The sequence below is a fragment of the Rattus norvegicus genome, chromosome 8 (assembly GCF_036323735.1).
Source record: "Rattus norvegicus strain BN/NHsdMcwi chromosome 8, GRCr8, whole genome shotgun sequence".
In the NCBI taxonomy this organism is placed as follows: domain Eukaryota; kingdom Metazoa; phylum Chordata; class Mammalia; order Rodentia; family Muridae; genus Rattus; species Rattus norvegicus.
In genome coordinates this window covers 42,914,345-42,986,433 of record NC_086026.1, presented here as the reverse complement: position 1 = coordinate 42,986,433, position 72,089 = coordinate 42,914,345, and the positions used below count along the sequence as shown (strand labels likewise).

The window sequence follows — 72,089 nt, the reverse complement described above, 5'->3', positions numbered from 1 at the left end:
TGCCACCATCCCCCCAACAATCACATTCACTGGGGGTTAAATCTTAGCAGGACCAAGGGCTTCCCCTTCCACTGGTGATCTTACTAGGCTATTCATTGCTACCTATGAGGTCAGAGTCCAATGTCAGTCCATGTATAGTATTTGGGTAGTGGCTTAGTCCCTGGAAGCTCTGGTTGCTTGGCATTGTTGTTCATATGGGGTCTCGAGCCCCTTCAAGCTCTTCCAGTTCTTTCTCTGATTCCTTTAACAGGGGTCCTGTTCTCAGTTCAGTGGTTTGCTGCTGGCATTCGCCTCTGTATTTGCTGCATTCTGGCTGTGTCTCTCAGGAGAGATGTACATCCGCCTCCTGACCGCCTGCACTTCTTTGCTTCATCCATCTTGTCTAATTGGGTGGCTGTATATGTAAGGGCCACATGTGGGGCAGGGTCTGAATAGGTGTTCCTTCTGTCTTTGTTTTAATCTTTGCCTCTCTATTCCCTGCCAAGGGTATTCTTGTTCCCATTTTAAAGGAGTGAAGCATTCACATTTTGATCATCCATCTTGAGTTTCATGTGTTCTAGGCATCTAGGGGATTTCAAGCATTTGGGCTAATATCCATTTATCAATGAGTGCATACCATGTGTGTTTTTCTGTGATTGGGTTACCTCACTCAGGATGATATTTTCCAATTCCAACCATTTGCCTATGAATTTCATAAAGTCATTATTTTTGATAGCTGAGTAATATTCCATTGTGTATATGTACCACCTTTTTTTGTATCTATTCCTCTGTTGAAGGGCATCTGGGCTCTTTCTAGCTTTTTGCTATTATAAATAAGGCTGCTATGAACATAGTGCAGCACGTGTCTGTTTTATCTGTTGGGGCATCTTTTGGGTATATGCCCAAGAGAGGTATAGCTGGGTCCTCAGGTAGTTCAATGTCCAATTTTCTGAGGAACCTCCAGACTGATTTCCAGAATGGTTGTACCAGTCTGCAATCCCACCAACAATGGAGGAGTGTTCCTCTTTCTCCACATCCTTGCCAACATTTGCTGTCACCTGAGTTTTTGATCTTAGCCATTCTCACTGGTGTGAGGTGAAATCTCAGGGTTGTTTTGATTTGCATTTCCCTTATGACTAAAGATGTTGAACATTTCTTTAGGTGTTTCTCAGCCATTCAGCATTCCTAAGCTGTGAATTCTTTGTTTAGCTCTGCCCCATTTTTAATAGGGTTATTTGTCTCCCTGCGGTCTAACTTCTTGAGTTCTTTGTATATTTTGGATATAAGGCTTCTATCTGTTGTAGGATTGGTAAAGATCTTTTCCCAATCTGTTGGTTGCTGTTTTGTCATAACCACAGTGTCCTTTGCCTTATAGAAGCTTTGTAGTTTTATGAGATTTCATTTGTTGATTCTTGATCTTGTGGTTTTTTTTAAAGATTTCCCTTTTATTTGTTTGTTTGTTCGTTTGTTTGTTTGTTAATGAGGTCTCACTATGTCATCCTTGCTGACTTCAAATTCACAAAAATTTGCCAGTTTCTACTTCCCAAGTGATGGGCTTTAAAGACCTGTACCAGATCATTTGGTCAGAAACTAAGTTTCAGGTCTACCAAGCTTATCTTTACCTCAAAAATGCTATAAGAGTAATTATAAGAAATTTATAATTCTTGTTTCTATGTTTCTCATGTGATTCTTTCCTTCCTCTTCCTCTCTCTCCTTTCCCATCTCTTTTAAAGTTCTGTACTAATGCTGTAAGTGGGACAACCTATGCTAATCTTTCAAGTTGATACTCTTAGAAATTATGTGTATTTAATTCCCCCCAAGCTCATAGCCTCACCATGCTGCCTCTGATATGATGTAATGCTCCCTGACTTCAAGGTCCAATCATGGCCACTCCCTTGTGAATATGTGTCATCTCAGAACAAAGCTTATTTGTTGAAGAATAAGCCTTCTTCTTTCAAAATATCTGTTCCATTTTCTTAATGTCCATGTCTTCTTATTTCCTTCAGTATTTATCTACTAAGGGTTCTGGTAAATACTTTTATCAGTGAACATGCTCTCATTGTTTCCAGTACAGTAGCAGACACCATATAGACTTAAGAATATATCTTTCCCCCCTCCCTCAGTCTGCTAGATGACTAGTGTGTGCAAGGGTCTGTCACTTCAGGCAACTCCACTGTGGTAGAACAGAGAGGTCTATTCCTTACACTTTGAACTCTAAAATTAAAAAAAGTATTTCATTTAGAAATGTGTAAAACTAAGTAACAAAGTAATGAGAACAAAATGTAATCATAAAATATTTACAAGTAATGCAAAATATGGCACTAACATGGATGTATTATTGTACAGTGATCACAGTGGTAACTTTGATATTATTGTAAAGATATTCAGACAATCTAAGATGTTTGCAGCTTCAGCAACCATCAGGTGAGACATCTATACCAGTTCTCTGACTGATGGCCCTTCTGAGTAAACAATATTTGAGAGCTTTTTCCTGCAGCTTTGTACTCCATTTCCTGGGCTACAGTTCTGTCTGAATCTCTGAAGGCCTGTTGCTAACAGGAAAAAAACAGGTTATTTCCCCAAACCTCAAATACCTGCCAGATCTGTCCTCTGCAATCGCAGCAGCCATAACATTACCCTGAACCCTCTGTCCTCCATGTTTTAGTCGATATCTCTACCCCCAATCCTAGATGACTACAGCCATCAGCAACAATAATTTAAAAACCCCTACCCCAATTCCCTGCCCACTAGTCCGTGTGGAAAAACTCAACAGTGGGAAGCTCTGCCCTTCCCTCTCTGTACACAAGTTTCCAATCCAGAGCTCCATCTGCATCCATGTTGGGCTCTCCACACTCAGAACAACCATCAGCTTGAAGTCATCAGATCCTAATAGTTCTGCTTTCATCTCTGGAAACCTCCTACCATCAAAGGCAAACAGCTGTATCTGAAATTCTTGTAGTGTGCTGATATCAGGAACTCTAAACTCTATCTGCAAAGCCAGTAGCCTACTACCACCAGGGACTAACAGACCTGGCAGCATTAGAACAACCAGAAGGTGAAAGCTCAACATAAGAAAATAATCAACAAAGTCAGGGCAAGATGGGAGCACCAGAATCCAACTATCCTAATGCTGCAAGCCCTGAATATCCCAACACATCTGAATCAAAAGTAAATGATCCTAAATCTAATTATATGAAGATGATAGAGGCCTTTAAGGAAGAAATAAATAAATCCCTTAATGAAATATATAAAAATATAATCCCTTAAAGGCCATTAAAGAGGAAATGAATAAATATAATGAAATACAGGAAAATTGTCAAACTGGTAGAAAAAATGAATAAATCTGCTCAAGATCTGAAGATGGATATAGAAGCAATAAGGAAAATACAAACTAGGCAACCCTGAAGATGGATCACCTAGGAAAGAGAACAGGAACTACAAATACAAGCATCATCAACAAAAATATAAGAGATGGAGGAAACTATCTCACACATAGAAGGTACAACACAAGAAATTGATATATCAATCAAAGAAAATGCTAAATCAAAACATTCAGGAATTTTGGGACACAATGAAAAGACCAAAAAATAGGAATAACATGAATGGAAGGAAATATTTTCAATGAAAAGATCCAAAAATATCTTCAATAAAATAATAAAAAGTATTTCTTAACCCAAAGAAAGAAATGCGTATAAGCATACAAGATTATAAAACACCAAACGGAATGAACCAGAAAAAGAATATCCTCCTGCCACATAATAATCTAAACAGTAAATGTACAAAACCAACAAAGAATATCAAAAGCAACAGGGATAAATGCCAAGTAACATATAAAGGGTGAGCCTCAAGAATTGTACCAGACTTTTCAACAGAAGGGCTCGTTAAAATGTCTAAGTTATTAAAATCACAGGTGCCAGCCCAAGCTACTGTACTTAGCAAAACTTTCACTCACCACAGTAGAAAACAAGATATTCCATGACAAAACAATTTTAAACAATATATTTTCATGAATCCAGATGTATAGTGGATTCAAGAAGAAAAAGTCCAAGACAATGGGTGTATCCACATCCAAGAAAACACACAAAACAAATAACTATGCACCAACAAGATCACAGCTATTACAAGTTAATGCGAGTCATAGCCATGCAATCAGCACATGACAGTGATGCACAGTACTCCTTCCCATTCCTTGGCAAATAAAATTTTCCTTGTTGTCTTACACAATGTTCCCTGAACTGAGGGTGGTGGACAAAAAAGTCTAATTAACATAGAATGCTCAGCAGTCATCTGTCACTTGTTTGTCAATGTATTATTTGCAGAAAGAGGCTTACTGTCCAATATCAAATGCAGAACTGATTTCTGTAATCACTATTGATCATATGGCAATAATAACAAATATTCAATTCTCAAGACTACCATAGTACATTCCCCCAATCTTAGGCCTATAATCTCCTGAAACATAAGATTTTGACCAGGTTAGAATAATAGGCAAATATTCCCTTCTGGGTAGAAAACTTCCATTTTAATCAGAAACCAGTTCATCTCCCAAAGAACTTTGTTCTACTCTTTTAACAATATGTACACTTTCTCCAGAAGGTTTTGTGTTTTAACATGCATGTTAGACAGCTGGGTTATTTTCTGATGACTTCCCTCCCAGAATGGACTAAAGAGCACTTTCCAGTAAACTGGAAGTATTTAAATAAGTAAAACCTCATCTATCTACCCTTTAGATGATATACCAACTAGGCGAAGAAACTGTCCTAAATAAACTACAGACAAAATGGTGTCCAGAAAGGACAAGTAGATACAGGATAGCCTATTGCTAAGCTCTGCCAATATAGGGTAAGCAGGTCCTTCATAATTCCTGCTCCACATAAGATCTGTCAGATATTCTGGACCAAAAGGCTGATGGTGGATGATCCAATGTTATGAAGAATATTGGGAACTGTCCAGGTGATCAGTTGTCATTGTCATTTCTATAATTATGGAAGGTATGTCTATACACTTTCTGCATACTCAATATTTATTCCTTCTCAAGTCTTTTATGGGCTTAAGATGAGATAGTCATTGTCTTACTATGGGCTTAAATTGCTTAGGATTCATGAAAATGTTCTAGGTCTAAGAAGATAATTTTTAGTTAGAAATATAAATTAGGGGGTTGGGGGTTTAGCTCAATGGTAGAGCGCTTGCTTAGCAAGTGCAAGGCCCTGGGTTCGGTCCTCAGCTCTGGAAAAAAACGTGGAGAAATACAAAAAGGTGAAAAATTATTTAGATACAAATATCTAAACTCACCAATATAGGATCTATAATAGAATACTCTAAGTTGCCAAATATAAATAAATTGCACATTTCAAATATGTATCATACTTTATCGATTCCATACCTGTTGTCACTGTATTAACTTATATCTGAAAGAAAAAGAAACTTTTATTGGACAAAAAGGGGAAATTATTGAGATTTGGTCTTTTTCTATCTACTCAAATACTAAACATTGGCCCCCACTTCCTCACTGTCCGCAGGGATGAGAGGATCCACACATAGACCCATGTGAATTTATCTGATCTTGCCCATCACATTATCCCTGATCTGTCAATAAAGATGCCTACAGCCTATAGCTAGGTAGAATTGAGATCAGCAGGGTCTGGGATTCCTGACCTTGGTGTTGAGGAGAAACAAGAGGAAAAGAGGAGAGTAAGGTGGAGAAAGAAGAATATGCTACGGGGGGATTGGGGATTTAGCTCAGCAGTAGAACGCTTGCCTAGCGAGCGCAAGGCCCTGGGTTCGGTCCCCAGCTCCGAAAAAAAAAAAAAAAGAAGAAGAAGAAAAAAAAGACTTAAAAAAAAAGAATATGCTATGGGGTAAAAATCTTGAAATCATGATCATGTGGTATGGCCAGTTGAAGTTAAGGCAGCCCAGACAAAACATGGCCAGTCATATTGTGGGGTATTGACAGGTTAATAGAAATAATATCATAGAGGGCAGATATCTGTTTTTTTGTAGTGATGATTAATGTTTATCATAAATATAAAAGTTGTACGTCTTTTTTGTTGGAATTGAATGACCAAATGTGGGATAGACACTCCCCCACATAGACTAATACATTAAACTTGAAAATAAAAATTTAATGAAATTAATCTTGATTCCTTAAAATTGTTTAGTATTTATTAGTAGTGAAGGGGTATCTTTTCTGCATGTATTTTTGTGTATCACATGTATGCCTGGTATTCCTAGAGTCCAGAAGAGGGCATCAATCCCATTGGAACTGGAGTTACAATGGTTGAGTGTATTTTATCAATTGTGATATTTGATAAACCATTTCTTTAACTAAGACACAGTCTTTCAGAGTGTTTTAAAGCAGTATCTGAAGATACTAAAATCTTGAGGAATTAATATTTAGAATTAGAATACAAGCAACATCAGAAAAGCCCACTACAGTATGCTATTTTTAAGAGAGTGGTTCCACAGAGGTTTGGCTGAGGATACAGGTCAAAATTTATACAGTAGTATTAGATGTTTAGTGTTTTGGCTGGAATTAAATAAGGAACAGGATGCTTAAGACCAACATTTATATATTTCTGTTTCCTGAATGTAGACACAACATTACTACCTTTTTCAGAATCCTGTACCCACTTTTTTTATCACGAGGAGGAATTATATCTCTCTCAATATTTGGTAAGTATATGGTTATAGAAATGATAGAAACAACTAAAAAAGCTCCATATAAGTACATACTTTTACAGTAGGAAGTAAAAGGCCTATTACATTATTGTAAGTTAGGAACATATCCTGAAAAGAAATATTTATAAAATAGTTTTCATAATCGTAAAATTTATACTAATACAAACATCTGTAAAATAGCAGATGGAAAAATTATAACTTTACATTAGAATACAGCTCAGAAATAAAAGAAAATATACAGGATCTACTAGGCCCTGGCACAAGGAAATAATGTAAAAACAAAATATATTCCACAGACACAAAGAAGCTAAAGAAAGGAAAGTCCAAAAGAGAAGGCTTGAATATCATGTAGAAGTGTGTGTGTGTGTGTGTGTGTGTGTGTGTGTGTGTGTGTGTGTGTGTAAAAGAGTCATGAGACAAAATCAAAAAGGAATTGAGTGAAAGAGAGAATGGTGAAGGGAATCGGGGTTTCAGAATCAGGTCTGGGAAGAGACAGAACTAAGAGACCCAGATGGCCAGGGCCAAGAGAATAATGGAAATCTGAAACTTTCAGGACTGTTTGGGTTGGGGGATTCTCTAGCAAGTGCCAGAGACCTGGGATGGAAGGAGCTTCTGACAGTCTACAACGGAGAGGGTGACTTTAGCTGAGAAGCATAGGAATGCGGATATGGAACCTGAAGATGCTACCTCCTATAACCATGAAGGACCCCCAGTGGAGGAATAAAAGAAACAAACCATCCCAAAACTTTTGATCCAAGATCTGTCCTGTCTAAAAGAAATGTAGGAACAAAGATGGAGCAGAGCTTAAGGAAATGACCAATCAATAAATGGTCCAACATAAGACCCATCCTGTGGACAAGCACCAATCCCTGACGCTACTAATGATACCATTTAATGCTTAAAAACAGGAGTTTAGCACAACTGCCCTCTGAGAGGCTTTGCCCAGAAGCCGCCTGAAACAGATGCATAGGCAATCAATGGACAGAGCAGGAAAGACTCTTATGGAAGAGCTGGGTGAAGGATTGATGGCCCTGAAGGGGAAAGGAACTTCACAGGAAGACCAAAAGTATCAACTAAATTTGACACTTGGGGGTTCTCAGACACTGACCTACCAACCAAAGATCATACATGGGCTGGACCTAAGCCCATTGTGTATATGTACGTTATGTGCAGCTCAGTCTCTATGTGGGTCCGCTAAGAACTAGAACTGTGTTGTCTGTCATCTGTGGGAGATGTGCCTAACCCTGCAGAGACTTGATATGTCAGGATTTGTGGGGGAAAGGGATTGCCAGAGCTGCCCGATCCCCACAAAGGTGAAAGGAAGGGGGATTAGGAGGACTCTGCAAGGGTGGTAATCGGTGGGGACAGCCATCTGGAAGAAAAATGAATAAATAAATAAATTAATGGAGAAAGAAGGAATTAAAGTACCATGATCTCCTCCAAATATGAACAAGAATGCCCCCTGTAGGACTGAACATGTAGCATATTCAGTAACCCTTATGTGTCAACTGAAGGCCCCACATTTGATAACACTAACCCCAGGTAATGAAATAAATTTTGTAAGGCACTAAATCATAACCAGGCAGCAGGATGAATATATAGAATAGGAGCGTCACCTAAAATATATGGTGAGACAAGCAGAGTATGAAGCTCAAGGTATGATCAGTAAGTAAATGCTTGTTGGCAAGCCTCAGGACCATGATTTGGTAAACAGCACCACAAAAAAATGCCAAAATTATTTTTTAAATAATTTTTAAAATTTCTATTTCACATTTAATGGTGTTTTGCCTGCGTGTATGTTCCTGTGGTGCATGCATTCCTGATGCCCATGTAGAACAGGAAAGGGTGTCAAATCCAGTGGAAGTGGAATTACAGATGGTTTTCACTTACTGTGTAGGTATTGGGAATCTAACTAGAATCTATAAGGTCACTCCATGCTATTAACTCCTCAGTAGTGCTTCCATCCCTGGTTTAAATGATTGTGAATATTGGCAATAAATTAAGATTTAGTTTTAAATACATGAAAATACATAATATGGAGTATTCATAATTCCAAAGAACTGAAATATATGACTGAAGACATGCTCTGTCTGCAAGGTCAGGTGCTGTTATTAGAAATTATTTCTCTGGTCAAAAATATCTGCATTCTATAAATAATTTTTAAAAACAATAGTTTTTATATAGTAGCTGCTGGGGAAAACATATGATAATGGGGACTGCCAGCAGTAGGTAGGGATGGAGACATCTCAGAAGCCCACAGGAGCTCCTTGTAAAGTAGGGTGTTGTCTGGGACCCTAAGAAGCAGAAGACACATCCGTCCAGGGGACTATCCAACTGAAATAAGAGGCTGTCTGCAGTAGGCCAGGATGGAGACAACTCAGTAGCTCACAGCACATTTTCGTAAAAACTGGTTGTTCCCATTTCTCCTAACCTTAGCCCTGGACAATGGCTGTATACATTTCATTTGTGCGTGACTGCCTTTCACTTGGCCTTGGTGCTCAAAATTTTTCTATTATATCAGACTTTCCTATTTTTTTCTCCTTCTGCTCTGATGAAGTCCTTGAAACTAGATGTTGCTTGATGTTACGATTTTTAAAAAATGGGAATTGAGGCATAGGGACACAACATAGCACAGCCATAATGGCCGTGGTGCATGCTGTGTGTTCTCACCTTGGAAACAATGTCTAGCCAGATCAATCTGACAACAAAAGGAGGTCAAAGGGATACGAATTGAACAGGAAGAAGTCAAAATATTACTATTTGTAGATGATATAATAGTATATTTAGTGACACCAAGAGGTTCACCAGAGAACTACTAAGCCTTAAAAACAGCTTCAGCAAAGTGGCTGGGTAAAAAAATTAACTCAAAAAAAAATCAGTACTCTTCCTCTACATAAAAGATAAATAGGCTCAGAAAGAAATTATGGAAAAGACACCCTTCATAATGGTCCCAAATAATATAAAATACCTTGGTGGGATCTTAACCAAGTAAGTGAAAATCTGTATGATAAGAACTTCAAGTCTGTGAAGGAAGAAATTGAAGAAGATCTCAGAGGATGGAGAGATCTCCCATGCTCATGGATTGGCAGGATTAAGATAGTGAAAAAGTCCATTTTACCAAAAGTGATCTACAGATTCGGTGCAATCGCCATCAAAATTCCGATACAATTTTCCATAGAATTAGACATAACAATTTGCAAATTCGTCTGGAATTATAAAAAACCCAGGATGCCTAAAACTATCCTCGACAAAAAAAGTACTTCCGGGGGAATAACCAATCCTGACCTCATGCAGTATTACAGAGTAATAGTGATAAAACTGTATGGTATTGGTACAGAGACAGGCACTTTGACCAGTGGAATAGAATTGGAGATCCAGAAATGAACTAGCATACTTATGATCACTTGATTTTTGACAAAGGAGCAAAAACCATCCAATTGAAAAAAGATAGCATTTTCAACAAATGGTGCTGTTTCAACTGGAGGTCAGCATGTAGAAGAATGCAAATTGATCCATTCTTATCGCCTTGTACAAAGCTTAAGTGCAAGTGGGTCAAGGACCTCCACATCAAACCAAAGACACTCAAACAAATAGAAGAAAAAGTGGGAAAGAATCTCGAACACATGGGCATTGGAGAAAATTTCCTGAACAGAACACCAATGGCTTATGCTCTGAGATCAGCAAACAACAAATGGGATCTTGTAAAGCTACAAATCTTCTGTAAAACAAAAGAGACTGTTGTTAGCACAAAATGACAATGAACAGATTGGGAAAAGATTTTTTCCCAATTCTACAACTAATAGAGGGCTAATATCCAAAATATACAAAAAAAAAAAAACTCATGAACATAGACTGCCCAGAGACAAATAATCCTATTAAAAATGAGGTACAGAGCTAAACAAAAAATACACAGCTGAGGAATATCGAATGGCTGAGAAGCTCCTAAAGAAATGTTCAACATCTTTAGTCATCAGGGAATGGCAAATAAAAACAACCCTGAGATTCCATCTCACAACATTCAGAATAGCTAAGATCAAAAACCTGTGAGGATGTGGAGAAAGAGGAACACTCCTCCATTGTTAGTGGGATTGCCAACTGGTAGAACCATTCTGGAAATCAGTCTGGAGTTTCCTTAGAAAATTGAACATTGCATTACCTGAGGACCCAGCTGTCCCTCTCTTTGGCATATAACCAAAAGATGTTCGAAAATACAACAAAGGCACAAGTTTCACTATGTTCATAGCAGCCTTATTTATAATAGCCAGGACCTGGAAAGATCCCAGAAGCCCTTCAACAGAGGAAGGGATTCAGATAATGTGGTACATATATGCAATGGTATACTATACAGCTATCAAAAACAATGACTTCATAAAATTCATATGCAAATGGAAAGAACTAGAAAATAGGATCCTGAGTGATGTAACTCAATCACAGAAAAACAAACATGATATGCACTCATTGATAAGTCGATATTAACCCAAATGCTTGAATTACCCAAGATGAAACTCATCTTGACTCAAAAAGGATGACAAAAATGTGGATTCTTCTCTGTTTCTTTAAAGGCAGAACAAAAATAACCATAGAAGGGGATAGGAAGGCAAAGTATAGAGCAGAGACTGAAGGAATGGCCATTCAGAGCCTGCCTCACATATGGTTCATACAATATGTCCACCAAAACTAAACCAGATGGATGATGCTAAGAAGTGTAGGCTGACAGGTACCGGATATAGATCTCTCCTGAGGGACACAGCCAGAATATGTCAAATAGAGAGGTGAATGCCTGCAGCAAACCACTGAACTGACAACCGGACTCAGGTTTGAGGAATTACATGAAGGCCTGAAAGAACTGAAGGGAGTTGTCTCCATCAAAACAACAAAGCCAACCAACCAGTGTTTCCAGGGATTAAACCAGTACCCAAAGACTATACATGACTGACCCTGGGCTCCAACTGCATAGGTAACAGTGAATAGATTTGTTGGGGCACCAGTGGAAGGGGAATCCCTTGGTCCTGCCAAGGATGGACCCCAGTGTACAGGATTGTAGTGGGGGGTGTTAATTGGGTGTAGATGGGGAGGGTAATACCCATCTATAAGGGGAGTTAGAGGGGTTAAGTGGCTGATGGACTGGTAACCAGGAAAGGGAAAAACCTTTGAAATGTAAATAAGAATTACCCAATTTAATAAAAATGGAAGATAAAAATTAAAATAAAAATAAATAGGAAATAAAGAAAACAAGAGGAAAAAGTCCAGAAGAATTTATTTGTAAATTTATTTATTTATTTTAGAGTTTATTTAGAATTTATCAATTTATTATCACAGAAGTTGTTTCAGAAGTTTCACCTTACATGAAACAGAACATGAAAAGAAATGAAAATTGGGGTTCATATAAATTTAAAGAACAAATTTTAGAATGAAGATGAATATAGCAAACATGATTTCCCTCATTGTCAGTTGTTCCAGATAATAATTTCTAGTGAAAGCAAAACAATAAGGCTTAATCATACTATGTGTATCACATGCAAAATCAAATGCATAGCAACTGCAGAAGGAAGACAAGGACCTATAGGTTGTCATCATAGGCACACTACTCATAATGTGGTGTCACTGTAGTCCTTCCATATTCCTCTATCTATAGTGCCACTGTAGTCTTGTCATAGAACTTCAAATGTAACATTATGTTGCCCTTTCAAGTTACATTGTCAACAGTGTCAATATAGCTCTTCTACTCATCACTGTAGTCCTTTCATGTACACCTGATAAGTTGAATATGCATGCCATTAGAAGGGGACATGACTGAGAATAGTACAAAATCAGGTATACCTAATTTGCCCAATAGTAAAAATAAAATGTCATCTTGAAAATATTTACAGTTAAATAAAGTAAGACATTAAATGTTTCTGTATTATTCTAAAGAGTAAATAGCAAAATGCTACAAGGGTTATAAATTTTACCTTTGAAATTTATTTAGTTTTTTCTTTGATGGTTTCAAAAAAGTTTTCGGGTTGAACTCAGGCTATCAGAACTAGTAGCAAGTACCTTTATCTAATGAACTATCTTACTGGTCATTTTAAAAACTGAGGGCTGATAAGATGACTCAATTGATACATTTGAATTGGAGTCTGACATCCATAATGCCAAGGATTTAGAATCAGAATGGTGGAATGGTAACACTGATTTCTCCTAGTTGAACTCTGACCTCTAGACATGGGCTCTTAAATATGCATATCAACACACATACAAATACATAAGTGTAAAACAAACTGAATTGAATACTATCCAACAAAGCATATTGAACAGTGAAATCAATTTCATTGGGCATACAATATATTTCAGACTACTCAATGCAAAATAGAGGTATATGTATCATACAGAATAGGGACAGTATCCAAGGTACATTATGTAGAAAGCATGGTATGGGCTGAAGGTTTGAGTTAGTAAAATTGTTGATGACATATTCTAGTGCAATAACTGAATGAACATCTCTGTGGGATGATGTCACAGGTGAGGCAGGTATGAGATAGAACGAGGCCTGTCGTTGGACTAGAAGGAGGGATGGGCAGGAGAAAAGTTTGAGAGAAGGGTAGGAGACTGGGCCAGAAAGGAGGAAGAGACAGGAGGAACAGGAGAAGCCACTGCTGAAGAGAACCTGGAGACTGATATTAAGATTCCACGCTGTAATTTACAGATTGTTATAAATGTTCTAATGTTCTTAAGGGATGGATGTGTACAGGGCTTTGTATGTTTAGGTGGGCAATTATATTTTATCAATTGGATCAAAAGTTATTGTGTTGTGTGTTCTTTCATGTGCATATTATAGTGTAAGAGCATGTGCAGTGGCTAGTTTGGCATGTGCAAGGAGTTGGGATGTGTGCTTCTGTCCTGGAAACCTGCCTTGGGAATTAGATAGCTAGAGACATTGCTGTCAGACTAAGAGAGACGCCTTCGGCAGTTTGATATGGGATGGAGCAGAGCAAGTGAGATTCTTTGCTGACTGAGACTAAGATATCTACTAGATATCTTGGAGCACTGCAGTGCTGGACCTACAGCGGGTAAAAAGAGTGCTTTATTTTTTATAATATTACAACAATACATCTCAGAAAAATATTTTCAGTAAATATATTAAACAAATACTTATGCTTTAAAATGTACATATTCACATTGTGACCTAGTCATAATTCTAAAGCTTGTAAATGTCCACCTTAAATGTAAAGAAAACTTTAAAAAGCATCAGAATGGGATCACTAACAATATTTCTTCCAAACAGCGCTGTGAACATTTCCTTAGGAGGATGAAATATATAAAAAGAAATATCCTAAACAGCCCAGTTTCAAAAAGTATGGAATTAACTAAAACAAAACTAAATAGTGGAGGTTTCTAGAAGGACAAAAAATCACATATGTGCAAACACAGTGGAAGTGGACACGGTGATGTATGAGCTCCTTCACCTGTGATGTTTCATCCTAGTCACTTGATGGCACTGAGGATGTGTGAGAGATTTTGTAAGCACACTTCTTATTTTCTGACAAAATTAGCATGTAATGTCATTGTATTACCCATGGTTTAAGACATTAATGTATTTTAGCACTTGATATTGTTAACAGACATTAACTTGGGGTGGAAGTATAAAACTAGGAATGTTTCTTTGAGTGATGTACTTTGAGTTGATTCCTTTCAATTTTAATCAGTTTTGCTGTTTCCTATATGCCATGAATTTAATAACCATGTTCTACTGCATCCTTCCACCGTGATGGTAGAAAACTCTGAAATCACAAAATAAAATTCTTTTTCCTTTCATTGTTTTACTCTGGTAACAGCCATGGGAATCTGTCTAACATGTGCCCTATGTTGTATGAGTAAGAATGAAGTGAGATGCTAGAGCTCTTGTTTGCTGGCCAGCCTGACAGAGAAGGTAATGCTGAAGTAAAGCTTCATTATAGTTTAACATCAGGTCTGTCATATTCACAGGGAAAGCACCCCTAATTGCAATGTTTGTCAGTTAAGAAACATGTGTTACAAAAAGGTAACAATAAAGGGAGGAAGGGGAGAGTGCATGTGTAAGAGTAATGGCTAACCCTGGTTGTCAACTTAACTATATCTGGAATGAATTACAATCCAGAATGGAGGGCTCAACTGTGATCCAGATCTTGATGCTGGAAGACACAAGTTTCTAACCTTGACATATGCATGAAGATATTGAGGCATAGTGGCTATGAAAAGCTTAGGTCCATTCAAGATAGTGCATGCCTTTAATTCCAAGAGACTAAGGCATGGAGATCTTTGAGTTCAAGGTCAACCTAGGGCAAAACAAGGACCAGAACTAGGATGTGGTGGTACATACCATTAATCTGGACCACACCTGCTGAATATCTACTTAAGTACATTGATAGAAGGAAGATTAGATCTTTTTCATCTACTTGCATTTACTTGCCACACAACTGTTGGAATCTGCAGGAGACCAGATGAAACAACCAGCCTCGTAGGACTAAGAAACTACTAGATCCTTGGACTTCTCATTCGCAGCTGACCATTTTTGGGGAATTTGACTACAGACTGTAAGTCATCATTACAAATTCCCTTACCATACAGAGACTATCTATAAGTTCTTTGACTCTAAGAATCCCGATTAATACAAAGAGTCAATGTTGAAAGTATGGATGAAGAAATGTAAAGAAGCCAGAATCTTAGAAATGGAGAGTGACAATTCACCTGTCAATAACCAAAACCTGATGCTAAGCAGAGGCAGGTGTCAGAATCTACACAGTTGTAGATACTGGTGGTCTAACATCATTTGGCTATAAAGTGCACACAAGGGTTAAAGACTTACATAAGAACAACACAGCAAGCAAGTCTTAAGCCTTTAAATCTTGTTACATAAATATTGGTTATTATAACATACATATTCCTTTTCAAATTTTAATTATAAAACGGTGTAGTGAAATTTTAGTGTAAATAATCTATAAACCATAATTACATTCACCAACCTGGCCATGAAGCCTTCCAATTATTTTCTCAGAACTGTGTTGTTGACCTGACCTACAGTTATTTGCAATCAATACCAGAAACAGAAGAATTTTTTCCCAATTTTACATGGAATCACATTCTCCCATGCTCAAAAGTTTTGCCAAAGATCACAGATACCTTTATGTCATGGACATGCAAGAATACCTTAAAATCTCCAAGGACTTACATACCCATTGAGACTATCCATTATAGATGCTTCTGATCATTTGTAGCTTTACAGGTACTTAACTCTGGTCTTACAAATCCTGGAAGAATTGATCAGTCCAAGCTGAATACAATTCAGTGTTGAAGGATAAAACCAAGTTATGGTGCTCATTCTGAGTCCAGCTTCAAACACCATACAGGAACTGGGCCTATGGCTCTGTTTAAGAAAAACAAAAACATGAGGAGAGGAGTTGGATGTATATTGAACTTACGCCTGCAGGGAAACCATGACCTTTGAATCTCAAACAGGATGGTTTAAGTGGGACAAAAATCTTTCCCCACCCTAAATCAAGGTAATGGACACATTTTATGGATGAAAATAGAAGATTTGAGGCAGCCTGCTTGAGCTGGACATACAGGATTGGACAGATCCTCCATATTTCCCATTATCATCATCCTATTAAGAAATCTTCTTTCCCACCTTTTATACTACATTTAGAGCATGAACAAATAAGCTAAATAAAAAGTGAAAATATAGTATAAAAGAAACAAAATAATGAGAAAGAAGATAAGCAATTCGACAGAGGACCAGGAACAGAAAAAAGAGAAATGTACTATGATCGTCATATCAGTGGCAAGGGGAGAAGGAGAATGTACAGGTATGGAAATGAAGGGTTCATTTAAACATAGGCAAATCCCATCTATTGCAGATCTCCCAAAAGCACAAAACATGATCTGTATATTTATTCACAAGCACTGGTTTCTACCATCTGCCATGATCTCATTTGCAGGAAGTTCGCCAGCAGGAGCACCAAGAAGTAATTTCTTATTACACTGAGATTCTAACTAAAACTGGAGAGTAGCAGGGAGAATACGGAGAACTCAGGACGTAGCCTCAACAAGACACACACACACACACACACACACACACACACACACACACACACACACATATATATATATATACATACATATATATATATATATACATACATATATATATATATATATATATATATATATATATGCAGGAAATGGGATCCCAGGCTATGGATTGAGCAGTTAGCCTGGAGAGAATCCAGATTCCTCATTGCTACTTTCTTACCCAGTAGGCTATATTCTTCTGGCTTCTTTCACATAGGCTTTACTGATAGATTTGTCTGTAGAGAAATAAGTGCCAAGGTCTAATCTAGAAGCAAAGCGAAAAAAGAGTTAGAACAAGATTCATAACCACTGGTGGAACCAAGCCAGAGACAATATCAGACATTGGTCAGGAATAGTCCTCAGAGATGACAAGAACATTATTACCCATAATAGCAGTCATGTAACTCTCAGAAGATTAGAAGCAAACAAGCAAATGATGGAGTACTGGAAGCTAATAGGGGAAGGAAAAGAAATGGTCCAGTTATTGAAAAAGGTGAGCATGTAAGACTAATGCCTGATTATTCCACAGAAACTTTACAAGAGTAAAGGTTCTAGAAGATGTATGCCAAGTTCTAATACATAAGAACCATTACAGCAAACAAAACTACCCATTAAAATTGAAGGAGAAACACATTTTTCCATGATAAAAACTGACTACTTCAGTTCTACAGAAGATAGGAGAAGAAATACATCATTCTGAAGAGAAGGATAAACACACCAAAGCACACACAGGGAAATTACAGTGCCATGATGGTTAATAAAAATGTATATCCCTGCACCCAAATCCCAAGCGGGAGAGCGTTAGACCTTCAGAAGTGCGGGCACTTCGGAGAAATCAGAGGAGACTATCTTCTTCCCACATTCCTGACCGAAGAGAGAATCACCTAGCGACAGCTGTGCCCCCTGGGCACAGGGACCTAGGAGCAGTCAGGGGCAGGGCGCTTCTGATTTCTGCTAGCACTGAGAACTGAAAGACAGATACCAGGAACACCTACACACCTGAAGACAGAGGTAAGACCAACTTTTCTGCTCCAATTGACCTGACTGATGGATTCAGGACCCACAAAGTCAAAAGTTGTCTGGGACAGGACACTTCCAGTTTCTGGCTGTGCCTGGAACTGAATTGATTTCATCCCACAGTTCCGTGCTCCCAAATACCATGGGGAAGATAGCTGAACAACGAGAAGTGCAGACCATCCTGAGGTGCAGGACAGACTTTCCCTTCTGCCTACTTTTGCCCACATTCACGGCCCAAGAGGAAATTGCATTGTGCCTCTAGACATAAGACTACAGGAGCAATGAGCAGCAGGTACCTGCTGTTCTGATCTGCTCCCGGAGGTGAACTGAATCAGTCAAACAGCTATAAGTACCGAAATCCCATTGGGGAGAGAGCTGGATCCTCAGAAGTGTAGACACTCCTGAGAAAACAGAGGAGACTACTCTCTGCTCATATTCACCATCAAAGAGTAAATCACCTAGTGCCATCTGTGCCACCTATGCGCAAAGACCTAGGAGCAGTCAGGGGCAGGAACATTCCGATTTCTGCATGCTCCAAGAGCTGAATAACAGTCACCAGGAGTGCCTACACACCTGAGAGCAGAGCACTCTGTTCCCAGTTCCAGGGGAAAGAAAGCAGAAAAGGAGGTTTACAGGAGTGCTGATCCAGAGGCCTACAGGAAGGTCAAGCCAGTGTCAGAAATGGCAAGACATGCTGACACCAGAGACAACCTGATGGTGAGAGACAAGCATAAGAACCTAAGCAAAAGAAACCAGACTACTTGCCATCATCAGAGCCCAGTTCCCAACAAAGCTAGTAATAGATATCCTAACACACAGGCAAAGCAATATTTGGATTTAAAAAATCACATTTTATGATGATGAGGGAAGACTTTAAGTAGGACATAAATAACTCCCTTAAAGAAGTACAGGAAAGCACAAGTAAACAAATAAAAGCCCTTTAAGAGCAAACACAAAAATCCCTTAGAGAACCCCTTAAAGAATTATAGGAAAACACACCCAAACAGGTTAAAGAATTGAACAAAACCATCCAGGATTTAAAAATGGAAATAGAAACAATAAACAAAGCACAAAGGGAGACAAGCCTGGAGATAGAAAACCTAAGGAAGAGATCTGTGGACATAGATGTAAGCATCACCAACAGAATACAAGAGAAAGAAGGGGGAATATCAGGGAGAGAAGATGCCATAGAAAACTTCGACAAAACCATCAAAGACAATGAAAATATAAAAAGCACATAAGCCAGAACATCCAGGAAATCCAGGATACAATGAGAATATCAATTCTAAGGAAAATAGGTATAGAAGAGAATGAAGACTCCCAACGTATATGGCCCGTAAAAATTTTCAACAAAATTATAGAAGAAAACATCCCTAATCTAAAGAAAGAGATACCCATATACATAAAAGAAGCCTGCAGAACTCCAAATAGATTGGATCAGAAAAGAAATTTCACCTATCACATAATAGTCAAAACAACAAATGCACAAAACAAAGAATATTAAAAACAGTAAAGGAAAAAAGGTCAAGTAACATATAAAGTCAGACCTATAAGAATTACACCAGACTTCTCATCAGAGAGTATGAAAGCCAGAAGATCCTGGGCAGATGTCACACAGACCCTAAGTGAACACAAATGCCAACTCACATTATTATATCCAGCAAAACTCTCAATTAAGATAGATGAAGAAACTAAGAAATTCCAAGTCAAAACCAAATTTACACAGTATCTTTCTACAAATCCAGGTGAATAAAGAATAATAGACCAAAAACTCCAACACAAAGAGGGAAATTACCTTGTAGAAAAAGCAAAAAAAAACTTATATTCTTGCAACAAAACCAAAAGAAGAGAGACACACAAACATGATTCCACCTCTAACAACAAAACTAACAGGAAAAAACAATAACTATTCCTCAATAGCTCTTAAAATCAATAGACACAATTCCACAATAAAAAGACAGAGAATAAAAGAATGGATATGTAAAGAGGACCCACCATTTTGCTGCATACAGGAAACACAACACAGAGACAAACATAGACACTACCTCAGAGTAGAAGCCTGGAAAACAACTTTCCAAGCAAATGGTACAAGGAAAAAACTAGAGTAGCCATTCTAATATTCAATAAAACCAATTTTCCACCTAAAGTTATCAAAAATGGTAAGGAAGGATACTTCATATTCATCAAAGGTATAACCCACTAAGATGAACTCTCAATCCTAAATATCTATGCTCCAAATACAAGGGCACCTACATTAATAAAACAAACCTACTAAAGCTTAAGGCACATATTCTACCTCACACAGTAATAGTAGATTTCAACAACCCACTCTTTTCAATGGAGAGAAAATGGAATCAGAAAGAAAAAGAGACAAAGAGAAACTAACAGAAGTTATGAACCAAATGGACTTAACAAATATTTACAGAACATTCATCCTATAACAAAAGGATATACCTTCTTCTCTGAACCTCATGATGCCTTCTCTAAAATTGACCATATAATTGGCCACAAAACAGGCCTCAAAAATTACAAGAAGATAGAAATAATCCCATGCATCCGATCAGATCATCATGGACTAACGCTGGTCTTCAAAAGTAATAAAAATGACAGCAAGCCCACATATGCATGGAAATTGAACAATGATAACTTGGTCAAGGAAGAAATAAAGAAAAAATCAAACTACTTACAATTTAATGAAAATGAAGGCACAATGTATCCTAACTTATGGGACACAATGAAAGCAGCACTAAGAGGTAAAATCATAGCTCTGAGTGCCTGCAAAAAGAAACAAAAGAGAGCATACATTAGTAGTTTTACAGCACACCTAAGAGCTTTAGAACAAAAAGAAACAATTACACCCAAGAGGAGTAGAATTCAGGAGGTAATCAATTTCAGGGCTGAAAACAACCACGTAGAAACAAAAAAGGACTATTGAAGAATCAACAAAATTAGGAGCTGGTTCTGTGAGAAAATCGAAAAATCCTTACCCAGTAGAATCATAGGGCACAGAGAATGTATCCAAATTGACAAAATCAGAAAAGGAAGATATAGCAAAAGAATCTGAGGAAATTCAAAAAAATCATCAGATCCTAATACAAAAGTCTATATTCAACAAAACTTGAAAATCTGGAGGAAATGAGCAATTATCTAGACAAACATATGGTATCAAAGTTAAATCAGGAAAATATAAATCATCTATAACACCTAAGACATAGAACCAGTTATTAAAATTCTCCCAACCAAAAAGAGCCCAGTTCCAGATAGGTTTACTACAGAATTCCATGAGACCTTTATGAAAGACCTCAAAACTGTGCTGTCCAAACTATTTCACAAAATAGAAACAGACAAATTCCTTTTATGAAGCCACAATTATGCTTATACTTAAACCACATAAAGCCCCCAAAAGAAAGAGAACTTCAGACCAATTTTGCTTATGATTATTGACACAAAAATACTCAATAAAATTCTCACAAATGGAATCCCAGAACACATCTAAAGAATCATCCATCATGATCAAGTATGCTTCATCTAAGTGATGAACAAATCATTATATATCCATCAATGATATCTACTATATAAATAAATTCAGAGATAAAAACCACATGAAACTTTGATTAGAGGCATAAAAAGCATTTTTACCAAACACAACACACTTTCATGATAAAAGTCCTGGAAAGTGCAGGAATTCAAGGCACATGGCTAAACATAGCAAAAGCTATATATAGACAACCAGTAGCTAACACAAAACTAAATCAAGAGAAACTTGAACAATCCCACTAAAATTAGGGACTAGACAAGGCTGCCTACTCTCCTTACTTATTCAATATACTACTCGAAGTCCTAGCCAGAAAAATCAAACAAGGAAAGGATGTCAAAGGGATACAAATTGTTGAAGAAAAGAAGTCAAAATATCACTATTTGCAGTGATATAATAGTACAAGTGACCTCAAAAGTTCTACCAGAGAAGTCCTAAGCCTGATAAACAACTTCACCAAAGTGGCTTGGCATAAAATTAACTCAAACAAATCAGTAGTCTTCCTCTACTGAAAGGATAAACAGGTTGAGAAAGAAATTAAGGAAATGACACCCTTCATAATCATCCCAAATGACATAAAATACCTCCTTGTAACCTATCCAAGCAAGTGAAAGATCTGTATGACAAGAACTTCAAAACTCTGAAGAAAGAAATTGAAGAAGATCTTAGAAGATGGAAAGACTTCCTATGCTCATGGATTGGCAAGATTAATAGAGTAAAAATGGCCATTTTGCCCAAAGCAATCTACAGATTCAATGCAATTCCAATCAAAATTCCAACTCAATTCTTCAGAGGGTTAGAAAGAGCAATTTGCAAATTCATTTGAAATAACAAAAATTGGATAATACAAATTTGGAAATAACAAAAGTTGGATAGTGAACACTATATTCAACAGTAAAAGAACTTCTTGGGGACTTACCATACCTGACCTCAAGCAGCATTATAGAGCTGTGGCCATGTCAATGATACACATTCACTCAGAAGTGCAATCATTCCCCACATCTAAGCAAATAGAAAAAAGAAACAAGCCAGCCCAGCTGTTATAATAACTGACAAAATAAAATTTGGACAAAAAGTAATCAGTAGTGGTTATTAAATGTTCCTGCATATGTATTAAAGGAATATCCATTGACAGAACATTGCAATTTTGATTATATACTAACCAACTCATAAAAGACATAACAATCTATCTAAAATCCTAGATTAACCCCAATATAATTTTTGTAGATGAGCTTAAAACTCCACTCTGACTAATATGCAAGTCATCTGAAGGAATCTAAACTGAGAAACATTAGAGTTCAATGGTATCATAAAGTAATTAGACCTAACAGAACATTCCACAAAACATTCAAAAAAGAATAATAATGAATTATTCTCATTATCTTATGAACTGTCTCCAAAATCACCTACAGAATATTATTCAAATCCACCCCAACATAGAAAAAGTGAAATAACATCCTGTATTCTATCAGACTATGCTGGAATAAGCTTGGCTGCCAACATCAACAGGAATGATAGAAGTACACAAACTCATGAAAACTAAAAAGCACAGTACTGAATGATAATTGTGACAATGAAGAAGTCAAACAGGAAATTTTAATAAAGTTCCTAGAGTATAATGAATATGAAAACACAACGTACCAAAATCTACACAATGCAATGGAGAGTGTGCTAAAATGATAATTTATAGGTGTAAATTGTTGTAAATATATAACAACAAATAAAAATCCAAAACTAACAGCACAATGGTAAATGTGAAGGCCTTGGATAAAGGACTATCTTCTCCAGCAATAGGCAGAGATACATAGAAATAAAATCATAGATGAAATTAAGAATATATAAAAATACAAAGATTTAACACAAAAGTTTTATCTTTAAAAATATTAAAAATATTGATAAACTATTAGCAAAATTAGCCAAACAAGAAGACCCAAATTACCAATAGTAGACATGAAAATGGAAACTTTTCAACAATGAGGTAATTCAGAAAATCATGAGAAAATATTTTTAAATTTTATGTACCACTGAACTAGATAAATGTACCAGAGATAATTTAAACAAATTTAATAATGTAAACAAATACATAACACTTACCAATAAAGAATCTATAACTAAAGTCTGCACTCAAATAAAACCAAGCAACACTTAAGAGAAAAAGAAATAAAACAAGAGACAGATGGATTCAACCACAATACTGCCCAGCCTACAAAAAATAACATTAATATTCCATAAAATAGTAAAAGAAAGAACTTGTTCAAATTAATTTGATGAAGCCAATATTAGCCAGGTATCAAAACTAGAAAAAGATAAGACAAATTTTGTATGAGTCCATAATCCTACAATATTCAAGTTTAGATAAAACAGTCACGGTACACACACACACACACACACACACACACACACACACACACACACACGCCCAAAATCCGAGAACCAGACAGCCCCAGCCTTCTTGCAGGCCCGGGAACCCCAGGCAGGTCCAACTGTCCGGTACCTCAGACTATACTTTCCCACCCCTTCAGCAGTGTCCTGCAGCTTCCCTGTAACCTGACACCCAAATGGAGATGACATGTGGTAAGCATGTTCAACTTCCTGCATCCTGCCTCCTTGAGCAGCCATGCCCAGTTGCGAAGTGGACATGGGACCTACATAACCCTACAAGAAACCACTCTCAAATGTGTATAACTCATTTCATAACTTCAATTGCTTCATCCTTTCTGAATTAAAGTGACTTATGTTTGTGTTCCCTTATTACATTTTCCCCTATCCCACGATTGTTTCTCTCATACTAATCCTTTTCATAATTTCAGTAAATTCTCTCACTTTCTGTAATAGACCCACTATTACTCTAGTAGTACATGTCTCTGTTTCATTTTCTAATATTTATAAACATGATTTCTTTAAAGTTTCCTTGCAAGTCAAAATTAATCTGGAACTACCATTGTGCAGTTAATAACATTGTTTCCAAAATGAGAGCACACAGCAAACACGTGAACCATTATGACTGTGCTGTGTCCCTATGCCTCAATTTTTAATTGTTTAAGAATCATTGCATTAAGGAACATCTAGTTCACATAATTCACCAGAACAGAAGAAAGATATAGGAAAGTCAGATATAATGGAATAATTATGCACACCAAGGCAATTCAAAAGCAGCTACACACAAATGAAATCTATACAGCCATCATCTAGGGCTGAGAGAAATGTTGTCAGGAGAAATGGGAACAACTATTTTTTTACAGGAGCTGCCATTGGCTTCTAAAATATCTCCATCCAGGCCTGCTGCAGTCAGTTCCTTATTTCTGAAGATGGCTCCCCTGGAGGGAAGTGTCTTCTGCTTCTCAGGGTCCCAGATGCCATCCAGCTCTCCCCAGTAGCTTTGTCTCCAAGAGCTCTGAGGAGTCCAGGTTAGTTGATAATGTTTTTCTTCCTATGAGGTCCCCATCCCCTTCAATCTTTCACTTAATTTTTCCATAGTGTTCCCAACCTCAGACCAATAGTTGTGTGTTAGCATCTGCATCTGTCTTAGTCAGCTGCTGATAGAGCCTCTCAGAGGACAGTCATGATAGGTTCCTGTCTCCAAGCACAACATGGCATCAGTAGTTGTTTCAGGGTTTGGTGCCTGCCCATCGGATGGACCCCAAATTTAGCTGTTCATTTTTTCTTCATACTCTGCTCCATTTTTGACCCTGCATTTCCATTATACAGGAACAATTTTGGATCAAAATTTGAATATATGTACATGGCTCTATACCTCCACTAGGGCTCTGCTCTACTGGAGGAATTCTCTTCAAGTTCCATCTACTCACAGTTGAGCAATTCAGCTGAGGTCCTCTCCATTGAATTCTGGGAGGCTCTTACATCCCAGGTCTTTGGGACTTTCTACAAGTTACCCCCGCTGCCCCCACAACCCACAACTGGATATTTATATTCATTTTCCTGGACCTCTGGGCTTCTCTCTTGTCTTCTCCCATATCTTATCCTGCCTCTCCCACCTTTTCCTTACCCTGCCCTTCCTCCACCATCCTTCTGCCTCTTGTGATTTTATTCTTCCACCTTCTAAGTGGAATTGAAGTATTCTTACTTGGGCCATTCTTTCTGTTAAACTTTATATGCTCTGTGAGTTGTATCATAGATATTCTATATGTTTTGGCTAATATCCACTTATAAGTGAGTATATCTCATGCCTTTTGGGTCTGAGCTACCTCACACAGGATGAGATTTTTCTAGCTCCATCCATTTTAAGGACATTCTACCATCAGAGTGGAAAACACAAAATGTGTCATGTAGGGAAACAGGCTATAGCTATATTTCCACAGGTAAAGAAAATTTATGGATTCTTTCCAAATTGATAAAAATCATACAAGGCAGAGGAAGACACCTTGAATATCTGGCTATGGACAAGAAGAAGGAGACTGACCGAAATAGATTATACACACACACACACACACAACACACACACACACACACACACACACACACACACACACATATATATATATGTATATATATATATATGTATATATATATACACACACACAGAGATATATACACAGAGACAACCTTATTTGGTACACTAATTCTCATGACTTACTCTTACACACTATCAATTTAGATGGCATGAATGGAAATGTATCTTGTAGTTTGATTATATGATCAAACTTACCTCTAAAGCAATGCAGATGTCTTTTTATTGATCTTCTTTAATTGATCTGTATACCCTGCACATTCCATACCAATGTTTTTACATAGTTATGCATTGATTGTAAGACTGTATATTGCACAATGTAAGATGAGAAAAACAGCCCTGACAGTATTTACACTTTGGAATTTTCAGATACTGGAACACTGCTTTCCAGCTCCTTGGTTAAGTCTACCTCAACTACATCAAAGTTTTTTCCGCTAAAGACTTGCTTCCAGGACATTTTCAGAAAAGCTAGCTCACCCATTCTTCCTTTCATACTGTTGCAGGCATGACTTTGGCTAAGTCATGAACTTTCTCAGCACATAGAGACTGGAGATCAGATGATTCTAGCTAGACTTCTTTTGACAAAACAATATTTCCTATTTTTTAGGGACCCCAGAATGAATTTTTTACCTCATTTCAGCAAGAAGCAAGCATAAATCATTATCCTAGCCCCATAAATTGGGGTGGATGGCTCTGGTTACTTTATGAATTATACATATGTTGTCATTTGGAAAGATAATTTAGAAATAATTTTATTTTTGAACAGGAAGAAAACTAAATAAAGAGCTTAGACTCTGGGATATCTGTCTTTCCTTACCTTTTCTCTATCATTCTTTCTTTTCTAGATAAAGAGAAGGGGTTGAAAGGAAAAAGGGGACAGAGTAATATAAAAATTAGATAAATGGGGATTGATTATTAAATGTACTCTTAACGAATTTCATATTCATAACCCTACATTGGTAGAAATCTTTATATTTTTATTCAGGACTGAAGTTATATTTATTATATTCATATAGAAATTTTGATACTGATACAGATTTAAGATTTTCACTGATATAAATCTTTGTATATTGCTACAAAATTTAAAGTTAATTTTGTTACACTTTGATAGGCATTGCACCTATGCAACTCATTTAAAAATACAAGACTTAGACCCAGTCCTTTTAATAGCTTCAATTAAAAGCTGTTTAGAATAATTAAGTAATGCAAATTAATAATTAGATAGTGAAACTCATGGTAATATTGTATTCCAATTTAGTTAATTACAATATAATGTTTTCAGGGTAATTCATAAATAAAATAATTTTTAAAATTAATGTTTAACAGTTCACTTGTGTTATACATAGATGTATGGTCTTCAAGCCATCAGAGATTCATAGAATATGACACTTAATGTTGTTTCATTATTAAAAGATCTTTTGACTTCAAGACATGTCTGCTCCTGACAGTACCCCTATTCCACTTCAAAGAGGGTATTTAGCTTCAATACTTCCATGTGGAGTTGCTTTAATTGTGGAAGACTAGCCTCTAAGCAAGAAATGCCCTAATTTCATCTGTAGACTCATTGCTGTCCAAAATGTAAACAGATGCAGGATCGTCAACTACTAATGAAAGACCCCAGCTTAGCAGCAGTAACGCCATTTTGCAAGGCTATATTTAAGATGACTGGTTCAGAGAAAGGTTAGAACACTGAGTACACAGCGGCTGCCAAACAAGATGTGTTTGGTTGAAGGCCTGGCAACAGGAGGACTGCCGTTGAGCACCTGACAATGAGAAAAGCCCCGAGAGAGGTCCCACACCCTGGTGGGGGGCCGAGTCAGCCGTTATGTTCCAAGAAGGTAGCTAAGAAACTTGCCCCCGGGCTGAACCCTTGGGGGGCCGAGTCAGCTGTTATGTTTCAGGAAGGTAGCTAGGAAACTTGCCCCCGGGCTAAACCCTTGCCATATTAGAATCCACCAATTATATCCCTGTAACCATGCATCTGCTTCTGTATGCTTGCTTCTGCTCCCCAAAATCCTATAAAAGCCCATCCTTGGTTCCGTGGGGCGCGCCAGTCCCCCGAGTGACTGAAGCGCCCGCAGGTGCCTGTGCCTGTGTATCCCGACAATAAACCAAATCCTCTTGCTGATTACATCCTGTGGTGTCTCGGTCTGGTCTTTGGAGTTAGAGGGTCTCCATCCCGAGGGAAAGTTCTCCCTGAGAGCTTTTCATTTGGTGCGTTGGCCGGGAAAGGAGATCCTCCACCCAGGGACCACCGACCACCCACTGGGAGGTAAGCCGGCCGGCGTCTGTCTGTCTGTCTGATTTTGTCTCGTTCTGCCTTATTCTGTCTGTTCTGTGAGCGCTCAGCCAGGTCTGTTCTGTGAGCGCTCAGCCAGGTCTGTTCTGTGAGCGCTCAGCCAGGTTCTGTGAGCGCTCAGCCGGGTCTGTTCTGTGAGCGCTCAGCCAGGTTGTTTGGAATTTGGGCGGGACGAAGAAGGAGCTGACGAGCTCGGACTTCTTGCCCCGCAGCCCTGGAAGACGTTCCAAGGGTGTTAGGGGCCCGACTTTTCGGGGCCCAATCTGGGAGAGGAGAAAGATCCGGACTAACGGCACCTCTGTCTGTATTTTTGGCTTTCAGAGGGCCCCGGACCTTTGCCACCTCCATCTGACTTTTTGCTTTCAGTTTGGTACCAAAGCCGTGCAGCACGCCTGTCTGTTGTTTGTTTGACTGTTGGTGTTGTTTGTTTTCTCTGTGTTCTAATCTTCCTTAGAACTAACATGGGACAGTCCCTAACAACGCCCCTAAGTCTCACTCTTGATCATTAGAAAGACATCCACGACCGGACACACAACCAGTCCGTCGAGGTTAAAAAAAAGGAAAATGGCAGACTCTCTGCACATCCGAGTGGCCCACTTTCGGAGCGGGATGGCCAGTGAATGGCACATTTAATAAGATCATTATTTTACAGGTTAAAGATCGGGTCGTCCACGGACATCCTGACCAGGTTTCTTATATTATCACTTGAGAGAGTCTCGCCTTAAAACCCTCCCCCTGGGCGGAACCCTTCGTGGACCCGAATTGGCCTCCCCTCAACCCCCAGCCTGTCCCCTCGGCCCCGCCCGGTCCGCCGGCCACGTCTTCCTCTCTCTACCTTTGTGAAATCAGAGCCTTCTAAGAAACCTGTCCTCCCGGCAGACCCAAACTCCCCTCTCATAGATCTTCTCTCTGACAGGCCCGGCTAAAACGGAGGAGGCAGAGCCGCCGGCCAGATCAGTTGCCGGGCCACAGTCTGATAAGGGTTTCTCCCCTGTCGCAGGGAGATTGCACAATAAGCGCGAGGTGATGCCAGATTCAACCTCCCAGGCTTTCCCACTTAGACAGGGAACCGGTGGCCAGACCCAATACTGGCCGTTTTCAGCAGCTGACATTTACAATTGGAAACAACACAACCCTTCTTTCTCCAAAGATCCGGTGGCACTCACCGACCTAATAGAATCTGTTTTACTTACCCACCAGCCTACTTGGGATGACTGCCAACAGCTCTTACAGGCCCTCTTAACCTCAGAAAAAAAAAAAACAAAGAGTGTTCCTAGAGGCCAGAAAGCATGTTCTGGGAGATGATGGGCGTCCCACCCAGCTGCCTGAGGAAATTGATGCTACATTCCCACTTAAGAGACCAAACTGGGATTTTAATACAGCTGAAGGTAAGGGACACCTACGCCTTTATCGCCAGTTGCTTCTAGCGGGTCTCCGAGGGGCTATACGACGCCCTACTAATTTGGCTCAGGTAAAACAGGTATTACAGGAAGCAGGGGAAACTCCCTCCGCCTTTCTAGAGAGACTTAAGGAGGCCTACCGTATGTACACTCCCTATGACCCAGATGACCCAGGACAAATGACGAGTGTCTCTATGTCCTTCATCTGGCAGGCTGCTCCAGATATCAGGACTAAGTTACAGAGGTTAGAAAATTTGCAGGGCTATACATTACAGGATTTACTTAAAAAAGCTGAAAAGATTTTTAATAAGAGAGAAAATTGAGTTGAATCTTGGCCGCCGTAGTTCAGGGCCAAGAAAGGAAGGGAGATAGGGGGGAGCTCGAAAGGGGCTAAAGCTGGATAAAGATCAATGTGCCTATTACAAAGAGAAAGGGCACTGGGCCAGAGAGTGCCCCAAGAAGCCTGGCGGACCCCGAAAGCCTCGACCACGAACCTCCCTCTTGGCTCTAGATAAAGATTAGGGAGGTCAGGGCCAGGAGCCCCCCCTGAGCCCAGGGTAACGCTTAAAGTTGGGGGGCAGCCGGTTGCTTTCCTGATAGACACAGGAGCCCAACATTCAGTCCTCACTCAAGCTTCAGGACAACTCAGCGACCGGACGGCCTGGGTAGAAGGAGCTACTGGTGAGAAACAATACCGATGGACTACGGACCGCCGGGTTCAGCTGGCTACTGGTAAGGTGACCCATTCCTTCTTACATGTTCCGGACTGCCCGTACCCTCTGCTGGGCCGTGACCTGCTCACCAAACTAAAAGCACAAATTCATTTTGAGAAAGGAGGGGCCCAAATAACTGGCCCCCACGGAACTCCCCTTCAAGTTCTAACCCTATGAACTGGGACAGGACACTGGCTTGGACAGAGACTGGTGGGATGGGGTTGGCGCTCCAACAGCCCCCCTTAATTACAACTCCAGTCTCCATAAAACAATACCCCCTGTCCCATGAAGCTTATCAAGGTATAAGGCCTCACATTACGAGGCTTCTGGATCAAGGCATCCTAGTCCCCTGCCGGTCGCCTTGGAATACGCCTCTTCTGCCTGTTAAGAAACCTGGCACTGGAGCTTATAGGCCAATACAAGACTTGAGAAAGGTCAACAAGAGGATAGAAGATATTCATCCGACTGTTCCAAACCCTTACAATTTGCTCAGTAACTGTTCATCGATGAGAAACAGGGGTATGCTAAAGGGGTCCTAACACAAAGGTTGGGACTCTGAAAACGCCCTGTGGCCTACCTGTCTAAGAAATTGGACCCTGTGGCCTCCGGCTGGCCACCGTGCCTAAGGATGGTGGCTGCTATTGCTGTCCTGATCAAGGATGCTGGAAAATTGACTTTGGGACAGCCACTCACCATCCTAGCACCCCACGCAGTGGAGGCCTTGATAAAGCAGCCCCCAGACCGCTGGCTCTCTAATTCTCGCACCAAGCCTTGTTACTGGATGCAGAACGGGTTCAGTTTGGGCCCGTAGTCGCCCTCAATCCTGCCACCTTGCTTCCTCTACCAGAGGAGGCAGAACAACATGACTGACTACAAATCCTCGCAGAAGTACATGGAACCAGGCTGGACCTATCGGACCAGCCTCTTCAGAATGCTGACCACACATGGTACACGGATGACAACAGCTTCTTGGCAGAGGGAGAGCGAAAGGCTGGAGCTGCGGTCACTACGGAGGACAAAGTGATTTGGGCGAAAGCCCTGCCTGCTGGTACCTCCGCACAACGGGCTGAACTCATCGCCTTGACTCAGGCGCTCAAGATGACAAAAGGTAAGAGGCTAAATATATATACAGACAGCCGTTATGCCTTTGCCACGGTACACATCCACGGGGAGATCTACCGGAGGCGGGGGCTGCTCACATCTAAAGATAAAGATATTAAAAATAAGGCTAAAATTCTGGCCCTCTTAGAAGCCCTATTCTTGCCCAAAAGACTGAGTATTATACATTGTCCAGGACACCAGAAAGGGCACAACCCAGAGACACGAAGAAACCGGCTGGCCAATGCCACGGCTCGAGAAGCGGCCATGAACAAATAAATCTTGCCCTTAAATAGCCCAGACCAACCCACGCCCCCACCAATGGGACAAACCAGTTGGGTTTATGCCCATGAGGACATAGAGCTCCTAAAAAAAATGGGGGCCATCTACCACCCTCAACTAAAACAGTGGGTCTACAAAGGAAAGACAGTTATGCCAATAAAAATGACTTTTAAATTGATCTCCTTTTTACATAAATTAACCCATTTGGGGTTTAAAAAGATGACTAGATCGAGAAGAGATAAATCTGTGTTTTTTAAATCGGGACAAAGCGATACAAAAGGTGACTGAGAGTTACAAAGCGTGCGCTCAGGTTAACCCAAGAAAGACCATGATTAGACAAGGAGTTCATCCTAGGAGACACCGTCCCGACATCCATTGAGAAATTGGTTTTACTAAAATTAAACCAGGTATATATGGATACAAGTATCTCCTAGTGTTTGTAGACACCTTCTCAGGATGGGTCGAAGCCTTCCCCACAAAGCACGAGACTACAAAAATGGTCACCAAGAAGCTCCTCGAGGAAATCTTTCCCAGGTATGGCATGCCTCAAGCGTTGGGGTCGGACAACGGGCCCGCTTTCGTCTCCCAAGTAAGTCAGTTGGTGGCCAAATTGCTGGGGATTGATTGGAAATTACATTGTGCCTATAGACCCCAGAGTTCAGGTCAGGTAGAACACATAAATAGAACAATTAAGGAGACTTTATCCAAACTTACGCTTACAACTGGCTCAAAGGATTGAGTGGCCCTCCTTCCCCTAGTTCTATATCGGGCCCGGAATACCCCGGGCCCCCATGGTCTAACTCCTTTTAAAATAATATATAGAACACCACCCCCATTTGTCCATTTCTTTGATTCAAACATTGCTGATTTTGCTGACAGCCCTTCTCTGAGGGCCCATTTACAGGCCCTACAGATTGTGCAGAGAGACGTCTAGAGACCTTTGGCCGCTGCTTACCAGGACAAGCTTGAACATCCGGTGGTGCCACACCCGTTCCAGATTGGAGACACCGTGTGGGTACACAGACACCAGACCAAGAATCTCGAGCCACGGTGGAAAGGACCCTACACCGTCCTCCTGACTACCCCGACCACCCTAAAGGTAGACGGAGTCTCGGCTTAGATCCACGCACCACACGTCAAGGCAGTCCAGTCTGAGGAATTGACTAATCACAACACTACACCCCAGACATGGAGAGTTCAGCACACTCCAAACCCCTTAAAGTTAAAACTCCTACGTGGCTTCTCCTAGCCCTTTTGTGGCCTAGAGTCAGTGGGGAAATAAGCCCCCACCAGACAAAAATTTCTTGACCAAGTCGAGTGAAAGATTTCACTCAAAGTTAACAAAAAAAAAAATGAGAAAATAAAAGACCCCAGCTTAACAGCAGTAACGCCATTTTACAAGGCTATATTTAAGATGACTGGTTCAGAGAAAGGTTAGAACACTGAGTACACAGCGGCTGCCAAACAAGATGTGTTTGGTTGAAGGCCTGGCAACAGGAGGACTGCCGTTGAGCACCTGACAATGAGAAAAGCCCCGAGAGAGGTCCCACACCCTGGTGGGGGGCCGAGTCAGCCGTTATGTTCCAAGAAGGTAGCTAAGAAACTTGCCCCCGGGCTGAACCCTTGGGGGGCCGAGTCAGCCGTTATGTTTCAGGAAGGTAGCTAGGAAACTTGCCCCCGGGCTAAACCCTTGCCATATTAGAATCCACCAATTATATCCCTGTAACCATGCATCTGCTTCTGTATGCTTGCTTCTGCTCCCCAAAATCCTATAAAAGCCCATCCTTGGTTCCGTGGGGCGCGCCAGTCCCCCGAGTGACTGAAGCGCCCGCAGGTGCCTGTGCCTGTGTATCCCGACAATAAACCAAATCCTCTTGCTGATTACATCCTGTGGTGTCTCGGTCTGGTCTTTAGAGTTAGAGGGTCTCCATCCCGAGGGAAAGTTCTCCCTGAGAGCTTTTCACTAAGCTCAACCAAGACAGAGTCAGCTAGTCTTTCATAATACCAGATTCTCTTAAGGTCTTACAGATGTTTAGGCAAGATAGCTGAAGATAGATGCTTCAAAATTTTAAGAAATATTGTGGACTATTCAGGCATTCATGTGTCTCTGCCAATTTTCAAGTTTTGGAAGCTGTGTCATTGTGCTTCCTGCATATTCAGGTAATATTTAATTTCTTGTCAAGTTTTGATAGAGTTGAATACTAGCTATAGTTTCAAATTGAATTTAAGTTGTTTTGCATTGAAGCTCTTCTACATTTAAAAGGATAGTTTAAATACAAATTAAATTGCGGTATAGAATTGTAAGCTCTTTGAGTTAGGATAGATGATAAAATATTTTACCTAAATTGCCAAGTATATTGGACTAAATATTACAAGTATAATTTACGTTTAATAATTCTCATGATTGTTTTAAAATAGTTTTCTACTATGAACTATTTGTTATTCTAAGAAAAAAGCCATTCTAATTGGGCAAAAAGTGGAAAATATAGTGGTTTGTCCAGATGCTGATTGTATTCTGATCTTAATACTGGTTCCTCGAGATTGGTTACCCTGTTGAGCACACAAATACATACTCAGGTAATGTAAGGTAATTGGTCAATTAAAAGCTAGAGCTGGTGATTGGGTACTGGAGGAGAATATGGAACTCAAGGCTTGGTAGTGGGGCACAGGAAAGAAGAGAAAAGATAGTGAAGGGTAGAAAGAGGATAGAGAACCCTCAAAGGACCAGAATCATGTACCTGGGAGAAACTTCAAGTAGCAAGATTTCTTATACATCGGAATAAGTTAGTATAGTACTAGATCTGACCAATCTAGGCATGTAACTCTTAATTATAATATCTTGGTTTTCTGTTTTCTAGATGAACTTAATAGAGTTGGGAAGAGTAGCAACACACAATCTACAGAACAAAGAAAAATTAAAAGCTGAAAGTGAAAAGGGCAAAGTGACATACAAAGTCAGAATTATCAGAATTGCATCAGACTTCTCAAAACAAAATATGAAAGCTAGACGTGCTTGGACAGATGTCATACAGTCTTTAAGAGACCATAGATGCTAACCTTGACTACTATACCCATCAAAAACCCTAAATGACCATAAGTGAAGAAAACAATGTATTCCAAGGAAAAAAAAACAAATTTAAACAGTGTCTATCCACCAATACATTCCTACAGAAAAGTGTAGATAAAACTACAATTCAAGGAGGTTAATTACAACAGTGAAAACACAATAAAAAATAATTTCACACCAGGAAAAACAAAAGAAGGAACGTATATACACATGCATGCATGCACGTGCACATGCACAGCAGGCACACACCACCAACATAAACATCAAATGGACTGTAATTAACAATCATTGGTTATTAATATATTTCAACACCTTTGACTTAATTCCCTAATTAAAAAACACAGGCTGACAGAATGGATGTGAAAACAACATCCATCATTTTGTGGCATATATGAAATACTACTCAGAAATAAAGATAGAAATTACTTCAGAGTAAAGGGCTGGAAAAAGTTGCCCAAGTAAATAGACCCAAGAAACAGCAGAAGTAGCCATTCTAAGATCTAGAAAAATAGAGTCACAATCAAAAGAGATGGTGAGTGACATTTCATACTCATCAAAAAAAAATCCACCAAGATGACATCTCAATTCTGAATACCTATGATCCAAATGAAGGAGCAACTACATTCATAAAAGAAATATTATTGAAGTTTACATTGCACATTGAACAACACATTAATAGTGGGAGATTTCAACACTCAAATATCACCACTTAACAGGTCATAAAGACATAAAATAAACAGAGAAGTAATGAAATTGACCAACATAATGAATCAAATGCACCTAAAAGATATCTAGAGAACATTTTGCTTAAACAGAAAATATTCATTATTCTCAGCACCTCACAGAACCTTTTCAAGAATTGAACATATAGTAGGTGACAAACCAAGCCTCCATAGATACAAGAGAATTGAATTATTTTTTTCATCTTATCAGATTGCCATGAATTAAAGCTAGACTTCAACAACAGAAACAACAGAAAGCTCACAGTCTCTTGAAAATGAAATAACACTCTACTCAGTGATCACAGAATCATGGAAAAAATAAAGAAGAAATGAAAGACTTTCTAGAACTCAATGAAAATGAAGGCACAACGTACCCAAACCATGGAAAAATATGAAAGCAGTGCTACAAGAAATGAACATAGTACTAAGTGCCCTTATAGGAGAATTGGAGAATTCCCACACTAGCAATTTAAATTTACACCTGAAAACTTTAGAACAAAATGAAGCAAACATACTCAAAAGGAGTATGTCACAGAAAATAATTAAGCACATAGATGAAATCAATAAATTAGAAACAGAGGAAATCACTCAAAGAATCAAAGAAACCAAGAGCTGCCTTTTTGGGAAAAATCAAGAAGACAAATCCTTAACCAAACAAAGTACATCACAGAGAGACAGTACCCAAATCACCAAAATCAAATGAAAGGAGAGATATAACAGACAGAGAGGTAATTCAAGAATAAATAGGTCTTGCTTCAAGTGCCCATACTTCACAATACTGGAAAATCTAAATGAAAGGAACATTTTTCTAGTTATATATTACTTACCAAGTTTAAATCATGATAAGAAATACTAAATAGTCTGTTAATTGAGAAGGAAATAGCATCAGGCATTAAAAGATTCCCAAAACAAAAAAGGGCCAAAGGATATTTCTAGCACAGAGTTCTACCAGTCTTTCAAAGAAGAGATACTGCTAATACTCCTCAAAGCATTGCATAGAATAGAAACAGAAGAAGCTTTGCTGAATTCATTCTTTGAGGGAACAATCACATTGGTACCATAACCACACAAAGACCCAGCAAAGAATTTTTCTTATGAATATTAAAGAAAATCAATAAAATATTTGCAAACAAAATAAAGAATACATCAAAACCGTCATCTACCATGATCAAATAAGTTTCATTACCATTGATGGATTTATGTATATTGAACTACTGCCACATCCCTGAGATGAAGTCTACTTGATCATGGTGGATAATTGTTTTGATGTGTTCTGGTATTTAGTTTTTGATAATTTATTGAGTATTTTTGGGTCAATAATCATAAATGAAATAGGTCTGAAGTTCTCTTTCTTTATTGGGGCTTTGTGGGGTTTAGGTATAAGTGTAATTGTGGCTTCATCGAAGGAATTTAGTAGTGCTCTGTCGGTTTCTATTTTGTGGAATAGTTTGGACAATATTGTTATGAGGTCTTCTATGAAGGTCTGATAGAATTCTGGGCTAAACCTATCTGGAACTGGTCTCCTTCTGGTTTGGAGATTAATAAATGCTTCTTTTTTTAGCAGTTATGGGGTTGTTTAGATGGTTTATATGTTCCTGATTTAATTTTGATACCTTTTATTTTTCTAGAAAATTGTATATTTCCTCCATATTTTCCAGTTTTGTTGAATATAGGCTTCTGTAATAAGATCTGATTAGGTTTTTAGTTTCCTCGTATTCTGTTGTTATCTCTCCATTCTCATTTCTCATTTTGTTAAGTTTAATACATTCTCTGTGCCTTCTGGTTAGTCTAAGGGTTTATCTAATTGCTTTTCTCAAAGAACCAGTGCCTAGTTTTTTGATTCTTGAATAGTCTTTTTTGTTCTACACGGTTGTTTTCATCTCTGATACTGATTATTTTCTGCCTTCAACTCCTCTTAGGTGTATTTACTTCCTTTGTTCTAGAGCTTTTAGGTTTGCTGTCAAGCTGCTGATATATGCTCTCTCCTGTTTCCTTTTGCAGGCACTCAGAGCTATGATTTTGCCTCTTAGCACTGCTTTCATTGTGTCCCATAATTTTGGAAATTTTTGCCTTCATTTTCATTAAATTCTAAGAAATCTTTAATTTCTTTCTTTATTTCTTCTTTGACCAACTTATCATTGAGTAGTGCATTGTTCAACTTCTATGGATTTGTGGGCTTACTGTTGTTTCTGTTGCTATTGAAGACTAACCTTAGTCTGTGGTGATCTGATAGGATGCATGGAATTATTTCTATCTTCTTGTAATTGTTGAGGCCTGTTTTGTGGCTGATTATATGGTCAATTTTGGAGAAAGTACCATGAGGTGCAGAGAAGAAGGCAGGCCCTTTTGCCTTATAAAGAATGTTCTATACGTGTCTGTTAAGTCCATTTGATTCATAACTTCTGTTAGATTCTCTATGTCTCTGTTTATTTTCTGATTTCATGATTTGTCCATTGATAAGAGTGAGTGTTGAAATCTCCTACTATTATTGTGTGAGGTGTAATGTGTGCTTTGAGCTTTAGTAAGGTTTCTTTTATGAATGCAGTTGCCCTTTTATTTGGAGCAGTTACCAGGTACCAAAGTCAAATCAGGATCAGATAAAACATCTAAACTGTCCCATAACTCCTAAAGAAGTAGAAGCAGTTATTAAAAGTCTCCCAACAAGAATAACAAAAAGTCACATGACCAGATGTGTTTACTGAAGAATTCTACCAGACCTTCATAGAAGGCCTAATATCAATACTGTCCAAACTATTCCACAAAATAGAAAAAAAAGGAACATTCCCCAATTCCTATTATGAAGCAGAAATTATAGCATATACCTAAACCACACAAAGACCCAACAAAGATAAAGAATTTCAGACCAGTTTTGCTTATGAATATCTATGCACAAATATTTAATAAAATTCTTACAAACTGAAATTCAGAATTCATCAAAATGATCATCCACCATGATAAATCCCAGGGAAGCAGGAATGGTTCAATAGATGGAAATCCATCAATGTAATCCACTATGTAAACAAATTCAAAGGAAAAAAAACACATGATCTTCTCATTAGATGCTGAGAATGAATTTGACAAAATTTGACACTCCTTCATGTTAAGGGCTTGGAAAGATCAGGAACTCAAATCCCACACCTAAACATAATAAATGAAATGTTCATCAAACCAGTAGCCAACATCAAACTAAATGGAGAGAAATTTGAAACAATCTTACTAAAATCAGGGTCTAGTCAAGGCTGTCCACTGTCTTGCCTCTTATTCAACATAGTACTCAAAGTTCTAGCCATAGCAATCAGAAAACAAAAGGAGGTCAAATGATACAAGTTGGAGAGGAAAAAAAAAAAGACAAAATTTCAATATTTGCCAATGATATGATAGTATATTTAAATGACTCCAAAAGTTCCACCAGAGATCTACTAAGCCTGATAAACAACTTCAGCAAAGTGGCTGGATATAAAATTAACTAAAGAAAATCAGTAAACTTCATCTACTCAAAGGATAAACAGGCTGAGAGAGAAATTAGGGAAATGATACCCTTCAGAATAGTCCCAACTAATAAAACATAAGTGAACCAAGCAAGTAAAAGATCTGTATGACAAGAATTTCATTTCTCTGAATAAAGAAATTGAAGAATATTTCAGAAGATGGAGAGATCTTCCAGGTTTATAAGTTAGCAGTATTAATATTGTAAAAATGGCCATCTCGCCAAGAGCTATCTATACAGATTCAATGCAATGCCCATCAAAATTCCAAGTCAATTCATATAGAGTTAGAAAGAACAATCTGCAAATTTATTTGGTATAAAAATTAATTCAGGATAGAAAAAACTATCCTTAAAAATAAAAGAACTTCTGGGGGAATTATCATCCCTAACCTCAATATCTATTACAGAAAAAAAAAATAATTTCTATTGGTACAGAGACAGGCAAGTAGACCAATGGAATAGAATTTAAAACCCAGAAATGAACATACTCAACTTTGGTCCCTTAATCTTTGACAAAGAAGCCAAAACCACCTCATGGAAGAAATATAGCATTTTCTTTTTCCTTTTTCATTCTTTTTTTTATTAGATATATTTCTTTACTTACATTTCAAATAGTATTCCCTTTCCCAGTTTCCTGTCCGTAAGCCTGCATCACCACCCTCTCCCCTAGACTGGTATTTCCCACATCTACCTCCCTTACCACCCCCCTCCTGACATTGCTCTGCACTGGGGGTCCAACCTTGGCATGACCAAGGTCTTCTCCTTCCATCGGTTCCCCAACAAGGCTATTCTCTGCTACATATACAGTTGGAGCTCTGGGTCAGTCCGTGTATAGTCTCTTGGTAGTGGTTTAGTGTCAACGAGGGTGCTGAGGATACCTAGAAGAGGATGGGGGACAAGAGACACAAAGAAAGATGCCAAGACAAGAGTCTGATCAAGGCCACAATTTTATTTTTTCCCAAGCCTGAATTTATACCATAACATGGGTAAGAGAGAGGGGGCAAGTGGGAAACATTTATGCAGGCCAAAGACACAGTATTCTTGTGGTCAGCTGATGTCAACAGGATGTTGGTTTTTCAGAAAGGTCATCACATTGGGTATCTTGACATCAGATGTATTTCTTAGCAAGGTCAGAACTTTATCATATCATTATTCATCCTGACCACCAGATTTGTATTAGTCTTCTGCAGCTGGCTGTGGATTTTCCATGGACCTAGTCATACTTAACTCTAACCATAATAACATCAATAATGGAGGATTTCAAGGGCATCACTCACAACAGTTTAGTTTCTATAAGCTCTGGTTGGTTGGCATTGTTGTTCTTATGGGGTTGCAAGGCCCTTCAACTCTTTCAATCCTTCTTTCTTGTCAAGAAGGAGTGGGAGCATCCACATTTTGGTCATCTTTCTTCTTGAGCTTCCTGTGGTCTGTGGATTTCATCTTGGGTAATTCTAGCTTTGGACTACTATCACCTTATCAATGAGTGCATACCAAGTGTGCTTTTCTGTGATTGGGTTACCTCAGGATGATATTTTCTAGTTCATTCCATTTGCCTATGAATTTCAAAAAGTCATTGTTTTTGATAGCTGAATAGTACTCCATTTTGTAGATGTACCACTTTTTTTAATGCATTCTTCTGTTGAAGGGCATCTGGGTTCTTTCCAGCTTCTGGTTATTATAAATAAGGCTGCTATGAACATAGTGGAGCATGTGTCTTTGGTTTTTGTTTGTTTGTTTGTTTGTTTGTTTGTTTTTGGAGTATCTCTTGGTTATATGCCCAGGAGAGGTACAGCTGGATCCCGAGGTAGGGGTAGTGCAATGTTTAGTATTCTGAGGAACTTCCAGACTGATTTACAGAGTGGTATACACCAACAATTGAGGAGTGTTACTCTTTATCCACATCCTCGTCATCATCTGTTGTCACTTGAGCTTTTACTCTTAGCCATTCTGACCGGTGTGTAGTGGAATTGCAAGATTGTTTTGCTCAGGATTTGGCAGGATTAATATAGTAAAAATGACCATTTTGCCTAAAGCAATATACATATTCAATGCAATTCCCATCAAAATTCCTACTCAGTTCTTTATAGAGATAGAAAGAGTAATTTTCAAATTTATTTGGAATAACAAAAACCCAGGATAGTGAAAACTATACTCAACAATGAAAGAACTTCTGGGGAAACACCATCCATAACTTCAAGCAGTATTATGGAGCAATAGTTATAAAAACTTTAAGTTATTGGTACAGAGACCAGCAGATAGGTCAGTGGAACAGAATTGAAGACCCCGAAATGAACTCCCATACCTACGGTCACTTGGTATATGACCAATGGGAGATAAAACCATCCCATTGAAGAAAGATAGCATTTTCAAAACATGCTGCTGGTTCAACTGGAAGTCTGCATGTAGAAGAATGCAAATCACTCCATTCTTATCACCATGTAGAAAGCTTCAGTGCAAGTGGATAAAGACTTCCACATCAAACCAGGTACAGTAAAACTAATAGAAGAAAGAGTGGGGAAGTGTCTCTAACACATGGACACTGGGGAAAATTTCCTGAACAAAACACCAATGGCATATTCTGTAAGATCAAGAAAGACAAATGGAACCTCAGAAAACTGCAAAGTTTGTGTAAGGCAAAAGACACTTTCATTTTGACATAACAGCAACTAACAGATTGGGAAAGATCTTTACCAATCCCATAACTGATAGAGGGCTAATATCCAAAATATACAAAGAACTCAAAAAGTTAGACTCCAGAGAACCAAATAATCCCAACATCTCCCCCTTCCTTATAGTCAAATGAAATGGTGGCCAAATGGCTGTGCTGTCCTGCCGTGAGCCCTGCGGGCACAGCGTCTGTCTTAGGTTGGAGTGATATTTGTTACATGGCCAAGAGAATCTTGTGGCCAGGGTCTATTATGGGATAAGGCAGCAGCTAATGGTGGCCCTCCTGTCTTAGGCCCTTTATTCATGAATATCTCACTCTCTTACCTGTTATTGACTGTTCAGCCCAGCACACAGGGGTGATGATGTGTTGATGTTTCAGCAAAGGCATCAGGACAGCAGGCAGAAAAGTTTGTTGGCCTCATTTGGCTGAAGGACAAAATTGTCCTTGCCTGGGCTGGGAGAAGATGTGTAGGTGAGCTTGGCCATCATCGAAGGCATCCTCCATACCTAGCCTATGATGATATACCTGAATAGGTTTTGCTGCCATATTATCTACCTGTTGTTTAACAAAGATGGTTAAACGATTAAATGCCCAAGTGCCAAAAGATATAACTAACAGAAGTCCTACTAAGGGGTTCAACAGAGAGGGAACCAGGGTGGAAAACCAAGGGGAGGTGGAGAACCAATTTTGATATCAGCTCTCAGCTTTTCCTCTTCTTCATTTTCTCTTTTCCAAGCCTTCTTTGACTTTTTTCATGCTCTCTTTAACCATTTTCTAAGACACTGGAAGTATACAAGCACTGCCTTTCTCTCACAAACCAGAATTCACTGTGATTGCTCAAAGTTAGGAAATTAAAGGTAAATAGCCAATCAGAAGGAAGTACATTTGTTAGCTTGTACGGTTTATGTAAAAGGGCAACAGACAATTGTTCTTTCTGATTAACCTCTGACAATTAAAAACAGTGTGGGTCAAAATTAAAATACTCAGATATACTTAAAACACTGCTCCATTTTTGATAGATGTGGAAGTTTAAAAATTCAATGAATTTGTATGATTGTAAATGTTTACTGTGAAATATCACAGAAGGGATGTCACCAGGCAGGGAATTACAATTTTAACTGATATCAAACACCTTAAATAATTTGGAGAAACCTCAGCATTGAATTATAACCATCAGGAACAAAAAGACATTAATAGTTATCTCATGCATTTTATGTCAGAAATAAGCAAACCCCAATTCAGGACAGTACAGTATCAATAACTGAAAATTAAATAATATGTTGATACATAGAAGGAAAAATAACATGTTCAATGACATTGTTGAAATTCTCAAAATAATTCGAATAGACAATTCAATTTGGGTTCTTGCAACAATCATAATTTTGTTATCCAAAAAGCCAAACCCTGAGAAAGGTATCACATTGTAGAAGTATACATATTTCAGCTGTCGTGAAGTGGGTGGTAGAGCTTTCAATTCTTCTTGTGCGATGGCAATGGACACAAAGCAGTGCAATTCTCTGAGCAAGCAGCTCCTCTCAGTAGATTGCAGGCAGTAGATGAAGTCATGTGCATCCTGCACTGTGTTGAGCACCTCCATTGCTCCTTCTTGGGGTGAGTGCCCAGAAGCCAATGAGTAGGAATGCACAGGCTCTTTTAACAGTTTTGTGGTAAATATAATCCCTGTATCAGCACTTGATTGAAACATTCTAAGACACCAATTATATCCATGTATCCAATCCTGGTTTCAACCCACAGAGGTAAATTAGGTATTTAGCGAGATTCACCATCCCCTTGTTTTAGAATTAGAACCTTCACAACAGGAATCTGGGACATGAATATTAGTAGGATGGAAAGTATTACAAGTCAAACAATGCAGTATATTAGGTGACAAAATTCTTAAGAGCAGAAGAAAGGGGCCAGGTGAGAAAGCTAGGGGGTTGTTCTGCTGGATCAACCAGATCAGGTGATAAATAGCATTCAGTCACACAGCTAAACAAGGAAGCTTTCTTGGGATGAAAAGGTCAGTGCAAAAATGACTGCAAGCTTTGTGACTGTGAAACAGAAAGGCAAGCAGAGGGGCAGTTGGAGTCTGTTACCGGCTGTCTCTCTGAATTTAGATTCTCCTTTAAGGAGTACCTGCCTTCAGTGTCAGCTCAGTGGCTCTGCCTCTCAAGAGACCCAGCCTCCAAAGGACACTAGGCTTCCAGTAAGAACTAATAATAAAAGGATGGAGAGATGGTTAGGACCTGAATGCTAGATGCCAAACGACTGACAAAAGAATTGTATGGCTCATCTGCTTTAGGGGGGAAGTTTCTTTCAGGCTGTCAGACATGCCTTGCGACCTTCAGCCAAAAGACCAGGAGAAAGTAGCATTTGAGTATTAAAAGGGGGCTCACCCAGGGGGATGTGATCTGACTAAAGCCTCGGGTATCAGAGAGTAAGCTATAGTCAGAGATAACTCTCTATAAGGACTCTTTCTGCTGCTGTTCCTGAGGCAGATGTCCAGAGTTGAGTGGGGCTTCCTACCTCTTTTATCCAATAAAGAGATTGGTAACACTAGAATACTGACCTTTAATGGAACTACAGCCCTCCGCGTGCCTCTGAATTCCAGGACTTCAGTAGTAGCCCTTCACCAAGCTGTTTCACAGGGTTAAAGGCCCATGGAAAAGAAAACACTTATCCTGACCTTGGCCACAGCCTCTAGTTGGAGTAAGCAGAAGAGCAAGTGCCAAGACTTTCTCCTGTTATCATCTAAGAGAAAACACAACAAAAGCCTGTTCCAAATTCTGTCTGGCAAAACAATGTTCCTCTCAGTCTGCTGCAGACTCTTCCTGAAACTACTTTAGGGGCTCCTCTGCCCTCTAACCTGGGGCATTTTGACCACAGGTCCAGGACTGATTGCTGTGGGGATAGGATCAGAGTCACTCTCTATGTCAATTATGACTAACAGGGAAGGTGACTTAATGCTAGATATCAACTTCTCTCTTGGAATAGGCAGCAGATAAGGCAGGCTCCCTAAAAGAACTTCTCTTAATGAACCCTCTTCTGTGAGCAAGTGTTGAAGGTCTGGCCACTGAAGGCAGTGACTGGAATGTTTTTCATGGCCAAAAGTCTCATAATAGTCTTTACAATAATCATTAACTCACCAATATCTTTTTGCTGTCAAGGCATCAGCCCCAGCCGGTTTCATCACCTTGAACTTCCTCCTACGCTGACTTGGCCTGAGCTGCGCTGCTGCCCGCGTGCAGCCTGCAGCTTGCTTGCTAGCAGGCCCGCTCGCCTGCCACCCTTAGCCCCTCACTTCCTCACTCTGTGCTGTTCCTTCCTTAGAAGCTGTGAATGTCTAAGCAACAGGGAGATCCTTTCTTCAGGATTCAAGGCCAAGCTTTCAGGTTTTTGTTAATACCTGCTTCAGACAGGATTACTCGGTAACCTGGAATCCTTCATACACATGTGTGATGAACTGTTAACAGCAGCTAGACTGGACAAGGAGAACAAAGGGAAGGGCATCTCTCCTTGGGGAGGAGGCTCAAGAGAGCAAGACAAAACTCCCTGGCAGAAAACAATTTCTCTCAAGCAAATCATTCCCAAGTTAAGCACCAAGAGGACCAAGTAAAACTCTTTGACAAACAAAATAGGCAGTTCCATGATTTCAAACACAGTTGTCAGTCAATGATTTCAAACACAGTCGTCAGTCCAAGTCCAAAAATGAAACAAAAGCCAAAAAGACATGACAATACCACAGAAAACAAACTACACAAACACGACAAAAACAAGGCAACCTAACACATCTCTGATACCTTTCAGTATGTGGCCAAAATTGCAGCTTAACCTTAGCTGCTTCTGGCATGAGGTGGACTGTCTGATCACACTTCCCAATGGGATTCTAGAGTGCCCTCTAGATTCCTTTCTCTCCTAGAACATCCTCCAGGGCCTGTGGCCTGTGACAACTAGCATGTCTGCCTCTCACTGCTGTAAGCCCTTCAAAGGGACCCATAGCAACCACCAAGGGGAGTGTAACCCCTCTCCAGGAGGGACTTGAAGCCCCCTCTGAATGGACTCAAACCCTTCAGACAGCAGAGGTGGACAACACAAGACAACATGAAACAAAGATGAGACAACATAACACAGAGACAAAAGAGAAAGTAACACAGAACACAAAACACAGATTTGCTGGATCTTACCTCTGATCTCTTTGTCAATTGTGGTCTGGGTATACATAGTTCTCAGATGATGCACCAAAATGTTGCAAGACCCCATAGTGGCCTGACCTCAGAGTGCCCCTCAAAGAGCACTGATTGACAAAGCTGCAATAGCATGAGGGTATAAGGTTTTTAAACCACGTATGTGGAGTTGCTCATCCACACAGGGAGAGGCAACCTTGAACCCAAAAACCACACAACTTTTATTCATTAAAGAGGGCAGACTTCAGCAGCAGGGTTAGCTGGCCCAAGAAAATAATCACTAACTCTGCACTGTCTTTTGTATAAATTGTTTATTCCTGGGGGAACTATGGACAAATATTTCCTACAAAATATAAGAATTACTTTAAATTTTTTTCTTAACCCTATTCCTCGCATCCTGAGTGACTCCCTGAATCCTGTCACAAAAGGTGACTGTAAAATGCTTGTCCCATCAATCACCACTGAGATCTGCATTGTCCCGGGAGAAACACACCAAGCCTCTAAACCAATGTCAGGTGCTCCATGGTTGCCAGAAGCGCGGGAGCAAAGGCTCCGAGGAGGAGAAAAGGCTCCGATAAAGAAGGAAGACAGGCCTGTCTATTCATGGGGGATGACGTTCTCCTCCAGGAGACCTCCAAATAGCCACATGCTGGGCACCATTTGTCAACAAGGGTGCTGGGAGAAATGGGGGACAAGAGACTCGAAAAAGAATGCCAAGAAAAGAGTCTGATCAAGGCACCAATTTTATTTTTTTCCAAGGCTGAATTTACACCATAACAGGGGTAACAGAGAGAGGGGGCAAGTGGGAAATATTTACGCAGATCAAGGACACAATAATTGTGTGGTCAGCTGAGGTCAACAGGATGAAAGGTTACAGGTCATCACATTGGGTATATTAATGTCAGATGCATTTCTCAAGAAGGTAAGAACTTTATCATATCATTATACATCCTGACAACCAGATTAGTATTAGTTTTCTGCAGCTGGCTAGTGATTTTCCATGAACCCAGTCATACTTAACTGTAACCAAAATAATAACATCAATAACGGAGGGTTTCGAGGGCATCGCTCCCAACAGTTTAGTCCATGTCAGCTCTGGCTGATTGGCATTGTTGTTCTTATGGGGATACAAGGCCCTTCAGCTCTTTCAATCCTTCCCCCTGTCAAGAAGACGTGGAATCATCTGCATTTTGGTCATCAGCTTCCTGTGGTCTGTGGATTTCATTCTGGATAATTTGAGATTTTGGACTAATCACTTATCAATGAATGCATACCAAGTGTGCTTTTCTGTGATTGGGTTACCTCACTCTGGATGATATTTTCTAGTTCATTCTGTTTGTCTATGAATTTCACAAGTCATTATTATTGACAGCTGAATAGTACTCCATTGTGTAGATGTACTACATTTTTTGAATCCATTCCTCTGTTGAAGGGCATCTGTGTACTTTCCAGCTTCTAGTTATTATAAATAAAGCTGCTATGAATATAGTGGAGCATGTGTTCTTGGTGTATTTTGGCGTATCTCTGGGTTATATGCCCAGGAGAGGTACAGCTGGATCCTTAGGCAGTGCGACGCTGAATTTTCTGAGGAACTTCCAGACTGATTTACAGAGTGGTGTACACCAACAATGGAGGAGTGGCACTCTTTCTCCACATCCTCGTCATCATCCTTTGTCACTTGAGCTTTTCTTCTTAGCCATTCTGACTGGTGTACAGTGGAATTGTAAGATTGTTTTGCTCATGGATTAGTGGGATTAATATAGTAAAAATGTACATTTTGCCAAGCAATCTACATATTCGATGCTATTCCCATCAAAATTCCTACTCAGTTATTTATAGAGATAGAAAGAAAAATTTGCAAATTCATTTGGAATAACAAAAAACCCAGGATAGCAAAAATTATACCCAACAATAAAAGATCTTCTGGGGGAATCACCATTCCTAATTCTAGCAGTATTACAGAGCAATAGTTATAAAAACTGTAAGGTATTGATACAGAAACAGACAGATTGGTCAGTGGAACGGAATTGAATACCCAGAAATGAGCCCACACACCTATGGTCACTTGATATATGACAAAGGAGTTAAAACCATCCAATTGAAGAAAGACAGAATTTTCAACAAATGGTGCTGGTTTAACTGGAGGTCCAAATGTAGAAGACTGCAAATCAATCCATTCTTATCACCCTGTAAAAGCTTCAGTCCAAGTGGATAAAGGAACTCCACATCAAACCAGATACACTCAAACTAATAGAAGAAAAAGTGGGGAAGTGTCTCAAATACATGGGCACTGGGGAAATTTTCCTGAACAAAACACCAATAGCATATTCTCTAAGATGAAGACTAGACAAATGGGACCTCAGAAAACTGAAAAACTTTTGTAAGGCAAAAGACACTGCCATTATTACAAAACGGCAACCAACAGATTAGGAAAAGATCTTTACCAATCCCACAACTGATAGAGGGTTAATATCCAAAATATACAAAGAACTCAAAAAGTTAGATTCCAGAGAACCAAATAGCCCCATTAAAATGAGGTGCAGAGCTAAACAAAACATTCTCAACTGAGGAATATCGAATTGACGAAAAGCACCTAAAGAAATGTTCAACATCCTTAGGCATCAGGTATGCAAATCAAAACCACTCTGAGATTACACCTCACACCAGTCAAAATAGCTAAGATAAAAACTCAGGTGACAGCAGATGCTGGCGAGGATATGGAGAAAGAGGAACACTCATCTATTGTTGGAGGGATTACAAACTGTTACAAGCACTCTGTAAATCTGTCTGTAGGTTCCTCAGATAATTGGACATTACACTACCTGAGGACCCAGCTATACCTCTCTTGGGAATATACCCAAAGATGCTCCAACATACAACAAAGACACATGCTCCATTATGTTCATAGCAGCCTTATTTATAATAGCTAGAAACTGGAAATATAGCATTTTCAACAAATAGTACTGCTTTAACTGTAAGTCAGCATGTAGTTTAATGCAGATCAGTTCACTCTTATTTCTCTGTACCAAGTGTAGGTTCAATTGGATCAAGGACTTCCACATAAAAGCAGATACACTCAAACTCATAGAATTAAAGTGGGGATGAGTCCTGAACACATGGACACTGGGGATATTTTTCTAAAGAGAACACCAATGGCTTATGGTCTAAGATCAAGTATTGATAAATGGGAACACACAAAATTGCAAAGTTTCTGTAAGATGAAGGACACTGCCAATAGGATAATTTGGCAGGAAAAGACAGGAATATAGATCTTTACACATCCTACATGTGATTGAGGGCTAATACTCAATATATACAAAGAACAAAAAAAATTAGAATCCGATATTCAAAAGACTCAATTAAAAATTTGATATAGACCCAAACAAAGAATATTCATCTATATTGAGTAACTGAAAAGTCCCTAAATAAATATTCAACGTCCTTGGTCATCAGGGAAATTCAAATCAAAACAACCGAGAGATTTCACCTCATGCCAGTCAGAGTGGGTAAGATGAAAAACTCAGGTTACAAGAGATGCTGGCAAGGATGTCTAGAAAGAGGATAACTCCTCCATTGTTGGTAGGATTGTAAGCTAGTAGAACCACTCTGGAAATCAGTCTGGTGGTTCCTCAGAAAATGGGATATAGTACTACTTCAGAACTCAGCTACACCACTCCTTGGCATATTCCCTAATCATGTTCCATCATAGAACAAGGACACATGATCCTCTATGTTCAAAGAAACCTTATTTATAATAGCCAGATGCTGGAAAAACCCAGAGGCACGTCCACAGAGGAGTAGAAACAGAAAATATGATACATTTACAAAATGGAGTACAACTCAGCCATTAAAAACAACGACTTCATGAAATTCATAGCCAAATGGATGGAATTACAAAATATAATCCTATGTGAGATAACCCAATCACAAAAGTCACACATTCTATGCACTCACTGTTAAGTGTATATTAGCTAAACAGCTCAATTTTCCCAAGATACAGTCCACAGACCATATAAAACTCAAGAAGGAATAACATAATATGGATTCTTCACTTTTTCTTAAAAGGGGTAACAAAAGTATTCCTAGGAGGAGATATGGAGACAAAGATTGTAGTAGAGACTGCAGTAATGGCCATTCAGAGCCTGCCCCACCTGGGCATCCAGCGCTTATATATACAGTCACCAAACCCGGACAATGTTGCTGATGCCAAGAAGTGCATGCTGAGAGTATCCTGATATAGCTGTCTCCTAAGAGGCTCAGCCAGTGTGTGACAAATACAGAGGCAAATGCTAGCATTAAAACGTTGGAATGAGATTTGGGTCCCCACTGGACAAGTTATCGAAAGGATTGAAGGAGCTTGCAACCATAAGAACAACAATTCGAACCAACCGGAGTTCACAGGGTCTAAACCACTACACAAAGAGTACACATTCAGAGGCCCATGGCTCCAGCTGCATATCTACCAGAGGATGGTCTTGTTGGGCAGCAATGTGAAGAGAAGTCCTTGGTCCTGCTAATGCTGTATCCATAGTGCTTTTGAATATCAGGACAGTGAGGCCCTAAGCAAGGGAGTTTGGAGAGGGGAACACCGTTATAGAAGTAAGGGGAGGGGGACAGTATAACGGGATTATGGACAGGGAATCAAGTAAGCGTTTAACATTTGAATGTAAATAAAAAATCCAATAAAAATATAACACTGACTCTAAGTTATGTTCTTTACAAAGAAATTCTCTTAGAACAGACTTAGACAAAGTTCCACTTAGTCCCATACAGTAATATAAAGAAATTTTGGTCTTTATCCAAACTTTTGTTTTTGCACAATCTGCCTCTGTCTCTGTCTCTATCTCTGTCTCTGTCCCTCTCCCTCTATGTCTCCCTCCCCCCTGTCTCTCCCTCCTTTTCCCCATTTCCCTCCTCCCCTCTCTCATTGTGTGCGTGTGTGTGAGTGTGTGTGTGTGTGTGTGTGTGTGTGTGTGTGTGTTTGGCCATGGGCACTTGTGTTTGGGTGTGCCTAATTCAGATAGATAAATTTAAATTTGAAAATTTACTTGTACACTGTTTTCTGGAGGGCAGGAAGCTTGGCCAGAGCTAAAATCTAATTTACAGGAGGCCATCCAAACTGTTTCCTCCTCCCACCCAAGAGGAGTAGAGAAAAAGAATCACATATTTTTGATAATCCTGTTACAGTCTTAGTTTACAGAGAATCATGGGAAGGTTAGCATGAATCATGTCCTGACATTTTCTTTTTGCACATTTTAAAATAGAAAGCTTGTGTTTCCACAATACAAATGTGTAAAAATTGGCTCCTTAAGGGACTGTCTGTGTAAACTGTATTTAAAAGGAATTAATTGAGGATATAATTTCCTAAAAGTGAAACCGTATACCTTTAAACATTGTTCAGAGTATAGTTTGGTACAATGTTAAATGTTTAGAAAAATTTCATATAAAACAAAGATGTCAGGTGGATTTACCAATGTAAAAATTAGAGGAAAATATTAGAAACTCAATATTATATATCATTTGGATAGTAAAATGAAGTTAACTTATAATCTTTCATATATTTTCCAACATTTTTTCTGTTGTTGTGACAAACACAATCACCAAATTCAATTATAAAGAGGTAAAGGCTTATTTTGGCTTACATTTCCAGGCCATGGTAATCCTTGAAGGACTTAAGAGCAAGGGCTCAAGAACTGAAGCAGAAATCATGGAGGCACATTGTTCTTGTTTGACTCACTCATTATTCTCAGATAGATTATTCCTGCCTAAAGTTGGTACTGCATATGTAATACTGTGCTCTTCTACATCAACTGGCCAACAACAACTCACAGTCACATAGACCAATATGATTCAGGCAATTTTTTTTTAAGATTCCCTTTTCTAGGGTATGTCAAGTTGGCAATAAAGTCTAACTAGGGCATCAGATATGTGTTAAGGAAATCTATTATTTCTTAAGACTTTATCCATGCTTCCTGAAGCTTACTGACTCATCAACAGAACAGGAAAAACAGACCCTTAATGAAGGGCTGTTTTCCTTTCTCACAATTACCCCAAATATCTTTAATTTTCCTTTTTTCATAATCTTTAATAGATGAATGACTCTGGAAGGCAAACATAAATCTGTTATTTGTTTTACAACTGTTTTATTTAACTATGAATGTTATATGTAGGTATATATCCCATTTCCATGAACACAGATTTTGAAAAGTTTGATGTATCAGGTTGAAACATGTACTTTTCTTCGGCGTAGAAATTCAGAGTAGAGTGCACATCATGCTTCCAATGTATTAGCCATCAGATCACAGGACTGTATGTCAAAGCCATGAGTACATATTTGAAAGTTCTTGTGGCAAGTCCAACAAGAGCTAAAACTTTGATTACCTAGATGCAGTGATTAAACACAGAAAGATATACTGATTATCAGTTTTGGCGTTTTCGGTTGTTGTTTTGGTTGTTGCTATTAAAAATAGAATAACATATTTCAGTTTAGTATTCTAAAAATGGAGAGCAGAGTTGCTTGGATACTGGGAGTATCAGGCCTTATCTAGAGTTTCAAAAGTCTCCAGTGCTCAAGATATACCTTAACATACTTCCCCACGAAAAAAGTACCTGAAGACAATTTAACTTCTGGCCAGTAGGTTGCACTGCAGGTTCCTAAAAAGACCTGGAAGCACCAAAGGGAATATTAACTTTGACACAGTTTTCCTTGAATTTAAGTTTTCCCTAAATGGAAGATTTACAGATGATAATTTTAGCATCACAAAGTTAGTAAAATCTGTGCTCCCCTCTGGCTGTATGCTCAGTTCATTTCCTGGTATCCTATTGGCTGCTCAACCTAACCTAGGCTACAATATTAACCTGCCTCCCTGATATGGGTCCTGTGCACTCTGTCTTCTCCTCTGCTAATTTCTGGTTTGAAGATCAATCTCATTGCAATGGGAAAGCATATCTTGCTGCTCCTACTGGGCCTGACTTTGCTGGTGAGCTCCCTGCAAGGTAAGATACTGGGCGATGGTAGTGGTTGCCACTGTTGGGCAGACACACTGATTCTACAGATTGGGGGTTGTGATCGGCATGAAATAGGAAAATATTAGAACTGACCCTACTTCATTCTGATATCTATATCAGGATATCACTTCCTCCCCTTGCTTCAGCTGTTCACACTCAAAGATACTTTCCTGTCCTTCTCTTCATAATTTCTCCTGCTCCATGTCACCATCTCTCTCTCTTTCTCCTTTCCACCTCTCTTCATGTCTTTTCTCTGGAGTGCTTAAGCATGTTCAGTTCCTCAAGTTTACATGCAAATTGGCTTATATTTCGATTGAAAGTGGGAAAGGAAATTCATTACCAGGATGAAAACAGTAAAAATATAGATTCATTCAATCCAGTATGATAGAATACTAACTTTAAAAATGGATTCCCGTGGGGATTTCCTGTATCAGAGATGCTTTGTTGTTTGTGCATTGAATACAGTACTGTCTGATAATATCAGACTCTTGTTCCTTTCTGTTCTCTCTCTCTCTCTCTCTCTCTCTCTCTCTCTCTCTCTCTCTCTCTCTCTCTCTCTTAGGTGACTCAGAATCATAATGCTGTGTAGTATATTAGAGACCCCACATCAGAACTTCTATTTTCCATTCTGATAACCTGGTCTGCTCTCATGGTATGAGGTTGCATCGATTTTCCAAAATTTCCTTTGTAGAGTCCTGTGGTCATGAACCTTCATGAATGTGTTATCTCAGCATACAGCCAGATCTTTTCCTTACTATTGCTTATTTATTCACCAGAACCACAAACTCATCTCCAATTGTTGCTTGAGTTTGGAGCCTGAATTAGACCTTTACATTTGCTTTTGTCTTTTCAGCTTTGGTGTGCTTTGAGTGTGGCAACCTCAATTCTATGGGGATTTGTAACTTTAGAACAGCTGTATGTTACGCTCATCCTGGTGAGGTTTGTGCCTCAGTTTTAACCTATAAAGGTATGTAAGCTCTGGGAGCTCTGAAAGTAATCTTGCTTGCCCTACAGCGATGATCCCATCTCCACGATGCTGATGGCAAATGCAGAAACTGAAGGAAGATGTCTTTGCTGGTAAAAGTATAAGGGAAAAGGTCTTTTGCTTCTCTTAATGGCTCCCACTGACCGATAGTCAGACCAACAAATAAATGATGAAAAAAATGTTATGAAAGATGTCTGGATATCCTTAGGCAAATTCAGGGTGAATATAGTCTAGTATGGTAGGAATTGGATTTTAAAATTCCATTCAGCACTCTTGGAAATGAAGCCCCACCAGTGGGTTAGATTAATGGTTGAGGCATCGTGTCCCAGTGAGCCCACTTCAGTTATGGTTGTATTTCTATTGTACTTTCCATCTGACTCTTCAATGACTCATCAACTCTTTCCACTGATATTCACATTCTGCCTCTTGACTTTCTTCTTCTACAGATGGAAAATTTGTATATGGAAACCAGAGCTGTGCTGAGTGCTCCGGGAGGACTGTTGAGCATGGAAGTCTGATAGTATCAACAAACTGTTGCTCAGCCACCTCTTTCTGCAATATAGTACGTCCCTGATACTTAATTGTATGGAAGGATTTTAGGTGAGTCCCTACTCCTTCCCTGTGCTCCTGTAACCTCATAGCCCTGGTCAGCATGAATTGCTGATGTTTCAAAAGTTCAACAGACTGTAGTGATGTTCTCTGCTTCCCACCAGCCCTGGCACTCCCTCATTTTCACATCATGGTTTCCTTCCATTTTCCCCTCTGTCCCTCCAACAAAATAGATAAATGGCACAAGTTGCTTCTTCTACACTCTCTGCACTGATTTAACAAACACTTTCTGTCTGTTGAACGTAGCCCTGGCCACTGAGCACTGATTTTTGAAAAGTATTGAAAGAGAGAGTCCAGTCCTGAGACCAGTCTTCTATGAAGATTCTGTATCTGACAGGGTGGCCAGATAACTATAACTTCCCTTTCTTCAATCTAATCCATACACTGAGGAGGATATATTAGGAAGTGTTTGATTCCTGTGACTTTAACAAACTGCTGTTTGAGAGAAAGAATTTATTAAGGTCATTATTTGAGATAGTTTTACTTTATTATGTTAGGCTATATTGGAACAGAGATGTTCAACTCTTGGCTTTCTGGAAGCAGGGTAAAATAGGAAGGGAACAGGACAAGTTTCAACCACTATGGGTTGACCCTAAGTGGCTTATTTCTATCTTATTATATCTATCAATAATCTATTCAATTTTCAAATGCATTATTAAGTCAGAGATACCTACCGCATCTCTGGAAACGATCTCAGAGACACAGACAGATTTTAATGTGATAGATCAGACATTCTCAGTTTCATGTACTGACTAGAGTCAGATACCACAGGCTGAGAGTGCTTCTTTTCCAGTGTTCATTTCCCCAGTGTGGTCACATGGACATGTGCTTCTTTATTCTTCAAGAAATTTCTAATTTTTAGCTTTACTCCTACTAATTCCATAGATTTTGAAGTTCTATTTCGAATTTTTTACTTTTATATTTGTACCTGTATGTTTACATTTTTGGACAACCTAAACAGTGCAGACAGTACTATAAACAAACGAAATTTCTAGGAATCTCATTCCACTCTGCCAAGACATTGCTTTGTAATATGTCATACAGGTGAAGGCACATGCAAGATAGAACAAAACATATCATTGGACTAGAAGGAAAGATGAGTGGGAGAAAAGTTTTATAGAGAGGAGGAGACTGGTGTGAGGCATGAGAAGAAGCAGCAGAGAGAACATGGAGGCTAATGTTGAGATTCCTCTCTGCATATTTACAGGGTGGTAGGAATATACTTAAAGGATGGATGTATACAGGGCTTTTTATGTCTAGGTGGGCAATGTTTTCAATCTTATCAATTTCGTTAGAGGTTGTGGTGTTGTGTGTTCTTTCATGTGGTGATTTAACTTCAAGAGCGTATGTGGTGGCTGGTGACACTAGGCTGCCATGGAATTGGGATATATATTTTGGGCATGGTGGCAACCTGCCTTGGGAACTAGATGTGTAGAGAGATTGTTATAAGTCTCAGAGAGAAGTCATCAGCAGTGTCATATGTGATAGAGCAAAGCAGGATAGAAGCTTTGCTGACTGAGATGAGGATATCTACCAAATATCTTGGGGCACTGTGGTGGAGGATCTAGTGTGGGGTAAAAGACAGTATCATTTTTTTATAATTTTATAGCAACATAGATTGCTTACACAATTACGTATACATTATATATTTTTGCCTTCTAAATTTTTGAATAGGTCATAATAATTTTTATATATTATAAATTTTAAAGTCATATATTTACAAACAGTGACATCATTTTAACACTCTTTTTTGCAGTGCTCTTTACTGAGTCTTGACACTGGAGCATGCCAGAAAGAATTATCTACTGACCGTGTCTGGAGAACGCACTAAGATTTCTACATCATGTTTTCTGACTACGTGTACATCATATCATATGATCTTCAGTGATCTGTAATAAATTGAAGGCCTTACAAATTTTAATTTGAACTATATGCTATTTAAATTATTTTTGAACGTAATTTATTTATTTACACCCAAACTGTTGCCATTCCTCCTTGTCCCCCCTTTCAGGTTTCTTTACCCTATCCACCCTCTTCTGTACTTCAGAGAAAATGTTCCCCAATCCATGGCAACCCTTACTCTGGGACATCAAGTCTCTACATCTTTAGGTACATCCTCTTACACTGAGGCCAGGCAAGAGAGTAGGTGTTCTGCTACATATTTTCCAGAAGCCTCAGAATAGCCCATGTATGGTCTTTGGTTGGTGGTATAGTCTCTAGGAGTATCCTGGAGTCCAGGTTAGTTGACAGTGTTTCACTTCCTATTGGGGTTGCCATCCACTATGGTCCCTTAAATCTTTTTCCTAGTTCTTCCATAGGGGTTGCTGACCCCAGACCATTGGTTGGCTGTAAGTTTCTCCATATGTCTTAGTCAGGTAGATGTACAACCTACCAGAGGATAGCCATGCTAGGCTCCAAAATCGCATGTTGGACCAGTCATATACAACCTATTCCTTCACTCTTGGGTCCATTTCTGTCCCTGTATTTCTCATTGATAGGAATGAAAGTGGGTTGGTGTTCCCATCCCTCTACTGGGGGTCCATTTGAACTACAGGAGGAAGACTCTTCAGTATGGATTATCTATCTCCTTATGTTGGGTATTTAGGCTAAGGTCACCCACATTGATTCATTGATGCCTTTCACATCCTAAGTCTCTGGAACATTCTAGAGGTTCTTCCAAATCACCATCCCTACCCATGGCAGCTATATATTTCCACTCACTCACCTGACCCTCTAGGCTTCTCTGAGCTCTCTCCAATACATGATCCTGCGCTTCCCTTTCCACTCATGTAGTTTTCTCCATCTGCCTCCCATGAGTATTTTGTTTCCCTTTCCAAGTGGCATTGAAGCACCTTTACTTGGGCCTTTCTTCTTGAAAATCTTCATTCAATCTCTGGGTTGTATGATTGGTATCCTCCACTTTTTGCTAATATCTATTTATCAGTGTGTACATACCATGCATGTCCTTTTCTATAGCTCATTCAAGATGATATTTTCTAGACCCATCCCTTTACTTGAAAATTCACAATATTCTCATTTTTAATAGCTGAGTGGTATTCCATAGTGTAAATGGACCATATTTTATGTATCCATTCTTTGGTTGGGGTACAATAGGGTTGTTTCCAGTTAGTGGCTGTTATGAATAATGCTGTGTTGACATAGTGGAATACATGTTTTTATGGTATGGTGGAGCATTCTTTCGGTATATGCCCAGGATAGCTGGGTTTTGAAATAGAACTATTTCCAATTTTCTCAGGAAAGTCCATCTTAATTTTCAGTTGTTGTACCAACTCACAATTCCACTAGCAGAGGCGGAATACTCCTCTTTCTTCATATTCTCACCATATGCTTTCACCTGAGATTTTGGTCTTTCCCATTTTAATTGGTATAAAATGGGATTTCAGGGTTGCTTTGATTTGCAGTTCCCTGATGCCCAAGTATGATGTTCAACATTACTTTAAGTGCTTCTCAGCCATTTAAAATTTCAATTTAAACATTTTCACATATACTAATATATAGATGGGTGTCAGCCTCTGTGTTTGTGTTCATATTATTCACACTCAATGACAGATGCATGTTCTAAACCCATCCCTACAATGGAAATATATATCTGCCATGGGTAGAGAGGGTGAGTGGGAAGAACTTCTAAAATGTTCCAGAGACTTAGGATGTGAAAGGCATCCAGGAATCAATGTGGGTGACCTTAACCTAAATACCCAACATAGGGAAACAGAGAATCCATACTGAAGAGTCCTCCTCCTGTAGTTCAACTTGTGAGATCCATGATCTATTTGTACCACATTGGGTCTGAAATTTGAAGTTGGTAGTCAGGCTTGGCACTCAGTCCCTTATATCCTGAGTTGTCTCAGCTTTCAAATTTTAAAATCAGATAACTAGGTAGCTGGTGGGTTGCTTAGTAGGTAAAACTCTGGGTTATCAAGCCTAATGACAGGAGTTATATTCCTGGCACCCAAATTATAGAAGATGAGGACAGATTACTAAAGATTTACATCTAGTTTCCCCAAAATGTCCATTGCAGTGTATTACACACACACACACACACACACACACACACACACACAACCACACACACGGACTGTAATGTGCCTTTGTTGTCAGGAAAGCATGCCCTCATTGTCAAGCTTTCCTAAACTTTGAAATTTCCTTGTTTCCATGTTATAGACTTCATTTTTCTTTTTCTTTTTGTTGTTGCTTTTTAAATGTCCCACCCGGGTTTTTTTATACAGTTTATTAGAAGTGACACCAACATAGTGAAGCAGATGTTGTTGAGGTGTTATACGTTTACAATGGTAAGTCTAGCACTTGGGAGATGGAGGTTGCTGAAAGAGGAATTCTTCAGTCTCAGCTACAAAGAGTTCAATGCCAGCCTGAAAAATATGATACTCCATCTGGAGAGAGAGAGAGAGAGAGAGAGAGAGAGAGAGAGAGAGAGAGAGAGAGAGAATGTGTGAAGGGGCAAATGATGTTCCAATTTGGAAGCTTCCATATCTGCTCCTACAGTAAAAGATTTCTGCCTGAAGTTCACAAGAATCTTACCATAGCACTTAGATACATTTTTCAATTCTTACAGTACATCTATACCTCTTATACTGTCTCCTTTCTTCCTGCTGACATTGGGATTTAACACATGACCTCAATCTTGATAGAGAAACTTTCTACTATTGACTTGAATTCTAACCCCAAGAAACAGGGTTTGATTTACTGGTTTTTGTGTGTTACTTGGAAATAAAATTACATGTAAGCAAGCACTTTGCTCCCTAAGCTACATTCCAAGCCCAATAAGTGTCACTGCTGTGTGTTTACAATAGTCTCATAGGTCAACTCGAGATTGTCATATCTTACTACATGCATGTGCATTCTTCATATTTCTGAACATTATTTTATTGTGTGATTTTTACACAATTTATACAGTTCCTATAGTAAACATAGTTTGATTATTATAAACTTGGTATGATTACAAGAAAAAATTCTGTAAATATTTCTGAGAACCAGATAGTCCCCCAAGTAAAGTGGTACAATTTGAATTTTTGCCTTCTTGTTGTTCAACATGATTCTCATTAGGTTAAAACTTGTATTAGGTACCTTTCTGTATTTTATATACTGCCATGTTACCACACACCAGACAAAAACACCTTTAGGAAGGAAAAGGTTTCCTTTGGCTTACAACTAGGAGGTATTGCCCCTCCTGGCAGGATCGGCATGGGGGCTGGAATGTGAAGTAATATTCATATTCTATTCATAGTCAAGAAGCACAAAAATGTATGCCAGTGCTCAGATTTCTTGTTTGCTTTATTATTCATTTTTTGTTCATACCAAAAAGCCATCACATAGCCTAGAGTTGGGTATATTTCAAGTGAACTTCCTTCATTAAATATATATGGAAATTCCCTACTACACTGTATGAGGGTGCTATAAGTGTATTTCTAGAGTATTTCTAAATCTTGTCAAGTTTAAAATGAGGATTAACCATCATAAAACAGCATATAATTTATGTACTTTTCGAATGGCCGAAAAGCACCTAAAGAAATGTTCAACATTATTAGTCATCAGGGAAATGGAAATCAAAACAACCCTCAGATTGCACCTCACACCAGTCAGAATGGCTAAAATTAAAAACTCAGGTGACAGAAGATGCTGTTGAGGATGTGGAGAAAGAGGAACATTCTTCCATTATTGGTGGGATTGCAAACTGGTAATATTGGACATTCCACTACCTGAGGGCACAGCTATACATCTCTTGGGCATATACCTGAAAGATGCTCCAACATACAACAAAGGCACATGCTCCCCACTATGTTCATAGCAGTCTTATTTATAATAGCCAGAAGCTAGACACAACCCAGATGCCCTTCAACAGAAGAATTGAGCCAAAAAAAATGTGGTACATCTACACAGTGGAGTACTACTCAGCCATCAAAAACAATGACTTCATGAAATTCATAGGCAAATGGTCTGGACTAGAAAATATCCTGAGTGAGGTTACTCAATCAAAGAAAAATACACTTGGTATGCACTCATTGATAAGTGGATATTAGCCATGAAGCTCGAATTACCCAAGATGCAATCCACAGGCACAGGAAGCTATAGAAGAAGGGTGACCAAAATGCGGATGCTCCCACTCCTTCTTAAAGGGGGCAAAACCCAAGGAGGGGATATGGAATCAAGGTTTAGAGCAGCAACTCAAGGAATGGCCATTCAGAGCCTGACCCTAATGTGGCCCATATGTATACAGCCATCACAACTAAATAAGATTGATTAAGCTAGAAAATGCATGTTGAACGGGACCAGATATAGATCTCTCCTGAGAGACACATCCAGAGCAGGTCCAATGCAGAGGTCAAAGCCAGCAGCAAACCACCAAACTGAGAATAGGAGCCCATTGAGGGGGAATTAGAGGAAGTATTGAAAGAGTTGAAGGAGCTTGCCACCACATAAAAACAACAATGCCAACAAACGAGAGCTTCCAGGATCTAAATCACTAGGGAAAAAGTATACATGAACTGATCCAGGGTTCCAACCTCATATGTAGCAGAGAATAGACTTGTTGGGTCACCAGGGGAAGGGGAAGCACTTGTTCCTTCGAAGGTTGGATCCCCAGTGAAGGGGGATATGGAGGGGGCAATAAGGGGGATGTATAGGGGGAATACCCATATGGGGTGGGGCAGGGAGGGTATGGGGGTTTATGGACAGGAAACCGAGAAGGGGAATAACCTTTGAAATGTAAGTAATAAAATATATCTAATGAAAAATTACAAAAAAATATCCTTTTCCTTGACTAGCAATGAATATTTGGCTCTCTTCGACATGAGTAGCTGTAGTGACCTAGCTCTCATGTGCTGGGATTAAAGCTGTGCATCACCATGCCTTGGTATCACTTATGTTTTCCCTGTCACACCACAGCAGTAACAAAACACATGAAATTTGATGAATAAGACTTTAAGAAGATGCTAGAGGTGTGTTTTGATGGAAAAAAACAATGGAAAATGCTTCACAGAAGTTGTCATCAGGTACAGGTGTCAGCTCTGCCATAGTTATAGTTGGAGAGTTAGCATCTAACAATAGTTTCAGTTTCAGTCTTCTTGCATTTGTGGAAAAAATGGTGCGTATGAACCCCAGAGGAAGAAGGGTATGTAATCTCTCAATCATGGGAAGATAGAAGAAAGGAAGGAAGGAAATAAGTATCTACAAAAGGGTAGTAGCACTGAGGGTGGACAGGAGTACAGAGCATTTCTCTATGCCCAGCTGAGCTGTCGAACTAACCACATTTGATGCAGAGTCCAAGCTGTTCTCAGGGATAAGGTGGTGCCAGAAGAGACGGTGAAGTGTTGTAAGGTCACAGGAGGAGGATCAGGGACTAAGGGCTGTCCTTAGAACAGGCGAAGATAAGCTAGGCTACTAAACTTGTTGCAGAAAGATTTGTCTTTGAAAACTTTCCTTTAATTTGTCTTATTTTGAAAGATCAATGTTTCATTAAGGCACATGTGAGAACATTCTTGGAACCCATACTGGATCCAGCCACCAGGTAAAGAAGTAAGACAAGGGTCAAAGTGTGTGCGCTTGTCAAATCTGTGACGCAGAAAATGAGGAGTCAGTGTCCAGGGAGATTTGTCATAGTCAAAAAGAAAACTAAGATCACATCTGTACCCATCATCCCTTATGCAATAATCTGCTTACAGCCAGGACTTCAATCCAAAATTTCCTAAGTGGAGTTTTAGGGAGCTAATTTTGTCTACCTGATTATGTCCACCTAGAAATCCCCTGGAAATCTGTCAGGAACACAGCAAAATGTATAATTTCTCCCCTGAGGTTTGTTCCACTGAGTAAGAGCCAGGGATGACCAGTAGATGCATAGAGGGAATTTTCCTACTTTAACAGGATAGCTCATACTTCTAGTTTCCACTCCAGTTCCCCAGAGATAGAGAATTGCACTGCACCTGAGGGAAAGTATAATCCATCATCTTGAGACTTCCTGCCTTACATTCCAGAAGAAGCTGCCCTCAAGGTACAAGGAACACATTTGTTCATTTTTAGTCTCACAGAAACTGTCCCTTCAGAGTTGAGTGTAGTGTACTGGAAGCATGTCAGAGTTAAAAATGGAAAATAAAATCTAAGAGGTTCCTTTGAGGGCAGATTCAAGCATCAGACAAGACCTGGGACAGTGGCTCTGATAAATAAATAAAATGAATGATACTGAAGGTCTTACCCCGGTGAGGTGAGCCAAGACATTGGATTCATAAAGCAAGAAATGAGGAGAGCTAAAAGGACTCCCAATCCCAAATCTTAGGAATGGAATATGCAGTGAGAAGGAAGCACAAAGTTCCCATGCAGAGGCTTGAGTCCTCCATGTCTATACATCTGTCCCCAACATTTCATTGTCTTCATACCATCAACATCATAGACTGGTGTGTCAATGCCCACACTGACATGGCACTGAGAACTGGGCGTAAGCCTGCAGGATTGAAAAACACACATATGTTGTTATTTGTGTTAAGAAAGAATGTTAATTCCTTAGCTTTATTCACTTAATATATAACCCCAGATGACCAGGTGGAAAAATCTAGGAAGCAAAGTGGGAAACCTCAGCTTAAGACTTCAGTAAAAAAAGACCTGTAAGAGTAGGAGGGAAAAGCCCCTTTGCTTTTCTTAATGGCTCCCACTGACCGATAATCAGACCAAAAAACAAATAATGAAAAAATTGTTTTGAAAGATATCTGTGATCCTCAGGGAAATTCAGGGTGAATATAGTCTAGTATTGTAGGGACTGGAATCTAAAGTTCCACTCAGCTCTCTTGAAAATGAAGTCCCACCTGTGGGTTAGATTAATGGTTGAAGGATAGTGTCCCAGTGAGCCAGAAGCTGAAAATATCCCAGATGCCCTTCAACAGAGGGATGGATTCAAAAAATGTGGAACATCTACACAATGGGGTACTACTCATTTATGAAAGACAATGAGTTCATGAAATTCATAGGTAAATGGAATGAACTAGAAAATATCATCCTGATAGACTTTACTCAATCACAGAAAAATACACTTGTTATGCACTCATTGATAAGTGGATATTAGCCAAAAGCTTGAATTACACAAGATGCAATACACAGATCACAGGAAGCTCAAGAAGAAGGATTAACAACATGCGGTTGCTCCAACTGCTTCTTAAAGGGGGAAAATCCATAGGAGCAGATATGGAAGCAAAGTTTAGATTAGCAACTCAAGGAATGGCCATTCAGAGTCTGACGCACATGTGTCCCATATATATACAACCATCTAAACTAAGTAAGATTGAAGAAGCTAGAAAATGCATGCTGAGAGGGACCAGATATAGAACTTTCCTGAGAGACACATCCAGAGCATGTCCAATGCAGAGGTCAAAGCTAGCAGCAAACCACCGAACTGAGAATAGGGCCCCATTGAGGGGGAATTAGAGGAAGTATTGAAAGAGTTGAAGGAGCTTACAACCCCATAAAAAGAACAATGCCAATCAACCAGAGCTTCCCGGGACTAAACCACTAGAGAAAGACTATACATGGACTGACCCAGGGCTCCAACTGCGTATGTAGTAAAGAATAGACTTGTTGGGGCATCAGGGGAAGGGGAAGCCCTTGGTCCTGCAAAGGTTGGATCCCAAGTGCAGGAGAATATGTTGGTGGCAATAAGGGGGATGAATAGGTGGAAAACTCATATGTGGGAGGGGAATGGGAGGAAATGGGGGTTTATGAACAGGAAACTGGGAAGGGGAATAACCTTTGAAATGTAAGTAATGAAATATGTCTAATAAAAAATTTAAAAAAAATTATGTCCTTTTCCTTGACTAGCAATGATTACTATTTTGCTCTTTTGAACATGAGTAGTTGTAGTGACCTAGCTTAAATTCATTTGTACAGTAATTTTTCAGCAATTAATTTATTCATTTTTTATTGGATATATTTCTTTACTTACATTTCAAATGTTATTCCCTTTCCTGGATTCCTGTCCATAAGCCCCTATCCCCTCTCCCTGCCCCATGAGCATGCCCCCCCCATTTCCCACTCCTTACAACTCCCCCCGACATTCCCCTGCACTGGGGTCCAACCGTGGAGAGACCAAGGGCCTCCCATTCTACTGATGTCCCATCAAGGCTATTCTCTGTTATATATGCAGTTGGAGCCATTGGTCAGTATATGTATAGTCGTTGGGTAGTGGTTTAGTCCCTGGAATCTCCAGTTCATTGACATTGTTGTTCTTATGGGGTTGTGAGGCCCTTCAGCTCTTTCAATCCTTTCTCTAATTCCTCCAACAGGGTTTGTTCCTAGTGTTTACCCTTGTATTTGATATGCCATGGTGGTGTCTTTCAGGAGAGATCTATATCTGGTCCTGTCAGCATGTACTTCTTAGCTTCATTAAAGGCATCTAGTTTTGGTGGCTGCATCTGAATGGCCTTTCCTGAAATCTCTATTCTAACCTTTGCCTTCACATTTCCTCCTATGGATATTTCCCCCTTTTAAGAAGTAGTGAAAGCATCAACATTTTGATTTTCCTTGTTCTTGTGCTTTGGTCTGTGGATTGCATCATGGGTAATTCGTGCTTTTTGGCTAATATCCACTCATCAATGTGTGCATGCAATATGTGTTCTTCTGTGATTAGTTTACCTTGCTCAGAATGATATTTTCTACTTTCTTCCATTTGCCTATGAATTTCATGAAGTCATTGTTTTTGATTACTGAATAGTACTTATTGTGTAGATATACCACATTTTCTGAATCCATTTCTATGTTGAAGGGCATCTGGGTTGTTTCTAGCTTCTGACTATTGTAAATAAGGCTGCTTGGAACATAGATTTAATTGTAGTGGACAAAAAATGTCCCTCAGTAGAAGAATAGATAATGAAAATGTTCATTTACACAATGGACTACTCAGCTATTAAAAATAAAGGCATCATGACTTTTGCAGGCAAATGGATGGAAGTAAAAATATCATCTTGAGTGGAGTAACCCAAATCAAAGGTAAATGCATGTATGTACTCCTAAGTGTATATAAGCTATAAAGTACAGAATATTCACACTATAATCCATATGCTCAAAGCTAAATAACAAGCAGGACTCATGGTAGGATGCTTGAATCTCACTCAGAAATTGATACAAAATAGTCATCACAGGTGGATGTTGGAAGGAATATGTGTGGGAATTGACATATATGAGGTGTCACATATATAGAACATAAACTGCTTGGTCCTCTTGCAGGTTCCCCAAAAAAATGAAGCAGGGCTCCTGACTCTGTTGCTTCTCTGAACATCCTGTTCCCCTGAGTGAGCTGCCTTGTCCTGCCTAAGAGAGAGCAAATGTGCTTAGTATTGGGGTGTATTTTGGTGCCAAGGCAGGTTAGTACCCAAAGGGGATCTACCCACTTCTCAGTGTTGAAGAGGACAGGGATGTAGGGGAAGGGATTTAGAGGAAGGAATGTGATCAAGATGGAAAGTGAATCAATACATAAATTAATGAGGAAAAACATCTAAAAACTGAAATCAGGTTTGCTTCTCAAGGAAACTGGTTGATTGAGAAGTGATAGAGATAATTAGTCTTCCATGTGTAATTGCTTAAGGTCTGTGATGTACACATGAGAGTTTCTCCTACTTTCATACTTACAGACCTTTCCATATTGACAATCTGGAAGAAAAGGTGAAAATTTCTGTTGAGGAGACCTAGATGATCAATGCCTTCACCTAGGTGGCTTCAGTGTTAATAGCAATGTCTTCCATTTCTCACTTAAATTTCAAGGCATCATCTATATATAACTTACTAGTTAGGCATATATACCACACACAAAGACCATGGAAAACTCGGGAATAGATACATAGGCCCATATCATTAAAATAATGTAAACACCTTGAAATTCTTACATTTAAAATACTTTTATATTTAAATTTTTAGTAAACAAGGCCCAACATTTACTCTTTTCCAGATCCAACCAATGATATGTCTAGTCCATCCTAGATATCATTCTTAATCACTTTTCACTGTCACCTGCATATGTTGAAATCCTTCAGCCTCTGAAGCCAGGTATGAGGAATTCCCATCATCCAGACTACTGGTCTACAGCAGAGTTCTTTATATTTCTATAATTGCTTTCTTATAGGTTACCAAAAACTGCTTCCTCTAATAGTTAGCATATCTAATGAAAATGAAAACGTATAGTATTTGGCCCCAACTTTCCCAAGCAGCATCAGACTTTAATGGAAAAACTTGCATCTGAGAGGGAAGGCATGAGGTAGAGATGTAGCAAGATAGCTTCTGCAGAGGTGGTGGTTAGGCTTGGTCAGAAAGACAGATGTGGCACCCTTTACCATTCTGTCATCTCAAGAGAAAGCACACAGTTGAATCTGTCATGGATTATTTCTGGTGCCTCCTTTAGATTTCTGTGGAAGACTCAGAAAATAAGCAAACCCTCCATTATATCTATATTCCTGATGTGATAGCAGCATTTCATGTCTCAAACATGCTGAAGATATGAGGATTCCTTGGATAGAAAATTGAGCTGGAGTGGGTCTTCGATGAGCAGACACGGTAATAGGAGATTAAAAGGCCTAAAGTTCATCATATACATTATCAAGCTTAAAAGAAAAAATAAATTAATGGGGCTGCAGAAATTATTTAGCTTTTCTTTCAAAGACCATGACTCAAGTCTTAGCACCTATGTGGTGGCTGAAAATCATCTATAATTCTAGTTAGAGGGAATAAAATAACAATGGTGCTGATGGCACCTGGAAGATAATGGGGAACAGGAGACACGAAGAAGGACACTAAGACAAGAGTCTGATCATGGCTACAATTTTATTTCTTCCCATGGCTGAATTTAGACCTTAACAGGGGTAACAGAGGGAGGGGGGATTATGAAACATTTTCACAGGCCAAGGACACAGTACTCGTGTGGTCAGGGAATCGGCTGGTGTTGACACAATAGTAGAAAGGTCACAGGTTTGTCATATCTATTGGTCAGCAGGATGTTGTTTTTTCAGAAAGGTTACAGGTCATCACATTGGGTATCTTGATGTCAGATGTATTTCTCAGCTAGGTCACAACTTTATCATACCATTATTCATCTTGACCATCAGATTTGTATTAGTGTTCTGCAGCTGGCTGGGGATTTTCATTTAACCCAGTCATACTTAACTAACCATAATAATAATATCAATAATGGAGGGTTTGAAGGGCATCACTCCCAACACTTCTGGACTCTAAATCCAGTAGGTTTACACATGTTACACAGAAAATGGTTTTTGGTAAAATAACCATATGCATTTAAAATACTTTTTTGAAATAACAAAAAGTAATGTTATGAAAGAAATTAATTAAAAATTCTAAGCATAGTGGCGTGCAATATAATTTCAGCCCTTGTAAAGCAGAGACAGACAGAAATCTGAGAGTGACCGATAAGTCTTCTCTATATGAGAAAATCCAGGTTACCAAAGGATACAGCATGAAGTCTTGTCCAAAATTTCAAAAAGGAAATAACAGAATTTGCCTGAGGTGAAAAGAATGGTAGGAGGAGAACCAATGAAAAGTGCCTGGATATATATGGAAGCTGATCATGGGCAAATTTCTGAAATGACCCTCCTTTATTCTAATCACTTCTGCAAACACCAGAGAGGAATGATTCTATTCCTCAGATCTTAGGACTTTTCTATTCTAGTAAATTAGAACAGATTATAGTTCATTTAGATTCAGAAACCAAGCAGTGTAGTAACAATTAATGAGAAAAGCAACTACTTTCTGGGTGGCTAAGACCTATATGTAGCCCTAAAACTTAGGATGATGCCATACTTAAGAGATTTAGAAGATTTCCCATCCCTGATGCTTTTCTCCATCTGAAATTCTCTAAAGAAGAAATTTCTATGTTTAGTCCCTAGCAGAAAATATAAGAAAAACAAAATGTCTGTAGCTCTAGGCAGAAACTGGACAGAAGTGGGCACATTTGGAATAAACACAGAGAATTATTTTGGTCAAGGATGATCACAGCTGTAAAAATTAATATTAACAGTTACCTTTCTTATCACAAACCTAGAATATCACAGTCTCTACTAAAGATGTACAAACAACACCTCAGCTCCTGACAGAAATGGTCCTCCAATACAAGAAAACCCTAGACAACTTTCTGCAGAAGTCAGACCTGTATATGCCCTTATTAATGAAACTTGTTGTTTCTCCATCAATAATTCAAAAGAAATAGGGGGAAAATCTCTGAAAAAACAAACAAAAGTTCAAACCTGACAGGGGATAAATTCAGAATTAGTACAGATCTTCTAGTTAGGACAGCTTCTGGGTATCTTTTCTCTGTTAGTTTAGGCTCTCTTTCTTCCTATTGCTTCTTTTTTCTTAATCCTATTTTTCACCTTTGGCTTACTTAATGTTCAAGTACAACTACTTAACAATGAGCATGGACCACATGTTGACCACTGCCGCTTGAAATTTTCCAGCCTATCAACATCAGAGATTCTAGATCACATCATAATTTTACTTTCACCTTTGATGATTCACTATGTGTTGTGAGACTTTCCTTATCCCTCTGGCAAATTTTGTATGGGCCTAGGTAGATGGTGTGAGTATATACAAAGCTATCTCTATAACCAAAATAATTCATTGGATAAAACTTCACCATCGTGGAACAATATAGTACTATATCTCTGTCTATTCCTACACTAGAATCCCTATAATACACCCCTGTTTGCACCAATAATAGAGAAGTTAAGATTTATTAACTGAAAAATGGTTTCAGGAACCTTTAAGCACCTGCTGGCAAGGATCAAAGAACATAATCGAGAGAAACAATGAGCCCAGACCCAGAGTGTGGGACCTTGACAGTTGAGGACAAAAGATCAGTTAATATGTATACAATAGTACCCATGATTACTTCCCTGTGTAAGTGACTTTCAGGATGAACGGCAAGAACTGATATATCCTACAAGATGCAGATTCTATTAAGAATCTGTCATATACAGGAGCATACACTGAAGGATAAGATGGTGTGGCATTTTCTTTCCTCAGCAGCACATATTCTAAAATTGGAATGATACATCTCGGACTCTCCACAAGGATGACACACAAATTCGTGATGTCTTTCATACTTTTGAAGTTAAAAAGTGCATGCTGACAGGAGCCTGTTACAGCTCTTTCCTGAGAAGCTTAGCCAGAGCATGTCAAATACAGAGGAGAATGCTAGCAGCAAACCTTTGAACTAAGACTGGGGTCCCCATTGGAGGGATTAGAGAAAGTATTGGAGGAACTGAAGGGACATGGAACCCAATAAGAACAATAGCAACAAGCCAGATTTCCAGGGACTAAACCACTACCCAAAGAATATGCATGGACAGATTCATGGTTCCAGCTGCATATGTAGCAGAGGATGTCGTTGTTAGGCACCAACGGAAGGGGAAGCCCTTGGTCCTGACACAGCTAGACCCCCCAGTGTAGGGGAATGTCATGGTGGGAGTGGGAAGGATGAAGAATCTTATAGAAGAAGCAGAGGGGGATGGGATAGGGGCCTTATGGCTGGGAAACCATAAAAGGGAATAATAATTGAAATGTAAATAAAATGCAATAAAAAAGAAGGTATGGCATATTAGAAAAAGAAATTAGGTATCAGGACATTCCCTTAGGGAAGGGTATGTAAGAGTATTGCTCACATTTTAAGACTAAGGCACAATGGAAGTTAATTAGAAAACAGCCTAATGCTTATTATGCTACATGGCAGAAAAACACTGCAACATAACACTTGAGGAATGAAAATTTTCCTTATGGGTTTGTTTCTCCGAATTCAATGTTCAGTATCCCTGAGCACAGAGGCTGACCACAGCGGTGCAGAACTTGTAGGAGGAAGGGTAAAGGGGCACTTTACAGGTTTATTGAACCTTAGAGAACAATGGGAAATTAGTTGCTTGTTCAATTTATTGTTTTTCCTTTAAAGAAAAATACTAAAACAGATTTGATTGCCTCCTACATTCTGCATGTTGTAAACTAGGGCTAACATTGATTAAGAGCAGTATGTGGAACGATAGTAGTCTTCATGAAACCATTAAATTTGCCCTCGATATTACCTATGGCTAATATAAAATACAAATGTTTAGATTTTTAAATAAAATCCCAACTATCATGATTCACCCTCAGATCATGTCAGCTTTCTTCTCTCACTGATTCCAAACCTCCTCTTTTGGCCCTGAGCCACACTGTAGCTGGACTCAGGCAAATAATTTATTTAACCTCTTTATGGTGTTCTCTTGTGGATATCAGTCATTGCCACCAGCATCAGTTAATGACTACTTAGGACTTCTGGACTTCTAATAACAGACCCTGAATACTTGGCGACTGACATTGTGACTTCTAACACATTCTCTGAATACCTAGGGTCTAACTCCTCATGGCCACAGATGTTTCACCAAAAATGGCCAACCTTAGGGAAAGATGAATGATGTTATAAAATATAATACAGAAGAATTATAAGAGCTTCTAATGTCTAGTAAATCACCATCATACATAAAAGACAATCTACATAAGAACAGTGACTTTTCCTTAATGTTAAGGAAGGATCACATTTCCTCTCAGGGGATGACTTATTCGTATTCATATTCTCTCTCTCTCTCTCTCTCTCTCTCTCTCTCTCTCTCTCTCTCTCTCCTTTCTATCTCTCTCCCTCCCTCCCTCCCTCATTCCTCCCCCTGTCCTGTCCCTCTCACTTTCTCTGCCTCTCCATCTCTACCTTTATCTGGTCCCTTTCTCTCCTCTCCCTCTTACATTGCTCTTCCACATATAGATGCTTTATAAAATCTTATGAAAATTCTTGTCAAGTTAATTGTCTTTTCCTTGTACCAGAACAACATATCATTCCAAGTACCATACCTATACCTCTAAATTGGACTTTTCAATTTTTAAAGAACATCTTCCTGATTTTGTCATCTCTGGGAATCTCAAATGCAGATATTCTCCACCCAAGGATCAATGTCTAATAAGTTATCGAGGATATTGTAGTTTCCACCTGCTCTTTCTACTCACTTATTGTAGGTGTGTGGTATTATTCCTTGATTCCTGGTCTCTAAAAAAGTTTCATTAGCTTTTCACTTCTGAAATGTGTCATGAAATTAACTAGCCTACACTTTGATTTTCAAAAAAAATCATGACTTATACCAGAATTCTGAATTTCATTTCTGAATTCCTCAGGTCTGTGGGGGTATCTCAGCAGATTGAGAATTGTGTATATACTCTGGTTGTGTTGTCTTGTGCTAAAGTTGAGCCAGTGACATTATAGTACACAATTGTTAGAACAAAATTTGAGGCCCATAGCATCTTCCTACATGAGATAATTTACGAATAAATCACTTTGCTTCTAAGAACAGTGAACAATGCAAAACACTTTAAATATTTATGATTATTCTGCTGTATATAAATATATTTAAAGATATGACATCCATTACATCTTCAAATGCCAAACAACATAAATAATGAAAACTATAAAATCTTTGACTTTCTGGAAAATAACTCAAAATAAAGAAAATAGTGCACTGTACTGTTTATTTAACATTCATTAGGAACAATGCTCTGCAAACGATATTGAGATGACACCTGTCAAATGCTTACAGAAAAAATAGCATTATAAACACACACGAGTGTACACAAATAAACACACACACACACACCACCACCACCTCAGCCCTTCAAGAACTAAATTTGATAGCTCGCAGATGTACTTAAGTAAAGTTAAATTTTTCTAAAGAATCAGAAAATGAGATTATGAGTGTTTTTGAGTAATATAAAAAAGT

The 72,089-nt window shown here is 39.0% G+C and overlaps 1 protein-coding gene and 1 long non-coding RNA gene across 2 annotated transcripts; both read left to right on the top strand.

Moving 5' to 3' along the window:
• The first annotated feature begins 27,374 nt into the window (after window positions 1-27,374).
• Window positions 27,375-33,442, top strand: LOC134480015 (uncharacterized). Its single transcript, XR_010054123.1, has 2 exons — window positions 27,375-28,169; window positions 28,216-33,442. It is a non-coding gene; the product is annotated as an uncharacterized LOC134480015 (long non-coding RNA).
• Window positions 33,443-52,566: 19,124 nt separating this feature from the next.
• Window positions 52,567-56,199, top strand: LOC100360095 (urinary protein 1-like). Its single transcript, NM_001257095.2, has 4 exons — window positions 52,567-52,682; window positions 53,548-53,661; window positions 54,126-54,279; window positions 56,045-56,199. The coding sequence occupies exons 1-3, from the start codon at window positions 52,622-52,624 to the stop codon at window positions 54,251-54,253; spliced, it is 303 nt and encodes a 100-aa protein (NP_001244024.1). The 5' UTR covers window positions 52,567-52,621; the 3' UTR covers window positions 54,254-54,279; window positions 56,045-56,199.
• Window positions 56,200-72,089: the final 15,890 nt, after the last annotated feature.

Coding starts and splice junctions, on each gene's coding strand:
- LOC100360095 (NM_001257095.2), top strand. CDS start 52,622: ATGGGAAAGCATATCTTGCTGCTCCTACTGGGCCTGACTTTGCTGGTG. Junction 52,683..53,547: donor GCTGGTGAGCTCCCTGCAAG/GTAAGATACTGG, acceptor TTGTCTTTTCAG/CTTTGGTGTGCTTTGAGTGT. Junction 53,662..54,125: donor CTCAGTTTTAACCTATAAAG/GTATGTAAGCTC, acceptor CTTCTTCTACAG/ATGGAAAATTTGTATATGGA.